This window comes from Eretmochelys imbricata, chromosome 1, assembly GCF_965152235.1.
Source record: "Eretmochelys imbricata isolate rEreImb1 chromosome 1, rEreImb1.hap1, whole genome shotgun sequence".
NCBI lineage: Eukaryota > Metazoa > Chordata > Testudines > Cheloniidae > Eretmochelys > Eretmochelys imbricata.
This window is the reverse complement of record NC_135572.1, coordinates 137,074,099-137,146,187: the sequence shown is the minus strand read 5'-3', so window position 1 is coordinate 137,146,187 and position 72,089 is coordinate 137,074,099. Positions and strand designations below refer to the sequence as shown.

At 40.9% G+C, this 72,089-nt stretch overlaps 1 protein-coding gene across 1 annotated transcript; it reads left to right on the top strand.

Moving 5' to 3' along the window:
- The first annotated feature begins 32,839 nt into the window (after window positions 1–32,839).
- On the top strand, window positions 32,840–67,539 carry GEMIN8 (gem nuclear organelle associated protein 8). Its single transcript, XM_077815985.1, has 4 exons — window positions 32,840–32,901; window positions 39,263–39,299; window positions 42,154–42,601; window positions 65,630–67,539. Exons 2-4 carry the CDS (start codon window positions 39,297–39,299, stop codon window positions 65,884–65,886), a joined length of 708 nt encoding a protein of 235 aa, XP_077672111.1. The 5' UTR covers window positions 32,840–32,901; window positions 39,263–39,296; the 3' UTR covers window positions 65,887–67,539.
- Window positions 67,540–72,089: the final 4,550 nt, after the last annotated feature.

Below are 72,089 nucleotides of genomic sequence, written 5' to 3'. Positions count from 1 at the left end.
CCCATGGATGCAACCCCATATGCCAGTGGTTTTCAAACTGTGGGTCGTGACCCAGTACTGGGTCGCAGAATGTAAGGCACTGGGTCGTGACAGCTCTGGTCAGCACCACCAATCAGGCCATTAAAAGTCCTGTCGGCAGTGCTGCCTGGCTAAGGCAGGCTAGTTCCTACCTGTTGTGATACCGCACTATGCCCCAGAAGCGGCCAGCAGCAGGTCCGGCTCCTAGGCGGGGAGGCCACAGGGCTCTGCGCACTGCTCCCACCCAGAGCACTGGCTCCTCACTCCCATTGTCCACTGAGAACTGGGGGTGGTGGTGCCTGCAGGCAAGAGCTGCACAGAGCCGCTTGTGCACCTCTGCCTAGGAGCCGGACCTGCTGCTGGCCGCTTCCAGGATGCAGCATGGTCTGCAATGCCAGGAGAGGCAGGAAGCCTGCCTCTGCACCCACACTGTGCTGCTGACCGGGAGCCACCAGAGGTAAGCCCATGCCCCAGTCCCACACCCCAATCACCTGCCCCAGCCCTGAGCCCCCACCCAAACCCAGAGCCCCTTCCTGCATCCCAAACTCCTCATCCCCAGCCCCACCCCAGAGCCTGCACCCACATCCCAGAGCCCTGACCTCTTCCTGCACCCCAACCCCCTGCCCCAGCCCAGAGCCCCCTCCCACACCCTGAACCCCTCATTCCCAGCCCCACCCCACAGCCCTCACCCCAACCCTCTGCCCGAGCCCTGAGCCCCCTCCCACACTCCAAACCCCTCATCCCCAGCTCCATTGGGTTGCAGGCATCAACAATTTTCTTCAACTGTGTCACCAGAAAAAAAGTTTGAAAACCATTGCCGTATGCCAGTTCCCGTACATTGGCCCTATTTGGACCCATGGGCTGCATATAGGGTGCACTTTCTCAAAACACCTGCAGAGCAGAGACAGAGATAAATATACGCTCTGTCTTCATCAGCTCTATACCACCTGAAACTGAACCAAAAGCACTAGAGAAGCAAGAGGAAGAAACTGAGGTAGAAGTTACACCGCCAACCCACTATTCCTCATCTTCCCCCAATGAGGCCATCATGCTATCACCTCCAATATCGGCAGACACTTTTTAACTGTTCCAAAAACTGTTCCGCAGGATTGCAAACTCTCTCCAGAATCTTCCTCTAGGGAAAGTCAGAGAGCAACAGCACAAGTTGCTTGGCATCTTGCAGGCCTCTACATCAGCAAATATAGCACTCCTGATCAACGAGGCCTTGTTGAACCCTGCCAAGGTGATCTGGCAGACCCCAGCATCAATACCACCCATCTGCAAGTGAGCAGACAAAACTATGTCCCCACTGAGGACATGGAATTTCTCTTTTCCCACCCCACTCCAAACTCCCTTCTTGTCAATGTGGTACAAGAAAAAAGGGAAACAACACTCTACAACAACTCCCTATGACAGATTAGACCTCTTCAGTTGTAAAACATATTCTTCAGCTACACTCCAGTTCCATATCGCTAACTATGAGGCACTTATAGCCAAATATAATCAAAAACTATTCCAAATTCTAGGAATTCTGTCAACACCTCCCAGATGACAAAAAGGAGCAGTTCCAGGCACTGGTGACAGAAGGACAACTTCTGGCCTGTACTGTACTGCAAGCCTCTCTGGACTCAGCAGACATAGCTGCCCACTCTATTGCATCATCGGTGGTGATGAGACGGGCGTCATGGCTTCACTTCTCTGGGTTCCCTAAAGAGGTACAGACCACTGTCGAGGAACTACCCTATGAAGGATCTAAACTCTTCGCCGAGCACATGGATCAGTTCCTACATTCTTTAAAGGACTCTATAGCGACACTCCGTTCACTAGGCATTTATACATCACTGTGAAGAGAAGATGGGGTATGCTGGTATCTACCCTAAGTTCTCGACCTGCACATTTCACCCCTCAGCAGCAGTATGATGCGCAATGCAGGTGACAGAGGCCTCCTCCTAAGCACAGGCAGACACCAGCACAAGGGGCTATGCCTCACACATCCACCTCCAAACAACAATTTTGAAGCTTTGGTTGAGGACCTGAGATGCCTCCCTCGGGTCCAGTTACTGCAACCATTTCCAATAGCCCATCAGTTTGGAGACTGCTTGGCCCCTTTTTACCCATCATGGCAAGAATGGACAAGTGGGTCTTGGAAATCATCAACAAAGGGTACTCCATTACATTCCTCTATCTCCCATGCACTCACCCAACCCCTCCTATAAATGAAAAAGATTCCAGACTTGGTGCAACACGAAACATGTCCTGGCAATGAATGCTCCTTTCCACTCATCATAGGCTACATTGTAGAACTCAAAAGATCAGGACTATCCACAAGCTCCGTTTGCGTACACCTGGCCACTATCACTGCATTCTACCCGAAGATAGAAGGTCATTCCTTATTTACCCACCCACCAAAACAAAAAAGATTCCTTAAGAGCCTTCAAAACCTTGACCTTCAAATATAAGACCCCACACCACCGTGAGATCCCAGCTGAGATTTGCACTGTCTCACTGACCCCACCCCCCGTTTGAGCCCATGGCTACGTGCTTAAATATACACCTATCCATGAAAACAGCATTTCTCGTCGCCCTCACGTGCACCCAATGAGTAGGAGAACTAGGTGCGCTCATGGTGTACCCTCCATACACAATCTTTCACAAAGACACTGTCACATTATGACCACACCCGAAATTCTTACCCAAAGTGCCATCCGCTTTCCATCTAAACCAACCTATCCACTTTCCCTCCTTCTTCCCAAAGCCACATGGTATCTCAGCATGAAGCCATGCTACACCCCTTGGATGTCAGATGAGCATTAGTCTCTTATCTTTACAGAACTAAATCTTTCAGGCAATTGCCACACTTATTCCTTTCTACGGCTGAAAGATCAAGGGCATCAGCCATATCCAAACAATGTCTTTCCAAATGGATCTCTCAGTGCATCCACCTTTGCTACCAACGACACAAACTATGACCCACACCTGGAACTTGAAAGCATTCCACTTGATCACTGTCCGCCTTGATTGCCATTCTAAACACCGTGCCAATTACTGACATTTGCAAAGTGGCCACCTGGGCATCCACACACACTTTTAGTCAACACTATGCAATTACCCACAATGCAGCATCAGATGCCATACTAAGACACACTGTCCTATCATCCTCAGTAGATGCCACTCCAAAGCCCCAGCCTTCCATTTGAGTACCCATAGGGCCACCATTCAAAGAAGAAGAGAAGGTTACTCACCTTGTGCCATAACTGAAGTTCTTTGAGATGTGTGTCCCTATGGGTGCTCCACTACCTGCCCTCTTCCCCTCTGCTTTGGAGTTCAAATGTGGACTCTGTGGTAGAGAAGGAACTGAGGGCAGTTGGACCAGACAGCGCTATATAGCGCCGCTCATGTCGTGAGACAGAGAGGAGCACATGTGCAGCCCAACCAGCGCTGCTACCGAAGATATTTGATCCCAGATGCAGGGGCGTTACTGCACCTGCAGTGGAGCACCCATAGGGACATACATCTCGAAGAACCTCAGTTACTGCACAGGGTGAGTAACCTTCCTCTTTTCCAGTCCAGACATGAAGGCCTCTATTGGGCCACCACTCACACTACAGAAATGCAGAAAAATATGCATGTGACTCTCCCAAAATGCCCTCTCCTGCCTCCAGGCCTGCCCTTGGGGACAGAGAAACAGCACATGACCACTTGTAGAAGCCTTCTGCAGTGCCTGTGCCAAGAAGAAAAAGTTGGGCCCAAGTGGCAGAGGAGAGAGGTGTGTAGTCTTTTCCCCTACCTGATAGAGGCAGGGAGGAAATCTGTCAATTGTTAGCTACAGTCCCAGAGAAAGAGTTACTTTATTTTATGCTATTTATATCTTATTTTCAACCACTAAATCATGCCCTGAAGCAAGGACCTCAGAAGGACTTGGGTGTGATGTTTGCTTTCCTTTCCAGAGCAAAATAACCCACTATTACACACACCTGCATGTCAGGTCACAGCACAGGAGACAATTAAAAAAAAACCCACAGAGCTCAAAGTGGCATAAACAGCTGCTCCTGAAGTATCTGATTGCAAACCAGGAGCAGATACATTCATCTTTTCTATAAATTGTAAGCCTTACTCACTGAAAACAAGCTTTTTTGTAGCTGTTCTGTTTAAAGGTAACTCATTGCTAGAAAGTCTTCGTCCCAGTAATAGCATGAACAGGTTTCATAATCTTATTCAAAAGAGTACATTGATATACTAAAAGATGGTTGTATTTCATTTAGGGCCAGAAAGATGGAGGAGAGTCATCTAAACTGAACCTCCATTCCCATTTTTAAAATGTGAATAAATATGGCCTTGAAAAACTAGATCTATCCCTTATCTGTTACAAGGCGTCCAGTCCTGACTGTCCATTTTCTGGCTATAAATTCTCACTACTTTTGAACTGACTTTTCTTACTACTGAATCTGATGTGTACAATTTACAATTAAATGCCATTCATAAACATTCAGACCTAATGTAACTCACACCAGTGATAATTTGGTCTGCTGAACATACTGTAAGAATACTGGGCTAAATTCTGGTCTTGGTGTACATTTATTGTAGCTTGAAAGTAACTCCCCTTAGAGTTACTTTGAATTTACACTGCATACATGAAAGCAGAATGTGGCTTACTATCTAATACCATTCAAAAAGTTTTAACAATATTTACCCACTTTTTATGTGATCACAGCAATTTTTCAGGTGGTGATCAGTGGGACAGAGTGTAGAAGTGTATGGAACTACCAGCCTTCACTTCATTAGTATGAGCAGGCATAATCTGAATTTCTACTAGTATTCAGTCCTTTGATCCAAGACCCAATTTTTCCATTGATACCATTTTCAGAACTCAACTTTTCTTTTCTTTTTTTGCAGTGAAATGGCAGTTTTTTCCTCCATTGAAGCTACTTTTCAATGTTAACAACAACAACAACAACAAAACATCTGAGGAAAAACTACTAAGTTTTTCTTGCCAGAGGTAATTATTTACCACAGTGCCCTCAAGCAGATCAGCATTACCGGAGAGTATAATAGGCCTAAATATATTGATGATATGAAACATCCTAATTGTCAAGTTAGGAAGCCCCACAGATCTGGCCACAGTCATCCATGCATTTATGACCTTGAGGCATGATTACTGCAAGTCGTGTCTAGGAATGCAGCTACACAGCTTGCGGGAAAAATGGTACAAAATACAACAACTGATTTGCTTAGCAACACAGGTTACCATGAGTGTATTAGTCCATGGCTCTTTACGCTAGGTCCCCATTGACTAGATACACAGCCTATTTCAAGGGCTGTACTGTTGTTCAAAGCCTTCCAGAGGCTTAGACTTTTGCTACCTGAAAGATCTCCTTTTCTTCCCTCATGACCATGATTCCTATAACAGTTAGACTCCACTGGAACAATGCAACTCTTGACTAGTATGGGGGAGCTTGTCCACGCAAGAGACAGAACTTTTGCAAGAGCTGAAAATGATGATAGATCTTTATCATTCTCATTTTATTTGTTCATCATAGCTTTCCATTAATAAATTTACTCTCACGCTCCCTCGCTCTCTTTCTCACACACACACAAACTAATCAAGCTATTTTTCCTTTATGCTGAAAAGAAAGGGATTATTAATGCTATTTCCACTTGTAAGTGTTTTGGAGGCATCCAGATAATATGGTGATAGGACCAATAACAAAACCTAGTTAGATAGAAGTAAAGCATTTAATATAGATCATGGAATTGAACAGTAATATTGATTATGGATGCTCTATGATCAACAGTTGCATCTATTTGTAATAATTCACTTAAATATATTTTTGGATTATCATTGAGGCTGATACCTGTGTAAAAATGTGACAGGTATAAACACTATGGCCAACATTTTCAAATCTGAATGCTTACAGCACCCATACCTTCCACTGAAGTTAATGGAAACTCAGCATCTCTGAAACTCAGGCTGCTTTGCATTAAGGAACCAAATCCCTATTTAGGCTGCAACTTGGAGCACTCTGATTTGACAATGTTGGTGTTACAGCCCAATTCTGAAGTCAATAGGAGTTAAACTACTGTAAGAGCAGGGAGAATTGAGAGTGAAATCTATTATCCTGTAGAATAGTTTCCCAAGGCAAGTGATGAATGTCATACTAAAATACTAGAAAATAAACTGTAGGGAGGAAACTGCATTAATAAAACCTTTGATTGACAATTTATATCCACAAGAGTCAGGAAATTCACAACTATGGATCCCAGCACAATTGTGGGATTTACCCATGTATATTAAGCAACAAATGTAAGATTACGATTTATTACCTTATCACTTATACAGTAACATTGGTGTGCATGGCACTGTGCAATACATTAGCTGTGACAAGGCAAAAGAACTGGTCCCTGCTCAGACAGAGTTTACAGTATAAAGATGTGACAGATTTATGTTACCAATCTGTGTGAGGTGTCAGGTGATCAGACTGAGGCCACAGGATCGTTAAGGGAGGAGATGACGTAACACACCAAGTGTCTAAATTTTAAAGCTTTATTGATAAAATAACAGCAGAGAGTGCTGGGGGGGGGTTCCCCCACGTCACTCAGAGGAAGGAAGAAAGCCTTAGTGCCCCAAGCCTTAACCCACTTTCATACTCACACCCGCACTACCTGAGGCTGGCCAAGCCTGGGTTTAACATAAGAAGAAGAGGGGGAGGGGTGGACAGGAGTTCTTGTCCCATGCACAGGTCGTCCAGGAGCCACTGTGATCTCTGAATTACTCCAGTTCTCAGGAGGGTTTTAAGTCCTGGGTTTCTTTGGGGATGTTCCATTCCACGACCTCTGTTCCTGGTGCTCTTTGTGACAGTCCAAACTGGCTTTCTGTGGTCTTCTTCGCTTTCCCAAAACACAACGGCTCCAGGGACACAAAGCTCTGCTCCCACTCCCCCCCCATCATCTTCACCTGTGTTTTTCATCTCTGCAGCCCTGTTTTTTTCATGGCTGGCTGTGGCTGGGTGAAAGATAAACTTCTCGTCTAGCGCCATGACCTTGGACTGCGGCCAGCGTCTTATCGTTGGACTGAGCTTGCTAGCTGCAGTGTTGAGTTAACCCATTCTCTGCTCTCTTTCTCCTTCCCCCTTTGGCCTCTTTCAGCCTGCAAAAGAATCTTTCACTCTTCACTCACAAATGCTCCCCAAAATGCTTTGCGATCCGTGCCACAGTGTTAGCAACATGCAGTGCTGATCTGCCTTCCCCAGGGAAACCCCTGAGGTTGTGACATTGATACAGCCCATATAGTGTAATATAAAATACTGACAGCCATAGTATAGCTGTAGGCATTAAACATGCTTATTTGCACCCCCCCTAAATAGACAGACATACGTGATACAGAGGTAGCATTAATGTAAGCCTGTATTCTGGCTGCTTTCAGCTGCATGCAGAAGCTTCCCTATATATATATATCATTCCTCGGACTAATTTGTGGTAGGGGGGTCAGGGTACGGTGCAGGTGAATTTTACCCTTTAAGGTCTAAACTACCACCTCTAGGTATGGGTGACCTGTGTTTAGGATCTCTGCAGGCAGTCACTATTGGGACACACAATTCCTGTCTTGTGGTTTCCTTTCCAGGCCCCAGCTTTTCAGTTTTATGGTACATATGTACAGCACAAGCCAAAATTAAGCCAAAAATCGCTTAACTGGGCTAAGTTTGATTGTTGCTGGATTTTCTCTCATTTTTGTATCTTTAAATTCTCAACCATACTGCTTCATTAATTTAGGTTTGGGGGGAAGGGTATTTCCCATTGAATAAATTTGTGCTTAACTAGGACATCGTTAGATGATGGCTTTACACTTCTGTATTGCCCTGTTTCTTGTTTCATGGTCTTCTGCAAAATTAAATCCAGTTCTACCTGATACATACTAATGAGTCCAGGGTACATTCATCCACATGTTGTGAGGCTTTTATGGCATATGTTACAGGTTGGAATGTATTTCGTATGTTTGCCCCAAAAAAGAAAGAAAACAGAAGCTGAAAATGAAATCCTTAAGCAATGAAACAGCACCAAGAAAATTCCCCAATTACTACAAGACTTCGCTCACTCAGACCTGCTGTGCTCCCAACAGACTACTAAAACCAAGTTTGCACTATTTACACTTGAACAAAAATGCTGTAAGTCTACAGAGCTAGCAGGAAAGTCAGTGGCATAAAGACAACCCCAAATGACAGGAACATTTAATGAAATCATTACATGAAACATAGCCACTGATGGAATTTTCAGTTTTATTGAGGTCAATATTGAGTTCATACCTCTCTGTAAAAACTGTATCTGAAGATGATAGTCTCCCCCGATCTGTCACTATTATTATAAAGTTCTAAAATGGTGCCCATCCTGTGCCTAAGTGCCTAAACCGTCAATTAAAAAGCAAACAAACAACTTCCCATCAATATATTCACTTCAATCCACCCCTGCCTCAACAGCCTTAGAGGAGAGAGAAAAAAAGATGGGCTTTGCAACATTCCCAGAAGACTAACAGATCTGGGCTCTGCTGCACCAAGAGTGGATGGAGATCTTCAGCTCCTCCAGTTATATATTAGCCAAAGAGAGCTGGGGTACTGGGAATTCTGGCAATCTGGGGAGGGAGGGAGGAAGAGTTATTTTCTTTCTCCCAGCACAGAGAGTAAGTGGGTGAGGAAGAACAAAAGGGAGGTCTAGTGGATTGCTGGCCTGGGGGACAGGAGAGTAATCACTGGGTTGGGGAAGAGCTCAGTGAGTTGGGAGACAAGGCAAGAGTGGGGTTTCACTGGTCCTTGCCCGAGTTGAAGGTCAGAGAAGGACCTTGTCTGTAACAGCAGCCCCCTCCTCTCCAATAAAACAAGTTGTGGTCTATAACACTCTGCTCCCTGATGAAGGGATCCTCTGATCCATGTCACCCCTACTGACTAGACAATCTTGATTTTATTTTTTTACAGTGCCTAACCTGCTTTGCTCTGCAAGCACCATCAGAGCTCCTTCAAAGGACAAAAATCAGATAGGCAAAACTCTGAACTGCCCATGTCAATAAGTTATTTTTATAGTAGTTTTTATTTTGTTCATTTGACTCGGATTTCAGACTAGCTCCTGAGGATTGGAAGTACTTCAGATGCCGTATGCTGCCCTCAAGGCAAAATGTTATTAGGACAAATTTAAACTCCTCTTAGGAGATTAAATCAAATCTGACACAGAGAAACAAAATTATTTACCTTTTCCCTTATGGGAGAAGTGGAACACTATTAAAATAAATGCATTTCCAGTAAATAAAACTGCTCAGTTTTCTCTCAATTTCATTTTTAAAGCAACATTTTAAGATTAATAATACTCTTAAAAATATGGAGGAATGGAAGAGGGAGAATAAACCCTCAACTTTCAATTAGTTGTACCTCCTGGCCTTCAAAGGATCCTTTTCGTTTTTGAGATTGTTTATACATTATTCACAGTCTATTTCCAGGAACACCCAAGATCTTTGGTTAAGTATTTATTGAATTGGTGTGATTTATCTTGTCACACTAAGGGCAAGTCTACATTACAAAATTAAGTCAACCTAAGTTAAATCGATGTACAACCACCCCAGTAATTAAGTCGCTTTTGCATGTCCACGCTATGCTTCTTGTGTTGGCAGTGCGCATCCTCACCAGGAGTGCTTGCACCAATTTAACTGTCAGCATGGGGCATTGTGGGACAGCGTCTGAAAGGAACAACAGTTCATGTAAGCAACACTGATACTGTGTCAACTTAACTATATCAATTTAAGTCCTACGCCACTCATATAGGTGGAGTTATTAAGTCAGTGTAGTGCAGCGGTTCCCAAAGTTGGTTCGCGGCTTGTTCAGGATAAGTCCCTGGCGGACCGCAAAATGCTTTGTTTACCTGAGCGTCCTCAAGTATGGCCGCTTGCAGCTCCCAGTGGCCGTGGTTTGCCGTTCCCAGCCAATGGGAGCTGTGGGAAGCAGTGCGGGCTTGTTAGTGTAAGTGTTATGCTAATGTCACACTCCATGCTAAACAGACCTCAGCTCAACTACTCCTGGGGTTTGCACAGCGGTGTTAAAAAGTGAGAGACAGAAATGCTTTAGGAAAAGTTTCCCCAAGTCTCTTTTATACGACACCCTCCCTCACCACAAATCACAGAAAAACTGACATAGTACAAAGTTGAGTAATCTACAATATCAAGGGAAGAAAAAGGAGGCCTGATTCTAATATCCCGAGTTAGACTACTATAAATGAAAAGAAAGTCAGACCCTCAATATTTTATGCCCTTTGCACAGGTGTGAGCAATCACATCAGGGATAACATAGTAGAGACTCAGGACCTAAGTATTTATTGAAATGGACCTTACTTGTTCAGACAACTTTCCTGGCTTCACTTGAATTTTCTGCCCCCAGGTAATGGCTTATCTATTGCAGTTTCTTCAGTAGCTCGGTCCTCAGCAGCAGACCCCCTCAAGCACTCTACATTGTGTGGGACATGCAGGTTGTACCTGCTGTTCTGACTCAGTTGGAGAGACAGCCTTATGCTGGGTCTCTTGCTTCTCTCCTTCCCCTCCAAGGAGCAGAAAGAGGCATCCAAGGGAGGGACCCAAGTTGTCCAGGACCCAGTGGCTGTTTTTGAGATATGGGAGGCCAGAGGGGAGGAAGTAGCTGGATGGATGGAAGAGAGGAGCATTCAGCTGCTGCACTCTTCACAGCTCGCTACAGTACAGTGATTGCCATTAAAATGACAACATTTGCCAGCTGATACCAAACATCTATCACAGCTATTGCCTGTTAGAATTATAGGGGGAAACTGGCCATCTGAGAAACGCCCATGAGGATAGTGGTAGCAAATGCTGCATATCACAACTATAAATAGACCCAGGCACAATCTAGCAAAATTCCTCCTCCTAATTAAAGGTCTGAACTGTCATATTTGGACTGGATCCAAGCTTCTCCCAAGTCCAAGGTTGTTTGGTTCTGGCCTATCTCTGCTTTTAATCCCCATTTCTAGAGGTATTGTAGCTGATATAGGTAACTCTGAGCCGTCTTCTTGCTAGAACTGATAAAGAGACAGGAAACAAGTTTTCACAGTCATGGATTTCAGTCTCTAGGGTTGGCTAATTATGTTTCTCCATGGATAAAAATTACATGGTTTCTTTCAGTTTGAATCACTTACTTTAGAAACATGAAAAACAAAAAAACCTCCATAAGAGAGCCAGCCCAGTTTCTGCCTGCTCTGTGACATGCCACATCAAGTCAGCTGCATCAAATAGCAGCTGCTCTGCAGACAAACCCTTTAGAAACTGAAAGGTACAATACATAGAAAACCAGTTGTATGTTACATAAATGCACATACCATATCATCTGGTCTGGAAATTGTACCCAAATCTTCTGTGAAGATTTAATTTCACACCTAAATTGATGTGGAATCACCGCTCCTCTCTCTGTCTTCAGAGATACTGAATTAGTCATAAATAGCACCTATGAATTAGTATTGAGCATCCTCTTTGAAAATGCACACTACACCAACTTTAAAGTGCACCTTTTTTAAGCATCTGAATGGCAGGTTAGATGTAATGATCCTATGAAAAGGAGGATTTTCTACAGCTGCTGTTGTTTGATTTCACCATTCATTTTAATTATAGCTCATCTGATTTGTTACATTATGAAATATACTGAAACTATGGTGCCCTTGGTCAAAGAAACATTCAGTGAAGATAATTGTTGCCATATTTTATTACTAAAGTTATTGCAAGGTTATATAATAACTTGTATGAATTACCGGTAGTGCTGAATATTTTGCCTTGCCAGCATTAATATAAGCCAGCTATTTTGCCCTTGACCTACAACAGTTTACATAAAACATGACAGATTTACAGGAAGAACAGGACATTTTCCCCATAGTTTGAAGAATGTTGAGCATCCATAGAAAGAAAAGCAGTTTAAAGGTAAACCAGTACTTTGTTAGGCTCAGTTGTGTTCAAAATGAATAATGAGAGAAGAAGAGTATTAGAAGATTGGTAGGAAATTATTTATTAGGATATAACTACATTAATTAAAGCATTTACTTGTGGTTCAGGTATATATCTCTTTCCTATCTCAAGTGTATAACTATAATATACTGTGACACCCTGCATATGGCTTTTATATTTATACACATTGTGCTTTTTAATGTATTGATTTTTTCTTGTATATTCATCTTTCATGTCTTTGCTATGTAAATATTAGAAATGTATAAAAAAAACTTTAAACAAATAGCCAGATAAATATACAGCTGGCCAGATAAATGGGTTGGACTGTTCTCCAGTTCTGACAACAAAGAATCTTATATCACAATGTATTTAAAATAAAAAGTCTCTTCTTACTCTTTTCAAAAATGAGCTCAGTACAACAGGATAAGCACAATACTTTTGTATATCAAGACACTGTACATTTTCCTTTATTACAAATACTTACTGGTACTGATTTTACCCACTGTGATTTTCTTTCCAGGGATGCTTTGCATGTTTATTTTTCAAATTACGAGGGCAAAAGGTCCTATTCTTCCATAACTCTGTCATGTTTTGTGTAAACCGTAATAGGTCAAGGCCCTAATAGCTGACATTTCACTGCTAGCAAAGCAAATCTGCAGAATCAGGGACTTTATGTGCAAATAACATGTCTTTAAGGTGATAATTTGACATATACCTGCTTGACAAATTGTACACTTACTTTATAACTAGCTAACAATATATTAAAACTTCAGTAGATAATCTGGTCCTATATATATATATATATGCATGAAGTGCTGAGATGGTCTAAAAGTTATTTTTTCATTAATTGTATTAATTTTAAAATATATATCAGCACTTTCTAAATAAATAAATGAATAAATATTAAACATCTTGAAATTAATTCATTTCACTTAGTTTTCTGCATTTGAAAGAATGCCAAGGCTTTTATTATTTTAGGCATGTCTTTAATATCCTCTGTAGAAAGTGAGAAGGCTGAGATAAAATGAATCAAACTAATACTTGTGGATTATCAGAACGTAGGCTGTAGAGTCACTTAGTTTATATGATTCTGTGTCAAATTAAGAAAAGGAGTACTTGTGGCACCTTAGAGACTAACCAATTTATCTGAGCATAATGTGCCAAATTAGTGGCAATCATCAGCTGATACTATCTAATAAAGTCTTGTAAGTTGTGTTTAATTGAATGTCTGGGCAGATAAGCTTGGCGAAATGCTTGTTGATCGTTAACTAGTTATTGATTATTAAACATTTAATTGTGTTGCAATGCAGTTCTTTTGGAAGCTGTAGGTGTTGTTAAAAAACATTTGATCCCTCCTTCAGCTTCTCTGCCTAGAATAATTTCTTAGGTTCAGTTTGGATGCCTACTATTTATACCCACACATAAAGGATGCCTACACTTTATACCCAAATAAGAGAATATAAACATTATCATGTAAAAAAAAAAAAAACCCTGCTGTGGTGTCAAAAACCCTAAAAGTGCAGAAACAGTCTAAGGAAAACACCTAGCTAATAAGGAGTTTGATTAACTCCAATAGCATAGTGCGGCACTATTAAGATCCCAATTAAGACTGCAATCCTGTAATGAGATACATGCAAGTGGACCCCTATTACTTTCAATGCATTGCAGGGGTCGGTATACATACATTCCATTGCAGGCTCATTCCTAAATAATTAGAATACAGTTTTCAGACACGTAGTATGAAACCCTTTTGTAAAAAAGGGTAGCACAGAGTGCCCAGGGCAAGGTGAAAATGTAGGCAGTGTAAGTGGTAGAGGAGCCATCCACATTACCAAAATTTTATCTATTGCAATTAAAAAGAGCAACAGCATCATACGGCAGAACAGTCTTCTTTAAGCAACATATAGCACCATCCAGTGAATTCCCCAATAAACTCACATGGAGACAAGAAGCATTATTTTAAAGGGGATATTTTTATAAGGGAAAGTGTGATGAAGTATTAGAAATTAAATTACATTTATATGACTATCTTCCATGATGCATCATCAAAATTCCAATTTGGGAGAGAGGGCTAGGAGAAGAAAAAATATTACTAGGCAAATATAGAGGAACAGTGCCCATATTACTTTGAATTACTTTATTTTTTTTTTAAATCTAGAGGCGTGATGATGGCCTATGTTGTATGTGTACAGACTCTTCTGTTTAACACATTTGTACATGTTATAAAATAATGAGCTAAAGACTGTCACAACCACTGCAGTTAATGAAGATGTTGGGATCTTCTACAAAGACAATATGAATTCAATGAGACTGCAACAGCTATGATAGTTTAAGTGCTGAAAAATGTAGTGTCCTCTTAACGCTGTTCAGAAAGTTGAACATATGAATTTCTACTGCTATTTATGTGCCACGCACAGCAAATAATCCCACTGCAAGATGAAAATTTCATATTCTCCAACAAAACCTTACACACTAGACTGGTGTGAACAGTGAAGCAAAGATAGTTTGGGTGGAGAGTAGATACAGTCTACTATGATGGAAAGCTAGATGTGGGGTTCTTTGATTTTCACTTTCCATATTTTTGTCAGTCTCCTCCCTGACCTGAGACCAGTATGCTTTTGTCTTGTATTTTGTCTTTTGTTTTTTCTATTGCCTTGCATGTTTACTTTCATTAATTTCAGAATAATACTGTTTGAAGAATCTCTTGGGACATTTTTGTACGCCAGACAATTTTTCAGCTGGAAATGTATACTGTGTGTTGAAATTTGAGAACATGTCTATGGACTAGGAAGTGCAGTATCTGAGACAGATTGTGCTTTTAAGTCTCAGTGTAGGGTTATTGGGTGCAGAGGGGCTGCATTGTAGAGGGAGATACAGAAGGAATTCTTCCTGATGAGGCTAGTAGGCTTGGAGGGAGTACACACAGTGGTGAAACCATCACCTACCCTTTGCCCTTTCACAGCCTGCCAGCTCTGGAAAGGATGGGCATTGACCCTGACTTCTGAGGACACTACTGTTGCCTATCCCACTAGTTTCAGAGTGGTAGCCGTGTTAGTCTGTATCAGCAAAAAGAACGAGGAGTACCTGTGCCCAAATAAAGCTTATGCCCAAATAAATTTGTTAGTCTCTAAAGTGCCACAAGTACTCCTCGTGTTTTTAATCCCACTAGTGTGTAAGTACATCAAAATAGCAATCTTTTTCTACTGAACAAAATTATATATACCACTAGTTAGACAAATGTTAGATACGTCAATATATTAAACATAAATACAAATTGAACAAAGCAATGAATAAATATAACACCTACAAACATAAAGCAATATGTTGAATAAACATAACTGATGACATCATAAAAATATGCCCACTATGTTAAAATCAAGAACTATTCTTGTAATAAATCACCGCATTTGATAATATGGAACAAATCATTCTCACTCGTATGCCCAATATTTACCCAAAACCCCAGTCTCTCCCTCTGCTTATACCAGCCCTTATACCAGCCAGCTTCTACCTCTGCCCCACAATGTTCTACCTCTGCCTCCTCCTCCCCGCCCTGATCTCAGACTGACAAACACACACCTGTTCTCTCCGTGCCTCCTGCCTAGTCCTCATATTTAATTCAGTCTTACACTCATTGAAGTTATTGGCAAAGCTCCCATTGACTTTAATGGCACAGATTGAGGGGTACGTAAAAAATGGGTAGCCGTCTTAGCTGAAGGCATCCTGACTTTATTCCTATCTTACTAGGGGCAGCATCACAAAGACTTGAGAGAAATTATGACCATCTTAGCCAAGGAAGCCTGGTTTCATTATTATTGAAAGTAATGTGAGATTTTGAAAAAGGCCAAAAAACTAAACAAGATTGTTGCAATAGTTCATGGAAAGCTTTTTAAAAAACCTGATACCATGAGACTCATAGAATCATAAACATGTACGACTGGAAGGGATCTCGATAGGTTATCACTTAGTCCAGTCCCCTGCATCAAAGCAGGACTAAGTGTTTGTCCCTGACAAGTGTTTGTCTAACCTGTTCTTAAAAACCTCCAGTGATAAAGATTCATGGTAATATAGCAGGAGTTGACAACTCTATAGAGGGTAGACCCACTAAAAAGAATTTTGATAATGTTCATTTTTCAATGTCTGTAACTCAAGTTAACAGATTTAACTGTGAAACCTCAAAAAAATATTACTATACATAACAAAGATTTATTTTTGTCAACCATATTACAAGATGTTGTGCAAGAATGGAGAATATGTTCACAGAAAAGTTGTATAACTATCCACTTACAGTGCACTGCATCCATCACCATCATATCTGAATACCTTCCAAGTACTTAAAATAGGAATAAAATTCTCTCTCTCTTCCTTCCCAATTTTAGAGAGGTTCATTATTCTTTCATGTTCATTTCTAGGTTTGTTGGTATACATCATGTGTGTACAATGCCTAGCACAAGTGGATCTGACCTCTGCTGGAAGGTGCCTCTGGGCACTAGCACAATAAACTCCTCACTTAACATTGTAGTTATATTCCTGAAATATGTGACTTTAAGTGAAACGATGTTAAGCGAATCCAATTTCCCCATAAGAATTAATGTAAATAGGGTGGGGGTTAGGTTCCAGGGAACTTTTTTTTTTGCCAGACAAAAGGCATTATAAACATTTTAAACAATTTTCAACAAGCAAAAGTTTTAAACAATTTTAGAACAAGCAATTTAATACTACAATCATTGCTGAGTATAGAGCTTGGTTGAGGTGGTGGAGTCAGAGAATGGAAGAGGGTGGTTTGCCCGGCTGCTCTTCTTGCTGAACTTTCTGAACTCGAAAAAACACATCTAGAGATTGTTGTTTTGCTTTCCCTTTTTTCTTCCCTCTTGGTAAATTTCTTTATAGCAAGTCATTAGATGACCAACTCCCCTAATCACTTTGGAGCTGCGTTCCCTGTCAGGATCGTCATCACTCAGGATTTGCAAGCCAGCTTCAATCATTTGGAAAGCTTCAGAAAGACGTTTGGCAGTCAAATTTCAATGGATTGGTGGTTCTTCTACTTCTTGGCCCTCTTCTTCCATGCTCTCGTCACCTCTAGTTGCATCAGATCTTCATTGGTTAGCTCTTCTCCGTGTGATTGTAGAAGTTGTGTAACGTTGGCTTCTTCCACCTCATCAAAACCTGCTTTCTTGGCCAAGCCGAGGATATTTTCTTCATAGCGGGGACAACATCTTTAAATCCTATTAAGTCACTGGAGACAGTGAGGCTGGCAAGGAGGCTGAAGGTGCTGTAGGCTAGGAGAAGCACGTTGTGCAGCAGCAGCTTACCCTACTCTGCAAGCACCAGGGGCAGGGGCCTCAACCCTCAGCCTGCCCACTCTACCCCTTCCCCCAAGCCCCCACCCTTGACCCGCCTCTTCTTCCCCCTGCCCCCCGACTTCATCCCCCTTTACTTTGCAAGCTGCTTCCTCACTCCTCCCTCCCCGTCCTTCTGAACACTGCAAGCCAGCTGATAGCCATGGGCAGGATGCAGGGGAGCCTGTGCTCCAAGTCCTCGCTCCTACTCCCTCCCTCCTGCCTACTAAACGTGGCAAGCCAGCTGATTGCCGCGGGCAGGAGGCAGTGCGGGGGAAGAAGGGAAAGGTGCTGATCCGCAGTGTCTGCCGGCGGGGGACACGGTGGGGGGGAAAGCTGTGGAGAAAGCAGGCAGCCAAGCAACGTAAGAGTTTTGCTCAAACTTTAAACGAGCATGTTCCCTAATTGATCAGCAACGTAATAACGAAATGTTAACCGGGACGACTTTAAGCAAGGAGTTCCTGTACAAATAACAACGAAGGATGTACATATCTTTGTTTGCTTGTTTATGCTGGCGTGTGCGCGGGTGAAGACGTTGAGGGAAAGCTATACTGGATCAATGTGAGTTGCAAATAGTTCTGAAAGCAGCTACTTTTTTGAGCATACTAAAAACACTTATCCTGTTTGACAGAGAGGTATCTTTACTCATGAGGACTTCTTGCCTCACTACTCTGCTCTGGCCCCCAAACTAGGCCTGCACACCACCTGGTGCAATAAGCCATCAGGAAATGTGCTGACAGTGAGATTATGGTTTTCGCATTATACTATTCCACTCATTAATAAAAAGTTTCATTGATATCTTCTTTGGGAGTTTTTCTGCAAATGCTGAAAACAAACATTAGGGTTTTATTTTTTAATTTAAACAGGCAAAGGATTTATCTGTGGATTACAGCATACCAAATAGGAAAGATCATTTAAATTAGCAAAAGATGGACCCTACAACAATGTCTAATTAATGCTTTGGGAACTAATGTCACTACCATTTAACATCAAGTACGTGTGAAGGAATAAAAAGCTCTCTTACACTCCCTCATACTCCTGTGTCTTTTGCTTTCCTTATAGCATACTTAATGCTGGCCAGATTCCTCACTTGTGTAAATGTACTGAAGTCAATGATCAATCTTCTACTGACAACTTCTATAGAATTGCACCATGGATGAACTTGGCCCAGACAATCTGCTTTGACTAACTTCCATTCTTCTCCAGGGATAAAGGAAGCAGTACTTTAAAAGCTTGTTTATTAATTCAGTTTGACTGGCTGTAAATGGTTATTTGAAGGTGTGACCGAGGGATGTAACCAGACCATGCTTGATACATTTTTAATAAGCTCTCCTTATTTATCCTCTTAAGTTTGTAAGCTTTACTTTTATCTGAGTTTAGCTGTATCAGTGTGAAATTAGAATCTTGCATCTTGATTAAAAGGAGATCAGGAACTGCTTTGATCATGGTGCTAAGCCAGTATTTGTTAAACCAAACCCTGTTTGGTAAAATGGCCAGCTGAGGAGAAATAGCACTATTTTTGGTAGGATGTTGTCTAATCTACAAGCAGTGAGCAGTGTTCTACACCATGAGTAGAAGCCTGGTCGATGAGAGTTTTGCTATTGACTTCAGTGAGGCCCGGATTTCACCACGTGTCTTTACAGTACATTCTCTTACTAAATTCAGTAATATTTACATTTAATATCAAACAATTATTGTTTTACTGTCTCGTCAGCCTTCTGTCACAGCGCCGGGGAGATATGAATGTTCCAATATCAATTTTAAGTGAAATTAATTATTTCCTGTGAATAATTTCTGTTTAACTAGTCTCATGCAGACGTGGGGGCTGCAGTCACACAACTTCCATGAGAGCTGTGCAGCTAAAGCCCCAAACAGATTGGTATTCATCAGTCCTATTCCCTACTTTTGGGCCAAATCCTGAAATCCTTACTCAGGCCAAACTCCCATTAACTTCAGTGAGAGTAAGGACTACAGCCCAGATTTTCAAAGGCATTTAGGCATTGCTGTGCTCAGTGTTACAATACCTAACTGATTTAGGAGCCTTAATCTTACTTTCAAACGGGATTTAGATGCCAAAATCCCATCAACTGAATGGGATTTGAGCTCCTAAATCAGTTAGGCCTTGCAACACTGAGTGCAGCAATGACTAAATACCTTTAAAAATCTGAGCCTGAGGGCCTCATGCAAAGCCTATTGTAACTTTGTAAGAAAACCACTGCTTTAATAATGGGCTTTGAATGAGATCTATCTAACGATTGCAGGACTTGGCCTTAAGTGCAGAAAACCAATTGCTTGTTTTCATTTAAATCATGAAAACAAGACCTTCATGAAAATATTATTACACATGTCCTAGAGTTCAGTCTGATGGTGAAGTTTTGGGGTGATTAAACCAGTTCAGTTTACATAAAACCAGGAATCAAACTGTACCTGAAATTCACACTCGAACACAACTTGTTTAGAGGCTTGATTAAATATTTTTAAATTTCTGGATTTTTAGAGGTTTGTGCTGGGATTTTAAGCAGAAACAGCTAGCTAAAATAAGAGAAGCAATAATCCCAATCTGGTCAGAAGCAGTAATTAATGAAACCTCGTAAGAGAATATGTACTCATGCCCTTTCTATGACAAGGAGATTTAGAGAGACAAGGTGGATATATTGGACCCCATATCGAAGAGCTTCTTCATAGAGAAGAGCCCTGTGTAGCTCAAAAGCTAGTCTCTTTCACCAAAAGAAGTTGGTCCAATAAAAGATATTACCTCACTGTCCTCCTCTTTCGATTATCCTGGGACCAACATGGCTACAACAACACTGCAAACAACAAAGGAGATTTAGATTAATTCAAATTCACTTCCACATTTTGTTTCCAGACCCTTTGAGGTTTGCTCAACACTAATATAGATCCATTCTACTTACATTAATACTGGCTATTGTTACTTATCTTAATTTAGCAAGGGCTAAATGTTGAGGCACTTGCTATCTTTAAATTAAGCCTTGTGCCAGATCCTGAAGTCCATGCTCAGTTTTTATCCAGTCCTTACTCAGGAGTGAAAAATGAAGTGAAGGCCTCAGGTTTGCACTGCAATATGTAGCATCATGTCTCCCAGATCCATGAATGGAGAGGGTAGTTCGCATGTGGACTTTACCCCTCCTGCCTGGAAGCAGGAGTCAGCCACCTCCAGAGCACCAACTTCCTGGGCCCTGCAAAGGGCGTTCTATGGCTCTGAAGTTGGCATAGGAGTAAAGAGCAGACCAAGGGCAAGCTGGTGTGACACATTGTCCCTCCTCCAGCCCCCAAAGGAGCTTTCCTGAGAAGAAATACTACACTGTATTTTTCTTCTGTGATCCCACCTCTTCAGTGACCCCAGTTGTGACTTGCTACTGTGCTGCTGTGCACAAACCAGCCACAAAGTGGCCAATAGCAAGTCTTCTGATGAAAACTGTGGACATAACACAATAGATGCCTTGTATAGTTACAAATGGGTTCAATCAGTAATCCAGCAAACAAAATATAACAGTCCTTTGACACTCAACCAATAGGCAAAGCAATTAAAATGTACAGACATAAATAACGTGTTTATTTCAGGGGGAGTGATGAATATATTTGTGTTTATGCATTTAAGTTACTTTGCCTATTTTTTCTGGCATATCTACAGACTGCTTTATATTTGGCCTCTGTGTATACGGCCATGGTTTATTATGACGTCTCTGGCAAATCCAACAGGATGACTTGCCACATGGTGCCTGTGGACACACACAATGCTTGGAGTGAAGAATAAAATGTTGATACTGGCCTATAAACTGGAGTCTTGCGTTCAGGGTCATATAGTTTTATCAGGAGGATAATTAGAGCATTTACTCTATCTAGTTTAAAGTGAAAATGAAAAAATCATCTGTAGCTGGATTGAACTTTGATTTAGCTGGCTATTTTATCCTGCTTCAAAATTTGTGGTGGAAGCCTGACAAGTTTTTATTTTTTCCTTTCTCACAGATGCTACTGTGTATCTGGATTAAGAAACATGGCACAATAGCACAAGAAACATCTTCTGAGATTCAGGCATATAATGATTTCAACCTTTCCTCTTGTAAGCTTTATATAGGGGGAAATGCCATAATCTTCCTTTTCTAAAGGGACCACTGAATGTGTTTAAAAGGGGATAGAATTGCATATATAACCAAATCCTACATTCTTTGCTTTCCCGGTGTCTAGGAAAGATAATACCCTGGATGAAATTTAGACTAAATTCAATCCAAACAAGACAGAGATCTTGCTAATGGGTAAGTGAAAGAATCTTTGTGGATAGACAGAGCCTCTGACTGATCCCTTTATGGAGCAGGCATGCCTTCTTGTCTGTCCCTGTGATTTGCCAGCTCGGTCTTTTTTAATCCATTGATGCCGCTGGATTCTCAGTGCCTTTTACCATATTGGCTAGCCTGCAGGTTATGTCTCTTGAAGTCTGATGTTGACTTTACTACAGTTATCTGTGCCTTTGAGCTCAAAATTTGACCAATGGAGTGTGCCTTACATAAGGCTCTTCTTGAAGACCACAGAAGTGTCAGCTAGTATAAAGCACATCTGCCTTTTTAATTGGGACAGAGCAACATTAACACATGATACACGTACTCTGTACTCACTCTCAGTTTTCTTCTGGTTGCAAGGAGTCAGTGATTATCTTAAAAGAAACATCTTATATAGTCTGGGACACGATTATCTCTGAGAATGCTTTTCTCTATAAAACCAGTTGTAGCAGTTGGATTAGTCGGCATGGTCTTGTCTGTCTCAGGATATGTAAAATTATCATTCTGCATCTACAGCACTAGATAAGCATGTTTGGGAATTTTAATAATTAAATAAAGACAAAAGCTACACAACCTTGTAAATGCAAGAAATCATGGAGACATCACTGAGGCAACCAATGAAGGAAGGCTTCCCAGTGCAAGGTCTACTGCTCAGGTATGTACATCCAGTGTTATTATTTATTTCATGATATCAGCTTATGAGAATCATGGGATCCTGTTGTGTTAAGTGCTGTACAAGCACATAGTAGGGGACAGTCCCTGTCCTGAAGAGCTTATAATCTAATTAAAGGTAAGACACAACTAGTGGCTGTGAGAAACAATAGGAAAGGAAAGGGGGAGAGAGAAGATGGAGGAAACTAATAAAAATCACAAAGTTACAGAGGCTAACAATGTGCACAACTTGATGCTTCCCATTCAAACAGTATCTTTATACTTGCAGTTGGCGTGCTAAAAATAGAGATTTAGCCACAGCAACATGGACTAGCCATCCTGAATACAGCCCCACCCCAGACCTTGAATGGTATACGTTGTTGTGGCTTTTAAATCTTTGCCTATTTCCAGGTTTTCTTTTTAAAGATATACAGCAAACCACACCTGCACGACTAAGGGCCTGATTAAGCCTTAAGAGTGGGGCTTGCAAAACTGCCTACTGGGTTTGGATGCCCAATTCCTGTTAATTTCGGAGTACACTCATGTCCAAAACCCTTACGCAGCTCAGCTTAGCCCACATGTAAAAGTTAAATGGCTAAAGACAGAAAATTCTCTTAGGGAAGTCAGTCCCATCCCTAATATGCCCTGCTATGCCAAAGTACTAACGCTTATGCTATATTTACTGTATACACTCTATTATTGCAGGTCAGACTGTTTGAAAAGCCCTATAACTCTAGGATGCAATTTAGATGCTATATTTTAGCATTAACTCAGATTTATTTTTGTGGATTTTAGGTCATTAATGTAGATATTTAACATCTGTGTACACGATTTACATACTTTTGAATTTCTGTATTTAGTATTATTTCAAGAACAGAAGGGAAAGTTAAAAGAAATCTCCCATTGAGCTGGCCCCAAAAAATCATGGGGCCTGAAAAAATGGGCCAAATTCAGTGAAGTAACTCACATGGAATTTTGGTCCAACATGCTCAGATAGGGCCAGATCTTGAAATGCTTTACTCATTTTAAATAGTACCCTACTTCACTTATAATCCCGTTGAAGTCATTAGCGCTACTCATGGAGTAAGATGTAAAGTAAAGTAAAGATATCAGAATCTGGTCCATATCTTTTGCCTTTACAGTCTACAGTCCTCCTGCAATTGCCTCACCTATCCACTATTTAGAACACTTGTGACATTTTAAATGAGATTTCTAAATAAAAAATAACTGTTGAAGCTTCTTTTGTCATTGAAATAACTTGGTTGTTTTGTATTCAAAGAAAAGAAAAGAAAATAAAAGTGACTGGATCACATTATCAGCCATAATTCCTAATTATAAAAACTAGACACAGTTCCTAAGAATGCCAAAAATGACAACATTCAAAGAGCTACATTAAGACAAACTAAAAAGCTGACAAACCCAAGGGGGTAAAGAAATTCAAAGACAAGAATGAAACGGCATCATTACCATATTTGATTATGCATACATACTGCATAAAGTACAGAAAACTCTGATCTATTTCATCATAGACTGTTGTGACAAATATCCCAGTGCTAAACCTTCAGGAATGGGAATTTGAGAATTGAGTTTCTAGCTCTGAAAATTCAGACAACACAGGGGCTCTGTTTCCCAAGAAATCATACAGAACACAACATTTTATTGAGTATTAGCTGCAGCATGTCATTTTTAGTTGGCAGATGATTTACCTATTCAAAACAATTTCAGATTCACAACTATTACTGTTCCAAAGAATCGATGCATTTGCACTTACAATACTGCCACCTACTGACGCAGATGCAGTATTGTGTATTATAACCAAAAAACATTGAGACTTTTTTTGGTAACACTTTGCACTTTTTAATCACCTTTAAGCTCTCTGTACTTAATTCCCATGCCCCAATCAGTAAATGAGGAAGAGACCTTCAGCACAGGAATGCTGTGAAGTTTACTGAATTAATGGTTTGTAAATCACATCCATGTACTTGAGTGGGAGACACTGTAGATATGTAAGGTAATATGTTATTACTGCTAAAGTTTGCCAAAATGGGGCAGCAGTCTTTTCATTAGGTTACATTATAACTAGAACTAAATAGGATTCACAATGCCACTTTGACTTTTCAATGCGGGCTAGATGCCTAATTCACTTAAGCACTTGAAGATTTGACCCTTGGAGCCCAAGTCCTGTTTTCAGAAGTGACTTACCTTAGGATTCTCAAGAGGTATTTAGACATCTAACTTTCTTTGATTTAGATCTGGGCCCTAAGCATCATTGAAAGTCATTGGTAACCAAGTTTGTTAAAAGGAGCAGGGTAGTTTTAGTGGGTGATCTCGCTACTTGTAATGATCAGGCTGAGTTTATATCTCACCTCTTTTAAAGCATAATGCAAAACACATTTTCCTTCAACAATGATAAGTAAAAGTGACACTGCCCATTTCATCCTTCTATATATTTTCTTCCAAGAATGCTCTGAAGAAAAATATAAGTAAGGAGGAGCTGTGATGGTGGTCACACTCAGCAATGATATTCTTTTAGTTCTTCTGTGCTACAGTGATAGGCACACTAAGAATAGATAGAATTGTTTTGCTATTTTTTCAGCAGAATACCTTGCTGCTGTCTGAGAGGAAGGATATCAAAATGAATCCAAATGCTATGTTCCAGTGTTGCGGTTTGATATAGAACTTGGACAAAAATCCTGGAAAGGCTGATGAAGGATGCAAACAGTAAAGAATTAAAGGATGGCAGCTTAATTAATGTCAATCAATATGGTTTTATGGAAAATAGGTCTTGTCAAATAAACTTGATATTTTGAGGAAATTAAAAATTTGGTTAATGATGATATACTTAGACTTCTATAAGGCTTAGTACCACATGACATTTTGATTAAAAAATTAGCACTGTACAAAATCATTACAGCACATACTAAATGGCTAACTTATGGAATCCAAAGTAATTCTAAATGGAGAATCATTATCTCCATGTTTCCAGTTGGGTCTCACAGGGATCTGTTTTTGGCCCAGCGCTACTCAATATCTTTATCAATGACCGGAAAGAAAACATAAAATCAATCTGGTAAAGTTTGCAGATAACACAAAAATTGGTGGAGTGGTAAATAATGATAAGGACATGTCAATTCCACATATCGATCAGGGTTGCATGGTAAGCCTGGGACTCTTGAACACAAGCTAAGCTACAACACGCTGACTCACCCTCTGCCAGGGCTGCAGCCAGACAGAGGTCTACTACCCATGGGCCACTTCCACACTCCCCTGCCAATGGTACCTGCTGGTCCGGTGAGGTAAGGTGATCGGCGGGGGCTTCAGTTGCCAGCAGAAGCTCTGCCAGGGTTGGGCCAGCCGGCAGTCCGGGCCAGCCATCTGTCTCCTGCAGGGTCGGGTCATCCAAGGGTTCGGGCCAGTCATCTGCTTCCTGTGCGGCTGGGTCGTCCAAGGGTTCAGGCAGCCCGGGTCAGTCATCTGCACTCTGCGGGTCTACTGCCACCTCCCAGCGTGAGTGCTCAGGGGACGCGTCTGTCCCCTCCAGTGGCTGCGTCCTACTGAACTTCCAGGTCCCACCTTTATACTTCCAGCCCCACCCCTTGGCTTCTGGGGCAGAGCTAGGGGGTAGGGCTCCGCCCACAAAGGGGTGGAGCCACCCTCTGTGTCTGGGGAGGGCCAGTCCACCTCACTACACCTGGGTTATGCAGGAGGCCAGATTAGTTAGTCATCATGGTCCTTTTTGGTTTTAAAAATCTGTGAACACTGATATTTGAAAAACTCATTTTTAGGAGTGGTATAAAGAGACACACCCCTATTCACTGCCCATTGCCCTGTGTGCCCCTTATATAGACTAACATAAACATTTCACAGTTCCATTTCTGGAAAAGTCAGGAAAAAAATGGTATTGGAGTGTTCCAAGACACCGTCTCCTAACATCAATCTAATATACCAAGCTAGAGACGGTGATTTTCACAGAACTGCATTGGCAGGGTCAACTAAAGCCTGTTGAAGAGAAGAGCCAGATTGTTTGTACTTGCACTGCCTCCTAGTTCTTGGGCTCAGAGAGACGAAGGAAGAAAAGGGGGAAGAACGAAAATCCAGAATGTCATTTTCTGTAAAAAAAAAAAAAACATTAAAAACTCTACATGTCAGATTTGGTGATCGCTTTTACTTTGTCTGTGATTGATGGTGATGTCTTTAACAAAACCACCACATGTGCCATACTTTTGTGCAGTTTGTCCTAAGATTTGCTTTTTCACCAGTACAAAGACACAGTAGTGGCATTTCAGCTGTAGTCTATAACTCCGAGTGCCTTTGTTTTAATATAGAAGTCTGTCTGCATCTCTCAGCCACAGGCTTCCCCCATGGGGGTGCTAGCACTGACCAAAGCAGGGGAGCATGTTGTCCAGATGTAACCCATAGGATCCAGGATAGATATGGGATTCAGGCAATTCCCAGTGAAGAGGGAGCCAAACAGAGACTTGCAGGGAGCAGGAAGTGCTGGGAGGCTATCTAAATGTGGGATCTGGTCTTGGGAAGATCCAGTGCAGGAAGGAGGTAAGGAACCTGCAACCTATCTCCTCTAGGAGGAAATTGTCTGTCTATGTACTTCTTAGCCAAAGCCAGGGGGAGAGGGGAGAAAGAACAGGGGCATTAGCATTAACATGTGACCCAAGGAGTTGAAAAGGCCTAAACCCAAAATGGTAGAAGGGATTATTTATGAAGCATTGCTAGATTATGTGAGACCCAAGCAACCTGCTTATGTAATGGAACCAGGATGACTTAATAGAGCACCCCTGGGGAAGAAGATGTTAATTGGCATGCCAGGAGAGGAAACTGATGCATGAAGCACCAGCATGCAGTAACCTTCTTCCCACCACACCTTCCCTCAGTAACCCCACCAAAAACACATCACAACCATACTCCCGACAGATTAGGGGTAAAAGAGATACAAGGCTCTATTTATGTTCACTTTTAATGACAACAGGCCCTCCGTTAGAGGCTAGCTGGATGGAAAGCTATTACATCTACTGCACATTTAGATTTTGAAGAAAGATGTAATTTTAGAGGGGGGTGATTTACAGCTTTCCAATGCATAAATACTATTTAATAAATTTATCTCAATACTTTTACTGCAGCACCATCATTGCCAATGCCCTCCCATAATAATCTTAACATTTATGTCAAAGCAGTGAGGTTGTGCTGTAAAAACTTGCTGCAGTGTGATTCATCCCTTCATTGTAGAACTGAGGAAATATTTATGTTGACTGTAGTCTGGTGTGGCAGCTTTTGGAGTTTAAGCAAAGGAAATAGAGTCACTATTTTATAATAAAACTGTAAATTAAAAAAAAAAGAAAGACAAAATGTAGATGGACATTTCACAATAGAATATCATTTCAGCAGATTAAAGTTGTTGAGGCTCACATCTTACCTAAAAGCTTCAAACCTCCTGTGATGCACTTTAGCATACAGTATATATTTATACATCTAACTTAAATTCATATTTAACAAGTCAAATCCTTAGGATGTTCAGGGCAAAATTTTCAAACTTAGATATTTAAAGTTAAGCGCCTAAATCCTTACCTAAGTAAGGCTGACCTAATTGCTCCTGAGTACTTACTGCTCTAAATGACTGTTAGAATGTCCTCGGACTCCAGTGAGTATTGTTACACTCAATACATATTTTTAATATTTGGTTGGCTTTTACTACACAATAAGCATTTCTCTGTATTTAAACAGATACAGCTAGTTGCGACAATTCTTGAATTATATTTATTGAGGTGTAATACATAATCCATTGTACATAATGATATGCATTATAGTTGCTAGACTTAATATTTTAACAAAACAAAGGTGTTTATTTAACATACAATTCCTCTATTAGGAAGCGACCATAGCCAAGGTAATTCCATGCTGCCAGCAGGGAGAGCTGTTAGCACTGGCTGCCATGAGAGCAGCACTACAGCTTTTCACTTGGATGGGCTCCACTGTACCATAGAGCTGCCTGAATAGAAAAGCTTTCCAAAAAGTTCTCTGGTACATACTGCTGGAGTGCAGAGAGTACTAGGAACATCGGTTCTGTGCTTGCTTCAGATAGTAATTTCCTTTAAAGCTTCCTCCCCTTTTGTTACAGCTTTATGTTTTCACATTTTATTATTAAAAAGGAGAGAGAGAGAGGGGAGTCATTAATCAGGAAGGGAAAAGAAGAATCTGCACTGAGCCGCAACAGAGAGTGCCCCATCCCCCTGAATGACAGCTGGGGGGAGGGGGGACGGGGAGGAAAGAGGCTTAAGAACTGATATCACAGACCTAGCATCATAAGAGTCATTCTGCTGAGTCTAAACCAAGAGATTTATTTTTGCTTTTTAATTCCACCAGAGTGTGTGTTTATAGAAAAAGAAACATATGAGTGTTGTGAGGCTCACCATCTCAGTGACCCCCCTCGCAGCAAGACCTAGAATTGCAGCATTTTACTTCAGTTTCCCTACAACAATCTTTGATCCACTCCCCCTCTAGAGGTGACCTGGCCCTCTAACCAAGCCAAGATTCCCTGGAGAAAGAGAGGCAGGCTGGCTTACCCGTAGAGGATTCTAGCAGTCTTGCCCAGGAAACTCCTCTTCCTCCTTTTAAGTCCCACACCCTGCACCAGTGGAATGAAGTAGATTAACTGAACAGGGCTGACCGGCCTAAGGCCTTTCAGCCCTTAAAGGAGCAGGCCACTCTGTTACAGAGAGCCTTTATACTTAAATGAGAGAGGCCCAAACAAAGTGAGGGCTGGCAGAGAGCAAGAAGGAGTTTGGACAGAGTCGGACATTGAGCACTGAGTAGAAAAGGCTGCTCCATTATTTGTTAATGGAGTAAATTAGAGTCTCTGAAATAAACAAAACATACACACAACTTTAGCTTCTAACTAAGAAAAAAAATACAGGTCAACCTAGTATCCAGTCACAGAGTAAAAACCCAGTATAACTATGTAGGCAGAAGAGTACCAGCAGATCAGTCAAGATGGACTGCTTACCTTGTGGCCAAATGGCAATGCTATAGGTGTGCAAAAATATGTGTAAACAGAACACTTTTAAGTTTTAATATTCTCCAAAAAACAGCTTCTCTCTTTGAGAAGATGACCTCCGTTACTGCATTTGTCTACTGACAGATGCTTGAATTCAGTGGAATACTCAAATGTGTAAACCATTTGCGTGTTTGCAGAATCAGGGCCCAGAACTCCAGAATTTTATCCAAACTTTTCTGTAATGGCAGACCCAAGAAGTCCCAACTTTGGGACATCAAAAACCAGAGCAGAGCTAGACCAATGCTGAGCACTCTGAAAATCCCACCTAGAATTTTTTTTAAAAAGTTGTTTCTTGTTTACATTTGCAAATTCAAGAATAGTATTTTTTATTTTATTTGAAAAATAATAATAATAGCACCTAGGATCCCTTGTCATGGAACAAGACTAGGTTGTGTTAGCCGCTGTACAAGTACTGGACAAATTTTTTTTTTCCCCTTCATCATTGCATTTCTAGTGTATGGACTTGCATTTTTTAGTAAGTGGCTGCTATTCCTGTAATGTTTGCAGTTAAAATACAAATATCACTATTTTAAATCAAAATCAAAATTCTCTTGTTTAAAGTATCCATTGCTTCACTTTGTGGATAACGAAATCAGCTCCTTTGGTCAACATTTCAGATCCAAAGCTTCCTGGTGGTAATGAAACAACAATTATGGAAGCATATGTCCCTCCCACACCCCTGTTCCACTATTACCTGAACAGATATTCATTTTATTTTGGAGATCAATCAAACTTCTTACCACTTTCTGTGATCACAGTTGATATTGAAAAGAAACCCTTCTTATTCTCCCCACCATCTACTCTACATTTCATGTAAAAATCTTCTTACCCAAGGAAATTGCTGATGCTGTTAAAAGCAGGAGAAATCAATCATATACCATTCCCTATGATGTTCAGTAAGCATTAATATGATCTCTTGGACAATAATTCAGCAAGGTGCATAGTGCAGGCTTAACTTTAAGCACATCTCTATTTTGGAAAGTATTTAAGCAGGTGCTTAAATTTAATCAAATTAAGAGCTTTATTCTGGTGACAACAGATTAGGAAATGTTTGTAAAGCTTCTTCTATAGCTGGGAGTGAAACTGCCAAATCTGGATGCTATAACCTATATGCAGGTAACTTCAAAAGTCATTTACGCTGCTAAGCAGACTATAAATTATATACTACCTATGGTTTGTGCTAGGTGTAAGTAGCTGACAATTACAACTCCTATACTAAAACTGAAACAATTTCCCTCGGTCAAGGTTCCTTCCCCACTCTGAACTCTAGGGTACAGATGTGGGGACCTTCATGAAAGACCCCCTAAGCTTATTCCTACCAGCTTAAGTTAAAAACTTTCCCAAGGTACAAACTTTGCCCTGTCCTTGAACAGTATGCTGCCACCACCAAGCGTTTTAAACAAAGAACAGGGAAAGAGACCACTTGGGGATGTCTTCCCCCCAAGCCCTACACCGCCTTTCCTGGGGAAGGCTTGATAATAATCCTCACCAATTGGTACAGGTGAGCACAGACCCAAACCCTTGGATCTTAAGAACAATGAAAAATCAATCAGGTTCTTAAAAGAAGAATTTTAATTAAAGAAAAAGTAAAAGAATCACCTCTGTAAAATCAGGATGGAAAATACATTACAGGGTAATCAGATTCAAAACATAGAGAATCCCTCTAGGCAAAACCTTAAGTTACAAAGAGACACAAAACCAGGAATATACATTCCCTCCAACACAGCTTATTTTACAAGCCTTTAAACACAAGAAAATCAAATCCATTTTCTAGCTAAATTACTTACTAATTTAACAAGAGTTGGAAGGCTTACATTCCTGATCTGTTCCTGGCAAAACCATCAACCAGACAGCCCAAACCCTTTGTCCCCCTCCTCCAGATTTGAAAGAATCTTGTCCCCTCATTGGCCATTTTGGGTCAGGTGCCAGCAGGGTTACCTTAGCTTCTTAACTCTTTACAGGTGAAAGGATTTTGCCTCTGGCCAGGAGGGATTTTATAGCACTGTTTACAGAAAGGTGGTTATCCTTTCCTTTATATTTATGACTCCCTCAGTCAGGGATATTACCAGGGTTCTGATATAAAACAGTACTAAATATAATACTGCTACTAATAAATCTATTAAAACATTAACAGTGCAGTAAAGCAACTATCGCCGTTATTTTTGTTTTTTAAATAACTGTAAATATGTCTTGACATCAGCACATTCCTAAATACACAATGTTAAATTAAATGAGATTATTCAATGTTCCTTTCATGAGCTAACCACAAACATATATATAAATGCAAGCAGGGAACAGAGATAAGTCCTACAGAGGATGCATTAGCTAGCAACAAGGTACACTGAATTAGGCCTGGATCCAAAAACGGTATTTAGACTTCTAACTTCCTTTGAAATCAGTGGAAGTTAGGAGCCTTACTTTTGAGGATCTGGGCCTTAATGTCTAATTCAGGCTAAGGGAATGTTTTCTGATCAAAGCATGAAATAGTTGTACATAAGCAAAAGATATCCATGAAAATATTCTGCTTCTTTTAAAGAATAATAATCAAATAGCTTGTTAATAAACTATATAAAGGATTAGTCAATAAGCAAATATTTCCCATGCACATTGGTTGTAGAATGGAGGCATTATCAGCAGCTCTGTAGTTAACCCTGTGTGTAGATTTTCACTTCAAGCAGTTTCAGATGTTATGGGAAGAAAACAAATGTTTGTTACAAACATACTGACACCACAACTCTGAATACAGATGTAGGTTGTGGCTTTCAAAGGAGCCTATGGGAGTTTCGTACCCAAATCCCTCTGAATGCCAATGAGATTTGGTTGCCTAATACTTTTAGGCTCCTTCAAAAATCCCAACCTTCATCTTTTGCAAAGTTGCTAGAAGAGCATTCAGCAGCACCAGCCAGGGGAAACCAAGAGGCCCCAATCTGAATATATTTCAAGCACCCAGCACAAACTGGGCATGGGTGAGTTATAACCTTTGGTGCTGGCCTGGGGCCTTCCAGCTCCTTTCCCTGCCTGTGAGAGCAGGGGTCCCAGCGTTGTGAGGCGCCCAGGCCCCGCGCCTCTCTGGGGCTTGTTCCGCCCCACACCAGACAGGGGCAGCTGGAAGGCACCAGCACCGCCCACTTGAAATCTGCCTCGTGCAAAGGTGGTGGTGGGGGGGGTGGTCTGGCTGGCGGGCTCCGCTCCCGCTGAGGGAGGTGGGGGGGGGGGGGGAGTGACCCCAATCTCCTGGCTGCTACAAACAGGGGCTGGTGCCGCCGCTTGGGGAGGCGGCCCGGTGTCTTTCACCCCCACGCACAAAAGCCGTCGGCGCCCGCTGCCCCCTGACGCTTCTTCCTGGGCGAGCCCCCCACCCCCACAAGGCGCCCGGGCAGGCGCGGGGAAGCGGGGACGGAGGACGCTGGTTGCGGCGCCCGCTCCGCCCCGCCAGGGAGCGCCCCAGCCCAGGGGATGGGGAGCCGGCAAACCCCGCCCCCGGGCCCCGCTTCCCGCCGCGGCAGGAAGGAAGGAGGAAGGACGAGCGGGTCTCGGCGCTGGTGCTGCCCGCCCGGACCCACAGTACGTGCCGCGGGCCCCGCTCCACGTGGGGGTGGGGGCTGGGGGGAGCCCCCGTGGGGAAAGGGGCGGGGCTGGCCCCAGGGCAAGGATCCAGACACCTGAGGCGGGTGGGGGAGCCCCCGGTTCCCAGCCGTGGCAGCCCATGTACCTGAGCCGCCTGGAAGAGGGGATCCCCGGAGCCGCCCCGGGGTGGTGGGGCAGTGGGAAGAAAACAGAGAAATCTCTCTCTGCCCCCCCCCCACCCCGCCTGGGAACTCAGCTGGTGAATGGGGAGGGGGGCGGATACCTTGGGGTGTGAGGGAGACACCCCCCGCGCCCCAAAACCATCCCGTGAACTGGGGTGAAGCGATGGCATGGGCAGACCACCCACCCCGTGTGCAGTGAGGGGGGAAAGGGACCCCCCCCCAGCAAGCCCCTCTCCCTAAGGCAGGGGTACTTGGGTGAGGAAGAAAGAGAACCCACCACTTCCCACCCCCAAGTGATAACCGCGGCCCCCGTGCTGGGCTCCCCGTCGCAAGGTGGCTGCCCCAGCAATGTTCTGCAATACACCAGGGCCTTGCTGTGTTGGGTGCTGTGCAAACGTAGAGCACGAAAGATGGTTTGATGCAGTATGGATGCACCAAACAGCCCTACTTAGTAAGCTTAAAACTGCTAGTAGTTAGTGGCCCGTGACCAGGATTCATCATCGGATTTGGTCCGCTGGTTGGATCACTAGCTTCCCTGGCCGGAGCCGGGTACTGAGGGGCAGCACGACAAGAACGCTGGTCTGTGCCCTCCAGTGCTAGGCACTGTACGCAAACGCACAATAGGAGATAGTGCCTGCTCCAAAGAGCTTAAACTACCCATTTCCTCCTCATGTGCACACTACTTCCTACCATTGACCTGCCAATGCCCCAAGATAGGACAAAGACCCAAAATAAGGCATATTAGTGATAATTTATTGTTCACTATTACATTTTTTTTAATATAGTACAAATTGACCTTTCATTTTTTCCAAATCCAAAACCTGCATTTTCCCTATAAGCCACTCAAATGCACCAGGTATCGTGGATTTCAAAGCAACACCCTGTATTCTCAGATCCATATAGGACAGGGGTCCCCAAACTGTGGGACACTCCTCCAGGGGGCACAGAGACACATTTGTGGGGGAAGGGGGCCTGGACCAACCCCAATGGGGGGATGGGGAGAGAGTGCTACCCAGCCCCTTTCTGCCCCCCACTCCAGTCCAGCCCCGCTCCCAGTCATGGCCCCACCTGCAGTTCCGGCCCCAACTGCGGCCCCGCTCCTGGCCACAGCTCCACTCCCAGCCATGGCCCTTAGCTCCCAACATGGCTCCACTCTCAGCTAAGGCCCCAGCTGTAAAGGTAGTGATATTAAAATGAACATAGGTGGTGATGCACAATGGTAATGCCCCTGGCTCCCACAATGCACAATGCCCCTGCCCACATGCGCAATGCACAATGCCCCTGGCTCCCAACACGGCTCCACTCTCAGCTAAGGCCCCAGCTGCAGCACAAGCCCTGCTTCTGCCCCCCTCCCCCTCCCCAACCATGCTTCCTGGGGAGGAGAGAGTTTGGGGACCACTGATATAGGAGTAGAGCCTTAGGCTCTTGGGACCTGGTGAACTGTGACTTTATACATGCTACTGCATGGTCTGCGTGGAGTTTTTGTACTGATTTAACTATTTCAGTGTGCGTTTGTGAGGCAAGGGGTTGATTTTCTACCAAAACAGTTAAATGAGTACAGTCTCTAGCCTGGCCACAATTATACCGTTATAATTTATTCCCCTTTCCTTACAGCAGTAAGCTGTACCTGCATAAGCACCTTATACCAGAATAATTGCATGCATATTAGATCGCTGTAACTATGCTGGCTGGATAACAGCCAGGTCCTAACCAGAGAACATTTTTTATATTTACCGACATCAAAAGTCAACCAGAGAACATCTTTAATATTTAGCGATATTCACAAATATAAATGTAGTCTACAGGAGTTTTTGTTAAAGGGGTATACAGGTGTAATTAATTGGTTCTGTGTTGCACATCTGCATTTCTACAAGAATTATAACTGGGCCATGTTGATATTAAAATTAACATAGGTAGCGATGCACACTGGTAATTAATCAGTAGCTGAGTGACAGAAAAGGCTGAATGGACTTTCTTTAAACATCCTCCTGCCCCCAGATTTTCTAGCACTAGAAATGTAAAATGATCATTTGAAAAATATAAGCTGTTGGTGCTACAACATGGCATTTTGTTCTCACCAAGTTCTTGGAATATGTACAAAACACTTACAGCAATTTCAGTATTGGTTCAAGTCATTGGTCGATCTGTTCCTTTATCCGACTGTCAGCATTACCAAATACTTAAAGATTTGGTGAAAAAAGTGGGGAAGAAATCATTCCTGACCCACACAAATGATTGATGTATTCCCTGAAATAAAAGTTGTAATGACTTACTTACTAGTTGTCTTATTTTGCAGAGCTACAAAAGTTAGTGTTGGTAAGATTCTCCAGTCCTCTCTAGTTTTATTTACTTCAGTGACTTTCTGTGACAGTAAATTCCACAGATTGACTGTGGGATCTGTGAAGAAGTATTTTAATTTGTTCTAATTCCTCCCCCTCTTAATTATATCATTTTCTATTTCTATGCAACAGCGTGAAAAGAAGTGACTGACTAGCTCTTGCTATGCTCTTCATAATTTTAAATAACTGAAAGTCCCCTCAATCTTTTTTTTTTTCTTTCCTAAATAGTCCTGTTTCTTCAGGTCTTGCCATACTGAGCAGTAAGACTTTTGTTGACTGTAGGCCTTTTCAAGCTGTGCAATATATTTCAAGTGTGGTTACCAAAACTGTGTACAATACTCCACCAGGGGGCTGTGCTCTCATGGTGTACAATGTATCATCACATTTTCAAAATAGCAGGTTTCAGAGTAGCAGCCCTGTTAGTCTGTATTTGCAAAAGGAAAAGGAGTACTTGTGGCACCTTAGAGACTAACAAATTTATTTGAGCTCACGAAAGCTTATGCTCAGATAAATTTGTTAGTCTCTAAGGTGCCACAAGTCCTCCTTTTCTATTTTCAAAATAGAGCATTCCAGGATCCAATCCTACGGGATGGTAATCCGTCTCAATTTAACTTCAGTGGGACTGAGTGATGTACAACACTTTGTGGGATCAGACCCATAGTCAGTTATGGCTTTCTTCTTTCATCAGTATTTAATATAAATGGGGAATTATTATATGATTTGAAAGGTTAGGAAAGGAGATAAAACAATGTATCAGAAATGGACCGTTTGTCCTGTGTACAGTGCCTAGCACAATGGGGTCCTTATCCATGACTGGGACTCCTAGACGCTGTGGTAATACAAACCGATAATTATGTGGTTGTGGTTAAAAAAGGGTGGGGAGGGAATTTTCTGTGCCAAAGCCCTCGAAGCAAGAGAACATTTTAATACACAAAAAGGGACCAAGTATTCTTTGTCCAAGCATTTTATTGTTGCTGCCTGCAGCCTTAAAATCTTTTACTTTAGTCCGCAATCCTGCCAGATGGTCTCTGCCAGCAGCTCCCCTATCCCTGCATTGAGACACATTCAGTGACACTCCATATGGGCACCAGGGTTTTCCTGCAGAGATCATTTGGCAAGACTGGGGCCTTAATTTTACTACCATGAGTAGTCCCATTGATTGGACTATTCACCGTAGTGAAGTTAAGCACATGTACAAGTGTTTGCAAGATTGGGACCTTAGCTTTAATGCCAGCATGCAAAATTCTGCCCATCCAATTGCCTGGGGATAGTCATTTTTGTATGAGCAAGTAAATTTTTTCATCATCATTATGGTAAGTGCTGGCAAGTAGATTTTTTGCCTGGGCTAATACATTTTCTTGGTAATTTTACAATGATGATTCATACCTTTTAGTAATTTCTTCATTCAAAAGTTAAGTGGTGTTCCCAGCGACATTAGACTATTTTCGGTTTGTGCAGCAACCTCCGTATTTTAACTTTTAGGAATTGAAAAAAGTAGAGCCAGAATTATTTTATTTATTTTCTGCTTCTTGAGTGATTTTGATAACCTATTGAATTTACTTTTGAAGAGCCATTTTGCTTTTTTGATTTCTTATTAATGATTTCTTTGTTGTTTGTATTATGGTGGTGCCCAGGATCAGGACTTTCCTGAGTTAGGAGTTATATTTCTATAAGGGTTCATAAATAATTTATGACAATTATTTTTTTTCTGTTTGCTAAAGTGTATATTTATTTCATGTTCCGTAAGCTGATACATTTTAATGGATTTGTGAGGGCTTTTTCACCCCTCAAAAAGCTCTCTCTATGTGCTTCGGAATATGGTTTGTATTTTTTTGTCACTTACGGTATTAAAAACAAAGCCTCTTTATGTTAGGCTGTGAACCTGATTTTCGTTGATCCTTAAGGCAGTTCAGAGAATGGTTTGGTATGCAAAAGTCATAGGCAGACACAGAATTCTCGTGTGTGTAACTTCCCTAAACTACAGGCAGAAAATGAGAGAGGCAGCTACAATACAGTTTACATTTTAAATATGAGAAAGAGACCTTTCTGTTTACTCTAGTGACTTTGACAGTACCCAGATGTGCACATGAAAGAAATGAAAACTGTATACACACATGCATGCACACTCACGCACCCTATGAGAGAGAAACACAACTTTTAAAAAGATGATAGCATAGGAAAATGTTTTTTGAGATGAACAGAAAGGGGAAGCCCCGCCCATGTCTTTTATATATCTGTAAGCTCGTTATGCTGCAAGTCACTGCAATGTTTCATTAGTGACCTCTGCTCTTTCTTTCCCTCCTGCCTCTCTTGGCACATTGGAAGGAAGACAATGAATTCAGTCTCTTTGACAGTTTTGAACCTGATTCTGCTAACCTTTACTCATATGAGTAGGCCCATTGACTGAACTGGGACTACTCATGTACGTAAGGACTGTTTGCAGAAGGGTTGGTGAGTGAGCGGTTTGCATATTTGGGCTCTGTCTCCACTATACAAAGGGAGAGCGTTCAGCCTTTGTGCTGATTTGTGGTAGCTTCATGATTTGCATTTCTTTGGTGGTGTCAGGGTGGACTGCATTCAGATCTCTTTTCACTCAGCATTGCTGTCTTAAAGAGACAAATAGTTGCTGCTTCGTCAATAAAGTCATAAATAGGAGGCCAAATGCTGCTCCAACTGTCACCCTGGGCAGCCCCAGTGGGAAGAATTCTACTCCGTTATGCTGTTGTAATCTGGGTTAGCCCCAAAGAAGACAGTGGAATTACTCCTGTTTTACTTTCAGTCACACTGGTGTATCATTTGACCCACTAGTTGGATGGAGTAGCTTGGGAGTGTCAGTTAGTGGATTCTTTGGCCCACACTAATTTTTTTAAAGTGTGGGGAGGGGATGTTAATCTTTGTATCATTCCCCTCTGCTGCCCCTCGTGTCCCTTCAAATGAGAGTTTCTGGGTGATGACACTATGCGGAATGGGTGGTTTGGGTTTGCTCTTTTAAAATCTTGGTATAATGAAATAGCTGTCCAATAGTCAGGGCATTTTCAAAATTCCCTTAAGTGGTTTGTGTTGGTAAATAACTTTGAAGATTAAAAGTGCAATGTATGTGGTAGGTGATAGTAATTTTAAACGGCAGCTTGTAATTGCAGATCTTCTTACGATCTGGTCCTTTCCAGTTTCCACTTTTGTACTTAACCTCCCCTCCTCTCTCCATTCAAGTACTTGATCACCACCTGAATTTATCTGTGCTTCGTTTAGGTGAAGCAGTGTTGCAATCAGGGAAGCATAAAATGGGAGAAGACTAAGAGGAGATGGTTATACAAATAATTACAACATAGGATTAAAAATAAACAAAAATCTTACTACCTGAGTGAAATCAAAATGGTTTTAAAAATGCTTAACATAAAAGTTTTATAGGATTCCTTCTGCAAACACTACTGAGGGATAAAGTAAAGTCTTTCTCATTTAAGGTCATTCCTTAATGTCATTAATTTCGAAGATACCTAGAAGTAGAGGAAGCCACTATCGTGTGGAGGATAAAAAAAAATGGGTAATGAGACCAAGTTTATTTATCTCTTCCTGCTTTCTAGGCTGCAGGGAGATGGGGGCAGAGAAAGTGCTCTGCCCTTTGATCTTTTTGAGCCTTATATATTAATAATCTCATTTAAAAGTACCATACTAAAACCAATTGGAATCAATGAATAAGAGGTTTCAAGTATTCTCTGATTACTCAAAATCCCTCATCTGTTGACTTGACTCTTATCTGTAGCTACTAGGGTTCACTAAAGATGCTTTGTGTATTTAACTATCTTTTTATAAATTAAAAAATACTATTTTCTTTTCTAGTTTACGTTGATCATTGGAGCAAACTCCACAGGTGATGGTAAGCATTCTTTACTTCTACTGTGTATCTGAGAGTATGGGCAATGCACACTTTGTATGTTAACTGCATATACAAGCAAATTGTATTGAACTGTCAGCACATAGTTAAAAGAATTGTATTTTAAATTGCATTCAAAGTAAAATTTATTTATTAAAATAATTGTTTGATTGGTCTCCTCAGAGAAGAATCTAGATACATATAACAGGAAAATAACAGGGAAATCTGCTGATCACTCTTCTTAGATTTATAGCTTTTATACGGTTGAGAAAAACTCCTCTGTATTTCCATTTACACAACAGCTGAAAAAACACAGACATACAGCTATATTCCATAGTTAGCCTTTAAAGTGTTCCTTTTCCTTCTTCATCCCAATCTAAAACATCCCCTTAATTTTTTTTTCAACAGATGGATTTTAAAAATTCAAAGAAAGAGTGAGGTTTTCTACAGTCCCTTTTTTTCCCCTTCCAAACACAGAAGTATTTGGATAAGCACCAAAATCACAATTCTATCTACATGAAGTGGCTCTTTGTATTCCTCTCCCCCTAAATTAACATCTGGGGCTAGTCAGATAGACAAATCAGCCAGCTGTATTCCAAAGTTTTCAGTGAGGTCATCACCAAGGCCCATTTTAGAAACATTTTAGTTAAAAGAACTGAAGATATTTTTTGTATTTTAAAAAGATATGTTGTCATCTTGGAGAATACATAGAATATATGAAACTTTCCTTTTTTGTCAAGCTGTATTAGCTGCTCTACTGATGTTTCCAAACTTGATGTTTAATTAATTCAGTGGGAAAAATTAAACAAAGTGCTCCAGAACTAACTATGTGAAATGGGAGTTGCAACTTCTCAGATTTGACCACAGAATTTTCTGGTCTTGAATATACTTTGAAGAACTAGAGTCAGTGTGACATTCTCATTTAATGAAAGCAAAGTAAAAACCTTAAATATCCTGGTTTTTACGAGTTCATTTTCCTTCTTATAAATAAATAAATACATCCTTGCAACAGGGCCAGATTCTCCTCTTACACCAGCATAAATTGGCAATAAATCCCCTGAAGTCAGTGGAGTTTCACCAGCCCAATCGAAGTGCATGAGGAGCATCTGGCTCATAAAGTCTTAGCCAAAAAGACAGATATTTTGTTATGCATTTCCATAAAAATTAATTTGGTGGCTGTTTCTTAAAATCACTTGTATGACACCATAGATTTGTATAAACAGACGAGACACAATCCCTGACTCACTGTTTAAGTGAAATAAGGGAAAAAAAAAAGTTTATTAGCTTGAGACTTTGTTCTAGTAACTACTTAAACATAACCTTAAAATTATGTTGTCAGTGTTTTTAAGCCCCTTTTGGAGGGGCGGGGTGCAGGAAGGGAGGTTGGTTTTGGGGAAGGGGTGGTAAGACTTTAGCTATGAAGTGTCGCTAAACCAAATTCATAAAATTTGATTTTTTTAAAAAAAATCATTCTTGGTGACTTAGGATGTTAATAATACAGGTAAAAAAGTATGATTTTTTTATCTTGACAGTATCCCTGAAAAAGAAAAGATGACCTTCCACATTTAAGTCTAAAATAGTCCAAATGTTTGGCATAAAAAATAGATCAAGTAAAACTCTCCCTCCCCAGAGGCGCACAAAATATCTACACCAAGGACATGCATTATGGGAGGAACATCAGACTTTACACTAAATTTATTGGCTTTTTTCAGTTTAAGACAGACACGTGTTGTTGCATCATCGGTATCCAAATTAATTAAGTGAGACCAACTTGTTTTTAAATCCAACATCACTTTCCATGCGTCCAGAGCCCTTACTCAGAAGCTCTACCCCAAGGACAGACAGTGGGCAAACACCACCCCAAGAGTGATTTAGCTTTCCATTATCCCTGACCTTTCTCCAACACTACCCATGTGTAGCCGAATTAGTAGGGGAGGGGAACCTATTGCAATCTTTTTCTATACAGAATTTACTTTACTATATAGGGCTGCTGCACTCTTATAGAGTTATGTGGCTGGAATAGAGCCATGGGTAAACTGTTGTCAGGCAAACAAACATTTTTAAAAACAGTTGTTGCTGTTTTACAACTTGTTCAGATTTATAACTGGAAAGAGATATTTTAGTTTACTTAAGTCAACGAACTTTATTACCCTTTTTCAGATTATAGCTGCTGATGAATAGAGAAGTGAGATTTATTAGCAGCACAGCACTTTGCTATGCACGCTGTGGGGGTTAATTGGGACCTTGACTAAGGTGTGATTGAGACGTGACTAAGTTGCCATCTGATCTCTACCACTGAAATTATTATGGCAAGGAGATGGGGTAAATGCATTACTATATGAAATAGGTGCCTTTATTTAGTACAGAGGAATTTCAGAAGCATTACCCTCTGCCTGTTAACATGAAGCTTGTGTATTCATAGTATGAGGCTTATCCCACACGCACTTTGAAGTAATCAAACCTCATTCAGCTCAGCTTTCACCTGTGTAGTATATGAATTCACGTGAATTTATTTGCATTAGTAAGTGCTGAGTATTTATATCCACACAGGCTCGGTTTGCATTAGTACATTTCAACATGTTGCCCCAAAGGAGTGGCTTCCACTGTAATAATAGCGCTTTGGGGTAAAGCTTTGATGCAGTCATTCTCGTTACTTTCTTCCTTGGTGACTAGTAGAGTGAGCAACATGATCTATTTTTGTATGTATAGTATGTTCACGCTTCAAGCACTTGTCATTTTTCCTCCAAAATACATGGATTTTGCTATCATAGGAAGTAAAGTATTTGGAATGAAAAAGCTTTTCAATTCTAGGAGTTGCCTCAACACTGTCTCTCCCCTCTGCTCCCACTTTTTTAAGGAGGACTCACTGCATGAAGACTCTCACCCATGGTATAATCAACAAGTATATGCAAGATACTGGAAGCATTACAACCAAGCCATGCACTGGATGTACAAGCACAAAAATGCCTACAGGAAAGCCATGGAGTCCTTTCATCATCTGTCATGGTATCCATCCAAAACCTTTCCTACAGGCCGTTACTCGGATTGGGATGGAGGCAACCCATCGGATGCTGACGACTATTCTACCTACACTCCAAACAGCAGAGCACGTTACCCTTTCTGGCCCCAGCAATACCCAGATACCCACTGCAGTACCAGAGTGACCAAGAATATGGGCAGGGATTCTGAAATGGAGAAGGATTCTGAGTCTGAAGAGGAGATAGAATGCGATCTGAGCAACATGGAGATCACAGAAGAGCTCCGCCAGTATTTTGCACAGACAGAGGCGCACAGGCAGGAGTTACGTAAGTTCAGGCCTTGTTTGTATTATATACTTTCCATCTGAGTCTGTAATGAATATGTCCTTAATTCAACATTAGGGTGTTGCAATATAATACACGAGTAATGGGCACTAGAAGTAAATGAACCAGTGAAAATACTTGTGGTTTTTCTACCTAGAGAGAATGAGTATGAATGCTTTGGAGAATAGAAGTAGCATATATTTGTTCAGGAGAAAATGTTTTGTTTAGAGCAATTCTGGGGGAAATTGAGGAATCTGTAGCATTAAGATAGGTAGTGAAAATCTCTCTCTTTTTCCTCAGTAAAACAGGTAGTACTAATATTTTAATTATAAACTTTTTTCTATAAAAATGATCCTTTGAGTCATTTCCAACTTTCCATTACTCTGTCCCTACTATTGTTCTGGTTTATCCTACAAATACCCAAGTGCTGAAAAATTTTTGCATTGACATCCAATACTTCCTTTAAAAACCAAAAGATTTTAACATTTCAAAATTCTTAATCAATTGATGCTCACATTTTAAATTAAAGCTTAAGTCAGCTGAGTTAAAAAAAATGAATATGTCAATATTCTCAAAAATCTGGGCTTCTTAAGGTTAAATTTAGTAAAATCCTAGATTCCTGAGAGGTCCAGCCCAAAGGAAATTCCTAGCTATGTTGTTTAATGCTGGAGGAAGCTGCAATGTACTCTTTTAAGATGGAGTAGCCATTTGCTTTATTTTTCTTTGGCTCACCAAACAGTAAAAATTCCAAGACCTGTCTTCCCCTTCGGTACCCTTCAGCGTTGTACAGGAAATATTTTTTTCTTTCACATTCAAAGCCTCAAGCCCAGCTCTGGGAAAATAGTAGGGGGATATTAGCCAAAAAAATCAGTAGGGGAGTTTTTGCAAGTCTCAGTCCTTGGAGATCTCCAAGTCATCTTTATCTCTGTGAAATCCTTTTAAAAAAACAAAGTGTCTTGTTGCCTTGATTTATAGTTTATTGCATAGACAAATAAAGTTTACACGCAAGTTTATAATCTGTTTTGAGGAAACAATGTGAAAAACATCATTTTCCCCATGTTCTTTGCATGGGAAATATCCAGCATAAATGCTTAATAGAATGAGCTTTCATTGTAATTATGCTATCCTTTCTCTGGGCATTAAGGAGGGAGAGAGGAGGGAAATAATTTGAAAAAAGTGTAATCAACAAGTAGGAATTTTTTATAAATTACATTCTGCTATTTAAATCCTTAGAGTCAAGAATATCTGGAATGCTGAAACACACAGGCTTAAGTGTACACATACAATCAATAGCAAAATCAGAAAGGCTAAGGCACACAATGAGTTATACCTGGCAAGAAATACAAATGGCAATAAGAAGAGGTTCTTTAAAGACATTAGGAGCAAGAGAAAGACAAAGGAAAGTGTAGGTCCTCTACTTAGCCAGAGAAGGAGAGCTAATAGGTAATGACATCAAGAAGACTGAGGTGTTTAATGCCTATTTTACTTCAGTCTTCATTAAAAAGGTTATTAGTGATAAAATACTCAACACAATTCACATTAATAACAACGGAGAAAGAACCCAAGCTACATTAGACAAAGAGGAGATTAAAGAATATGTATGTAAATTAGATGTTTTCAAGTTGGCAGGGCCTGATAAAATTCATCCAAGGGTACTTAAGGAACTAGCTGAAGCACTCTAGGACCTTACCCATCCTCAGTGGTTCTGAGAGGACTGAAGAAGGGGAAACATAGTACCTATTTTTAAAAAGTGAAATAAAGAGGACCTGGGGAGTTATATACCAGTCAGTCTAATGTCAATACTTGGAAAGATTCAGGAACAAATTATTAAACAATCAATAGCCAGGATGCAATTGTGAAGAACAAAGCATGCCAAGCCACCCTAATTTCCTTCTTTGACAGGGTTACTGGTCTAGTGGATGCGGGGGGAAAGCAGTAGATGTGTAAGTAAGTAAAGGGCTTAATCTTGATCTTAGTAAGGCTTTTGACACAATCATGACATTCTCATAAGCAAATTAGGGAAATGTAAATCTAAATGAAATGACTGAGGTGGGTGCACAACTGGTTGAAAGACTGTACTCAAAAAGGAGATATCAGTAGTACACTGTCAAACTGGGAGGGTGTATCTAGTAGGGTCCTGTAAGGGTCAGACCTGGGTTCAATACTACTACATATTTTCATTAATGACTTGGATAATGGAGTGAGTATTACAAAATTTGTGGATGATGCCAAACTGGGAGGGGCTGCAAGCACTTTGAAGGACAGAATTAGAATTCGAAAGGACTTTGACAAATTAGAGAAATGGTCTGAAATCAACAAAATGAAATTCAGTAAAGACAAATGCAAGGTATACTATGTTTAGGAAAGCAAAATCAAATGGACAACTACAAAATGAGGAATAACTGACTAATAGTACTGCTGAAAAGAATTTGGGGATTATATTGGATCACAAATTGCATGTGAGTCAACAGGGTGATGCAGTTGCGAAAAAGGGTAATATTATTCTGGGGTGTATTAACAGGAGTGTCGTGTATTTAAGACACAGGAGGTAATTGTGCCGCTCTGCTTGGCACTGGTGAGGCCTCAGCAGAGTACTGTGTCCAATTCTGGGCACCATACTTTAGGAAACCTGGACAAATCAGATAGAGTCCAAAAGAGAGCCCAAAAAATGAGAAATATGACCTATGAGAAAAAGTTTTAAGTAACTGGGTATGATTAGTTTTGAGAAAAGAGGACTGAGGGGGGGAGCCTGATAATCGTCTTCAAATATATTAAGGGCTGTTATAAAGAGGACAGTGATCAATTGTTCTCCAGGGTAACAAACCTTGTGGATAAGGGGGGAAGCAGTAGATGTGGTATAACTTGACTTTAGGAAGGCTTTTGATACTGTCTCACATGACCTTTTCATAAACAAACTAGGGAAATACAAAGATGGAGCTACTATAAGGTGGGTGCATAACTAGTTGGTAAACCGTTCCCAGAGAGTAGTTATCAGTGATTCACAGTCAAGCTGGAAGGGCATATCAAGTGGGGTCCCACTGGGATCAGTTCTGGGTCCAGTTCTGTTGAATATCTTCGTCAATGATTTAGATAATGGCATAGAGAGTACACTTGCAACCCCTCCATCTTGGTATCATCAAACTGGGATGATACGAAGCTGGGAGGGCTTGCAAGTGCTTTGGATGATAGGATTAAAATTAAAATGATCTGGACAAACTGGAGAAATGGTCTGAAGTAAATAGGATGAAATTCAATAAGGACAAATGCAAACTACTCCACTTAGGGAAGAACAATCAGTTGCACACATACAAAATTGGAAGGAGTACTGCAGAAAGGGATCTGGGGGTCATAGTGAGGATCACGAGTTAAATATGAGTCAACAGTGTTACACTGTTGCAAAAAAAAGCAAATATCATTCCCAGATGTATTAGCAGGAGTGTTGTAAGCAAGACCGGAGAAGTAATTCTTCTGCTCTACTCTGTGCTGATTAGGCCTCAACTGGAGTGTTGTGTCCAGTTCTGGGTGCAACAGTTCAGAAAAGATGTGGACAAATCGGAGAAAATCCAGAGAAGAGCAACAAAAATGATTAAAGGTCTAGAAAACATGACCTATGAGGGAGGGTTGAAAAAAATTGTGTTTGTTTAGTCTGAAGAAGAGAAGACTATGGGAGGATATGATAACAGTTTTCAAGTACATAAAAGGTTGTTACAAGGTGAAGGGAGACGAATTGTTCTCCTTAATGTCTGGGGATAGAACAAGAAGCAATGGGCTTAAATAGCAGCAAGGGCAGTTTAGGTTGGACATTAGGAAAAACTTCTTAACTGGTTCTGTGGTCTTAACTTGACCTTCCCTGGTCACTTCCAGCCCTGTGTTTCTGTGATTCAGGGTAATACACTGCTCAAGGAAAATAACATTAGCAACATAATGAAGCTCAGAATAGCGCTTGATGTGCAACCTGTACTCGTGTGAGTTCTGCTGTGGCAGAAGCAGGCCTCTGTCGAAGATCTTAATCTGAAGAGAGAAAACACTTCGAGAACTACAACTAAGACAATTTAGAAATGCAGAACATTTTCCTTTTGTTAATTTTTTTCATGCATGGTGGGTATTTGAGGATTGTTATGATTAAGGCAAAGGCCTGGTACTCAGGAGATCTGGGTTCAGTTATTGGCTCTGCCACAGACTTTGCTGTGTGACCTTGGGCAAGTTATTTAATATCTCTGTGCCTCAGTTATAAGCAGGAGAAAGGCCTCTTGGTGAAGGCCCATAGCTCTAAGTTGGGACACCAGGGCTTCTATTCCTGGCTGTAGCACGGACTTATTGGGACACCTTGGTGAGACACTGAGGTCCTGATTGTGCTCTCATACTAGTTTTGGCAGGTGTAATTCTATTCAGTTCAGTGAAGTTATTCTTGATTTAGTATGGTGCAAGTGAAAGCAAAATTAGGCTCTTCTGTGTGACCTCAGATTCCTCATCTGTAAAGTGCAGATAATGATGATTACCTGCTTCATAGAAATATTGAAGCTAAATTAATAAAGTACTACATATTTATAAATTGCTCCCACAGCCTCAGATGAAAGATGCTATTTAAGTGCAAACTTTTATTATTAATTCAGAAAATACATTATCTGTACATTCAGGAATAACTGCTTTTGATCAATAAATGAATAAAATAGGTTTTTATAAATTCTGTTGGAGTTGCTCAAAAAAAGAAAGTAGCTACGCAGAGGGAGGGGAAAATATTATGTTCTCTACTGTGTGCTGTAAATGAGTAGTGGTGAGCTCTGTTGAGACCATGTGGATGGTGAAAGATACAGTGCTGCTATGTTTAATTATATAGAGCTATTGATTTTCCTGAGTACTCTTTTTAAGCCAGATGAAATTTATAGAGGGTTCATGAAGCTGAACTCTGTCATGACTCTATCTTGTTCTGTCTTTCGTCCTTGAAGCTCTATTGATCCTCAAGGAAAGGTAGACGAGGCACATAAAAGTGATCACATTATCTGCCTTGTATATATCCTCTCTCAGGTATTTTTCTCTTTGTAATCCATCACAGCCCAACATGGTTCTGGCCTGGTAGCCTCATGACCATGGAGGGGGCTCAAGTTCAATATCTTATCTGCCATAAGAGTACATAGTGCTACACACCATAGTTTGTGCTGAACAATTAAAAAATCCACACCCCAAGAAATTAACAATCCAATAATGCAAGTGAAAATAAACTGATATAATATAAATCAGAATAAACAGACATGGTGTTTTATGGGTGTTGAGGCAAGCATGCTTTACAGAGAAGGGAGGGTTTAGACTTGTTTTCTTTTGAATGATTATAGTGCAAGAACTTGACGTATGTTAATTGGGATTTTATTCCAGACATATAGTATTGGGTGGGACGCAGAAAGTCATGGAATCAGGAGTGGGCATAGAAGACAAATGGGGCAATGAGGAGAGGACACTGGTTGGAGATTAAGGAACATGAGATAATGCTGGCGAGAAGGGTGAATAGACAAATTTATCTCCCATCTTACCCTGCTGCTGCTATTTCATTGATTGTTACTATATTTACATACAAAAACACATTAAAAGAATGTTATTTATTTCATTTTCAAGCACTCAAAAGTTACTAAATACTTTACAACTGTAACTCCACTCCCTTGTGTGTATGCATATGGCGGTATTTATTCTGTGATCACATACTGTTTTTCCCCAGGATCCTGCCTCATTCAGTGCAAAGGATGGTCTAAACTTAAACCCCTTTTATTTTAAAAGCATCCTCCTTTAATGGCAGACCATTACATTACTACAGACCATTGAGGTTAACAGGAAGGTTCACAATGACTTCACTTAAGAGAATCTTGCAGACTGTAGTGTGTGGGAGGAGAAGGATGGAGATGTGCAATGCCTTGAAGGTGAGGACAGGGAGCTTGAACATTATATGAAAAGAGGGATAAAAATTCAGGGTGGGGAGAGATGAAATGTCAGAATGATGGGAGAGGATGGTGACTGCAGTATTTTGGAAAGACAGGGAAAGTGAATAATAAGGAGGTGGGGGAAGAAAAAGCTGCAGTTAAAGTAGGCAGGTTATGTTTGGTCAGTGAAGGCTCCTAAAGCTACGTGTATCCCAGTACACTCATATGTGTCAACATTAGTTTGCCACAATACTATTCTTTATAGCCATATATCCATGAAAGTGAAAAAAAGAAAATAACAGAGCTTGTTTTTAAGATGTTATGCTTTTTTTTTCTCCTCCCAGGAACCACTACCGACTTCAAGAACCTATAGGCTACTAAAGTCTTTTTGTGTTCTGGCAGTGTGCATTGCAGTAACTCTTTACTTTTACACTAAAGCCTTTGAAACTGGCAAACTCTGAATCTCACTGCCTGATGGAACACTTCAGTAGGGACAGAGTTTTTTCTTTACAAAGACCTCTCTTTTAAAACACCTCCTTTTCTTTGCTAGAGTTCTGCTCGAGTGCTCTCCAGCTCTTCGTATTCTCTTTGTGATCACGTAATCAATACGTATATTACAGCTGAGGTGTATGTTCCTAAACTACCCCTAACTAATTCTGTGAGCAAAATTTAACCGACATAATCTCACGAATCAGTTACATTATCACACTAATCACATACTGTAGTTATAGTATGAACACAACTGTGCTGTTAACCTACTTCACACTGTCCTTCCCTACACCCATCACTTGCCCACTCATCTCTATCTAGCAATGAATTATAAGAAAACTTCCTTTCATTACATTCAGAATTTGTGTAGTTATTTAATTATTATTCCCTTTTTTAATTATTATGATGATGATGATTTGATTATTATTTTATTTTATTGGGCTATGCCGGCTATTCTGTTTGGTTCCCTGCGGAACTGGTGATTCCATTAAGCCAGTGGTCACCAGCCGATTGTTGAACTGCTCCTTACTACTGTCGAGGCTTCATGAGCCATGGGAGCAAGGGGTAGGCTGGGATAGGTGCGACCGCGAGCTGCTGCCGGCTGGGAGAGCAGCCTGAGGCAGAAGCCTCCAGCTCGCATGATATTCCAGGCAGGACTGAATCTCCATGAGATGAAACTTAAAGAATAGAATAACCTGGAGTCTCTGGATTCCATTTGGTGCTCTAAAAGGAGAACAGCCATGTCTGTTCAGGTGTCCCTGATCGACCTCACCGAGGTCTGCCAGGAGCACCCAGGAGACGTATGACGGCTATCCGTCCTACTGCACCATCTGCCACAAAGGCAAGGAGCTGCTGCTGTGTAGCAATGCAGTACCGTGTCTGCCAGCAGCACGCAGGAGACGTATGGTGATGGTGAGCTGAGCGGGCTCCATGCTTGCCGTGGTAAGGCGTTTACACGGATAACCCAGGAAAAAAGGCACGAAATGATTGTCTGCCGTTGCTTTCCCGGAGGGAGGGAGGAAGGGGGGGCCTGACGAGATGTACCCAAAACCACCCGCGACAATGTTTTTGCCCCATCAGGCATTGGGAGCTTAACCCAGAATTCCAGTGGGCAGCAGAGACTGCAGGAACTATGGGATAGCTACCCACAGTGCACCACTATTTTTAAGTCGATGCTAGCCACAGTAGTGAGGACGCACTCCACTGACTTAATGCGCTAAGTGTGGACACACACAATTGACTATATAAAATCGGTTTCTAAAAATCCACTTCTACAAAATCGACCTAATTTCATAGTGTAGACAAGGCCCAAGAGCCTGTGGATGTGAAAGACACTTCCCGGGAATGGGGAGAGTGACAAACTGTGAGTGCTTCCAGCTGGAGGAGGGAGGGATTGTCTGTGTGGGACTGTGGAGTACTAGGGGATTGTATCTGAATAGCCCAGTGGGGAGCCTAGAATTCTGTTTTCCTCTAGAGCTAGTCCTGGCACTGGACTCTGCTACACTAGCAATTTTCTGAAGTTAGTCCTGCTTATTTGCTTATTCTGCTGGCATCTGCAGCTGCTCTTACTGGCTCCCATGCTCTCCTTTACATTCTTTTCCCCTCCAGGGGAGCCTGGGAGAGCAGCTGCAGCTGCTGGGGAAAGAACTGGTAAGACCCTGCTGACAAGAGCAGCTCTAGAGGAAAGCCATGTCTCCTGCTCCTCTGGTGGCTCTTCAGAAGTAGTCACCTCATTGCCTTGAATACTTATTCAGCTCTCTATGTGCTCCTCTCCCCAGACTGTGTGTTTGCTGCCTGCCCTGTAACCTGCTGTGGTTGGATACCCTTACTACTTACTTACTTACTTTGCAGGAGAACTGTCTGGCATTTCTGGTCTCCAAAATCAGTGCACCTCGGCTGGAATTCTGATGGTCAGTTCTTTGCCCTTGCCCTGATGAGTCTTGCAGGAGTGTACCTCAGCAGAGCCCCACGCACTGTCTCTTACCGGGAAGTGGAAGCAGGGACCTGGAAACAACGAATAGCTAATAATCTATTAAAATAAGAATTATTTACTATAACCCCTTTTGCATGGGAAATGGGGGAGGAACTATTACAGTAGCTATTTCTATGAGAACTTTTAAAAGTGTTGTGGTATAAAACAGTAGGATAAATAAAGCAGGGTGAAGGACCAACATTTTAATGAGATATAAATAAGGTCCATAGTTTCTGCAATTCCCTGGTCACAGAATTGGCCACATAATCTACCACCTGCCCCAGAATATGGCTGCACAATATCTAAAGTTTCATTTTTAAAAGATTAATTTTCTAGTTCTTATGGTAGGGATTGGCAACCTTTGGCCCGCAGCCTGTCAGGTAAGCCCCCTGGCAGGCCAGGCCAGTTTGTTTACCTTCCGCGTCCACAGGTTCAGCCGATCGCAGCTCCTACTGGCCGTGGTTCACCATCCCAGGCCAGTGGGGCCTGCGGGAAGCGGCGTGGGCCAAAGGATGTGCTGGCCGCCACTTCCCGCAGCCCCCGTTGGCCTGGAGCAGTGAACCGCGGCCAGTGGGAGCTGTGATTGGCCGAACCTGCAGACGCGTAAGGTAAACAAAGCGGCCTTGCCCGCCAGGGGGCTTACCCTGGCGGGCTGCGAGCCAAAGATTGCTGATCCCTGCCTTCTGGTTACAAAGAAAACCTTCCAAATGCGTAGCTCTGAGAGGTGTCAACTGCTCCCATTCACTTTAATGGGTGTTAATGCGCAAACTTAGTAATGACCATTTAAATGTCAGCATCTTTCACTATTTCTCTGAACATGTTAGCAAGCATCCCAATCCGGATAACAACGCTCTATGCATTGTTGTTAGAGGCAATCAGGGGAAATGGAGCTGAGAGGTCGAGGGCTGCTGCCCCCACCCCCTTCCAAAATTGTCACCTACTAAGCTGCTCAAAAGAGAGAGTGAAAGAGAAGGGCAGAGAGTAAGGATGGTTAAGGTGCTGCTCACCTCAAACTTGAAAGACTGGATTCAATTCTGTGCTCTGCTATGCACATCCAGGGTGACTTTGGGAAAGTCACTTAGGCTATGGCTACACTACGGCCACCCCCCTGAGTAGCATAACTTATGCCAACATAAGCGCCGGTGTGGACAGTGCCCTCCCGCCGACCTAGGGAGAACCTCTCCCGCCAACATAGTTATCGCCACTCGCGGGGGCTGGAGTAAGTAAACTGCTGGGAGAGCTCTCTCCTGTTGGCTTAGAGCAGCTACACTAGAGAGCTTACAGTGGCATGTCTGCATCAGTGCAGCTGCGAAGCTGCAAGCTCTCTCATGTAGCCATAGCCTTAGTCTTTCTGTGCCTGCAAAATGGAGATAATAGCTCTCCCCTATTTCATAGGGTTGTTCTGAAGATATGTACGTTAGTGATTGTGAGGTATTCAAATACTGCAGAGATGGGGGCTATATAAAGTACTGAAAATAGATTGGAGCATCCCCTCCCCAGTTCCACAATTCTCATTTGCCTCCTGAGTGCCAAAATCCCCTGTGCTGCTGCCAAAGTCTTCCCTGATTTTTGAAAGTGTTGTCAATATAAAATTCTGCAACATGTTGAAAATATGGCAGAAGTGTAAAATGAAAAATAAATTTTGAACTGAGATTTGTATTGAAATTAATATTAGAGTAAATAACACAGGGTGCTAGAGAATCACTCCCCTGATTCTGTGATTGCTCATATTTAATTCAGTAAAAACCTCCTAGTTTTGATTTCACTTGGAGCTACTGCAGAAATGTCACAGCACCAGAAAATTCAGCACTACTTTGCCACTGAAATCAACTACAGAATTTAGGTCCTCAAAGTGTGTTTTAACACTGTTGTCCCCAAGTATCAGTACACCAACCTTCTGATATTCTCTCCCACTGCATAGTCCTTGCAGATTGCCTTCCTTTTCAGCAGCTGGAGACAGGCTGTGGAGGAGACTAGAGCACCAGTGGTAGTCGATTATTTGCTCAAAGCCTCATCAGTTGTGATTGTTTTCACATTACTATGCCAGAGTTGTGGTACAGTATAGCTAAGTAATCATTTTCTTCTCTTATGACAGCATTGGTGAAGTCTACACCTGTGGAACTGTTCAGTGGGGGGTTTTAATTGTAAAGGACTTTTTCTTTTAACTGCAAAGAAGGAAAATTCATAATAATCAGAGCAAGCTGTCTGGCACATTGAGGGAGATACTGTCAGGGCAGTAGGTGTTAAATGCCTTCTCATCCTTTGTGGACTTTTCTTGCTAAGATGGATTTTAAGAGAGCCGAGTCTGCCCACTTCTTATGGGGTGGACTGTTGCGCTTCTTGGTTGGTAAAAGCCCCAGTTCACCAAGGCTCTTCAGAACATGCCTAAATGTGATCATGTGAGTAGCCCCATTGAAGTCAGTTTTTCAGTTGACGTACACATAGTTTGAGTGAGCAGATAATTTTGCTTTCAGTGTAGAATTACAAGGGAGGGAAGTGACCTTTTTTCAGTAGACATTGTAAATCTTAGTTTAATTTACTAAGATGCCCTGGTAGATGAAAGACAGTATCAAGACTAGGAGACTCTGGTCTGGACTTTTGCTTCCTGGCATGCAGGAGGTTTCTCCTTCTTTGAGTTAATTTTTATAGCAGCGTGGAGTGCCAAAGTTGTTGACCAATAACCAGTGAAGTTGGTGGGTGGTCAGCTACCATAATATAATATCAGAGGAAAATATGAAGAACATTCAGAAGAAAGTCTGAGGAAAAATCCCAAATCCCTTGCTACCAAAGTTCTGATCAACTGAGCCACTCTGGAAAGTGTGATGACCCCTCTCTCAAGAGGCCCCTTATGAAATGATGGACAAGCCAGGTTAGGCAGCTTGCCCTGGTTGCCTAGAGGCATGGACTTTTGGGGGTTTTTTGTTTTTTGTTTTTTAACTTGCTGAGGCCAGCTTAATCCTGATCAGTGTAATTTATTTTATTCTGTGTGTCTGCAGCAACAGTTACTTGGATCACTGCTAGTTAACTAAAAGGTCAGTGCATAGTTTCTGTATGTTTCCTTTTAAAAAAAAAAAAAAAAAAAAGGTTAACATGACAGCTACAAAATGTTACCCAAAAACACCTGAAGAGAGTTTTTGCTGAAGCAAAGAGTAACCATTTCCCCATTTTTTATTATTTTATTTGCATTCATATAACAAACAGTAAAACTAGCTTCACTTCAGGGTCCCTGTCTGTAGCTGGAGTTGGGAAATATAGCTCAACAATTTAATATGCTATTGTGAGAATTACATTTTTAGAAAGTAATGCAGGAAAAATACTGTTTGGGATTAGATTCACAATTCACCTTTCAGTACTATTCAGTTTTCTGTGGTGTTCTGTGCAGGTATGAAACATTTATTTCGTAGCACATGTACTTAATCTTTGTTCACAACTATACTCGGAACATAGATGGTACTCTTTGACAATGGCAAAACAGATTTAAAAATAAAACACCTTTGGATTTGGGCATTCTGAATTTCTTTAAGAGGCTGATACAAGTTGTTTTTGTAATGGAGCAGATAATAAAGTACATTCGCACTCCCCTGGTTTAAGTAATCTCTCTGTTTACCAGTAGCACTGGTGTCTTTGTCTGTTATCAGCATTGTTGCCATCAGCGACAGATTGGAATTGTTTTAGGGGGAGGGGAAGGAGTGCACAATCAGCTGGTCTGAATCTAATCTTATTGCTGTAGACTTGATCCTTACTAAAAGCAGCTGCCAGAGCCTGATCCTGCGCTAATTTCAAAGTAATGGCCAGCAGCCCATTGACGTTGTAATTCTGTCACGTGACTTAAGCGTACAGACTCTGGATATCCTTTCCAATAGTGTGTGTGTCTTACTGGGTGAATAGTACAGCATAATATGACCTGGTTCTGGTCACTTTAACATTGTAAAACGAGGCTATGCCTCAGTGACTCTAGATGCTTTAGTCCATTATGTATGCAGTGTGAATCGGTCCATGTGTAGCAGAGAGATATGCTCATGGATTCTGATAGAGCTGTCTTTAATTTCTAGAACAGACTTTCACTCAAAGTAGTTACTGCCAATCAAGCTGGTTTCTATATGTAGTAATGCTTGTTTGAGTTCATGTTATAGTTGGGAGTATGAGATTATTTAAGAACTTGTGGCACCTTAGAGACTAACCAATTTATTTGAGCATAAGCTTTCGTGAGCTACATCCGATGAAGTGAGCTGTAGTACTAAGGTACTAAGGTGCCACAAGTACTCCTTTTCTTTTTGCGAATACAGACTAACACGGCTGTTACTCTGAAACCTATTTAAGAACTGTTAACTGTGGAAGGTAATGGGGGAAACATAAACCAGCTGACTGGCAGTTTAGTTGCGGATCCTGGACAGTAGAAATGTAAAGTGTTGCTAGTGTGAACGTTTGATTGATAACAAACTAAACAATAAATCTTGAGAGTCATTTCTGATCTTGGATCCTTGGGCAGGTATGTGAGATCAGAACCGAGTCCTTATTTGTTAATGATATTTGTAAAAGAGAAATTCATTTCTTTAATCTCCTATTACTCTGCACTTCTACAAGTCATTTACTCCAAGGATTTCAAAATAATTTGTAACCATTAATCCTTCCAAAATTACCTGTGAGGTAGGAGAACATTCTACTAATTTTATAGATCAATAGACTGAGGCACAGAGAGGATAAGTAACTTGCCTACATTATAACTACTGTAAAGCAAATCTGGAAATGGAACCCAAGAGTTCTGATTTCACTTCCTTGTTTCTAACTACTATATATTTAAATTTTTAAATTTACATTTACTCAATATCTTGGTAGTGATTTCATCTTATTTCTACAGTTGTCACTTTCCTTCTCCTAAAGCTCTAGAAAAGCTAAGAAAGTGTCTGTTATAACAAAAGGAAATAAGCTGAATTGAATACATTTGATTTGGGAAATCTGTTTTGTGTCTGCTGTAACAGATTGCCTATTACAACCACATCCGTTCTGAGGAGTGTACTCTTTGGACTCTTTCCTACTTGTTTCCCCAGTGAGATTTCAGACTACAGCAAGACTGACAATGAAACATGTCTGCTCCTATTTCTTATGTTGAAATCCACAGTGAAACTGCTTTTTCTTAAGAGTTGTGTTGTTCATAGATTTAAGCCAAGCTCATGGTAAAATGTTTGATATTTATTCCATTTATTAGTAGGGATGGAGATGAGTTAGAACTATTCTGCATGAAGGTACCTGGGTTTATAATCCTTTGGACACTTTTTGTTAGTTCCATTTTGTGGTTGGCTGCCATGGCAGTGACTGAGCGCTTGTCTACATGGGGAATTATTCCAGAAAAAAGTTACTTTTATTCCAGAATAGTGTCCACACATGGGACTTATACCAGCAGATCTGTAGCAGAATAGTTACTCTGCTATAGCTATGCCAGTCAATTTCCCTGTGTAGACAAGTCCTAATCCTCCCCTTTGAGCAGTGATGTGATCTCCCTCGGAGATCATGTTTCAGTGGGAGGGGAGGGGGTTTTATTAAATTTTCAGTTGTAGTGCTAATATTGTCATTCTGCAAGCAAAAGCCTGTTTGAATTTAATAACAATTTTAAGCATGGATGCAGCCTACCTAAGGTAATTCACAGCTGGAACTGGCTTGCTCACGCTGCATCGTATTTTCTCATTTAGTACGTATGTGCAGGACTTCTCGTTATTTAGTGCTCACCTGTGTCAAAGAAACCATATCCATAAATAAGACTATGTTTCTGTTTAATCCCAATTTGTTTGAATTTGGGTTTACCCGAAAATTGGTTGCATCTCCCGGGCTCCCACTGACTGACATGCCATTCTGCAAAGCTCTGCATTGCTGCAGGAGCAGAGCTTGAGGCTTCAGCCTTGTGTGGAACTCCTAAGCTCCTTGGGATTTCTAAAGAGCTAAAGCTAAATACCTTGGAGATCCCAAGTACAGAACCCTCAGTTTTTAAAGTTTGTTTTGTGTTTTTATACAAAGGTATTTATTAATTGTACCTAAAGGTTTAGCTGGTGTTAGTGATTGATATTTTTTATGATAAAATAACCTGTTTCTGCCAGCTCAGAAAAGATCACATGGAAGTTTGCTGTAGTTTTATGGCTCCCTAGCAAAACCTGTGGAAGAATCAGCCTCTCAAACTGTGGAGTAGCATATGGGTAGAAGATTAGCACACCAGAGGACTGCTTCTCTTTAGAACTAGGAGCTAAAAACCTCAGTGTAAAAGGGGAATGTGACATGCTGCTCATGTCCAGCTTATATTTAGGAGTGGATCGGGAAGCTCAGAAATCAGACTATTATTTATCTTTGTAATAAACAGACAAATACACTGAACAGGAATACTCCTCAGACATCACAAAAGAAAAACACCGGGGAAAGTGAAATGTTTTTATAAAGAATAATCTGCTATCTATAATGGAAACTGGAAGACAGTCAAGGAAGAGCCATTTGCCACTTCTTCTGAAGAGCAGGGCTGTGGTCTGTTGCCAGAATATCGTTTGAATGGGCCATAACCCAGAAACATGGCAGAGTGCAAAATGTTTCCACCCAAAGAGTTATGGAGAAGTCTTTATGAGAATAGTTGTCATTTTGCATAGGCTCAGCAGATACAAGTCTTTCCATACAGATCTTTCTCCAAATAAAAATATATAAATCAGGGATTTGGAACTCCGCTCTGACTCCGCTCCACACGCCAACTCAAATTAATTAACTAACTAAAAAAGTGCATACTGTAATTTTGAAAAAACATTATTTTTATTCAGACTTTTAAAACAATTTAAATGTCATCGGCAGTGATACAAACTAGAATCATTCATAATTCATTCTGTAAAAAAATATTGCAGCAATCAAGTCGTCTTTCATAGCCTGCCGCAAATCATTTAAAATTAACTTTAAAGCTAAAAACAGTCGCTCTACAGTAGCTTGAGTTGTTGGCATGCTCGAAGCAATTCTACAGGCAGCCTGAATGCATTGTGGGTGGTGAATGGCCTCAAAAACAGACTTAACTTTTAGCCTACCAATAGACTCCATCGCCTCACAATCTTTCCGAATGTTTCTCTCGAATAATGCTTCATTACAGTTATGAATCGCAGAAACTCGCCAGCATCTTTCTTGTTTATCCAGTTCCTTTTCAAAGGCGTCATCTTCTGAAGAATTGGTGCTTGAATTATCTCCATTTCCTTGTGGTGGTTGAAGACGTCTCGGGGATGGATGCTCAAACAAGTTCAGAGTGGAGACAGAAGTTTGAGAACAGCCTGTTATTTCTGAAGGATGTAACTTTCTGAAACTGCAAATTCTATTGTTGATGACTCCTTTTGTTGTGTTTCATTTTCTTCAACCTCTTTTGCTGAGTTCAAATGTAGCAATAGATTTTGTTTTTCGAGTCGTCGAGCAATATCAAGGAGCCCTTCCTTTGCCTTTGGTATTTCCCTTGAGGTAAGAAGAATCCGATACCGGGGGTCAACATAAACTCCAGCAAGGAAATTAATATTGTCCAAAAGCTTCTCTTTGCATTTCTGCATGGAGGATAGAATTCTTTCTACAATTTGTCCACTGTTTTCTTGCAAGAATTTTGACAGTTTTCGCCATTCCTTCATTAAAACTTCTGGGGTTACATCAACAGCTTGAAGATTCACAGTTGTTTTGGTTTGGCTTTGCCAAGAGGTCTCACAGGTTCTTTTCATCCCATTCAGCTTTTGTTAACTTGAGTTCTCAGCAGCAGCCACTTGTTCACAGTAAGACTGAAAAACAAGAAGCTGATCAGTCATCGCAAATGTTGAACCCCAGCGAGTCACAGTATCCAATGATTGAGTTACCCCATGTAGATCAAGCAGAACACTTTGAATACTTGGGGTTCGTAGTTTGACAATGACTTGTTGAATTTTTGCCAGAAATTTCTTTGCATGTTCTTTGTTCAGTCCATCCCAGATTACCAACTGAAGAGTGTGAATACCACACCTCATCAGTTGGACTTTTGAGTCATTTTCATGAAGCCATGTTGGAAGTATGAGGCTAGGGTCATTAATCCATTGCGCAGCAGCATCCATGTTGAGTTTGATTTCATCCATTCCTTTAGTTCCTTCATCAGGCAAAATAGCTTCAGTTCTGTCCACATCCCTGTTCTTAGAGGTAGAAATGGTTTCATTATCCTCGCTAAAATTTTTGACGGCACACATCATGTTTGCTGCATTTTCAATGCAGATGCTCAGCACTTGCATTTCACTAATCCCAAATTTTTCTAAAATAGCTTTTACTTGACTTTTCACGTACGAAGAATTGTGACGGTGTCGATTATGTCCAAGGTTTTTACCACAGCTTTGTCTTTTCCTTCTTCGTAGTACTGAGCATTGATTGCATGGAAATTTCTGTTTCCATGGGTTGCCGCATCCATTTTCAGGTAGCACAATTTTTGCTCCAAAGCTTTCTTGAACTCTTCACTACTAGACTCAGCTGTGCTGACAACTAAATGACAAACTGCATCGTGCCCTGTCGAAACACCAAGCTGCCAACCCATTTCACCTGCAATTTTTTGGAATCCTTTGTTCTTCAGCCTGAAGGTAGTGAGCAGCGTTGAACTCAAGCAAACCATTTCCATCAGCCCTTCACAGAAAGTACTGGCATCCATGGTGACTGTAACCTTTGAGGACTTCAAATACGAGTCAAGTTTTGTTTGCTCAATTTTGGGTTTCTTTTCTCCAGGAGTTTTCAAAGAGCCAGATGAACATCGTTTAGCCGTGTCAGCTTTCTGTTTTGCCTCAGCTTTCTGGTCCTTTTTTGTAACCAGAGCCGCATAGTTTTCAGGATGGTTACGTTTTACATGCCGCCAAAGGTTGAAACTTTTCACAGCATTTACTTCACTTGTCTTGAAGCTGTATGGTTTGAGCTCACCATTCACTTCCTTTTCCACCTTGCACGTTGCCGATTTCTTCTTTGTTTTTCCCAAAAGCCCAAATTTGGGCTTTTCAAAAGAGATTCTTTTCCGTAAATTGGCTATCGATCATGGGGGGCAGATTTGATTTTTTTGTTGAAGCCATGGCCAAATCTTCTTGTGCTGCTACCCATCCAAATGTGTCTTGTTATGATCTTCAAAAAGCAATGAACAAAAGCATTACATTTTTTTATAATGTACCTGCTTATGATATCTTAACCACTTAAGGTACTTCAAATTTATTTTGGATTTTCTGGACAAAAATGATCGTATTTTCTTTTTACACAAAATTATTATTAAAGTATATTTTAATATTTTAACATGTTTCTTTCAGTTTTAATGAAGTAAGAAGTATTTTTAATATCCATAATACACATTTTTATTTATAAATTGCAAGTTAGTTTTTCTTATAAAATTTTGCGGTAAAAATATTTGAAATATTTTCCAAGTTTTTAATTAATATCTCAAAAACGCTTTAATATAGATATACCAATGAAATTTGCTATGTGCCGTAGCGTTAGTATGTGCTATCGCTGTTCTACAACATTAATTGTTGGGAAGTAACGAGGCTACACATTACAAGGTTGAAAATAAACTTTAATGGGAAAGCGGATTCAAATTGCAAGCTCTTTTAGTAAAGAGCAAATTTTCGGAAATATGTTTTTGCTTCATCAGCCTGAATAGATTATACAAGCTAGAACCTGTTATTTGCTCTATCTTGTATAATGTTTCCAGCCTGATGAAGGAAAAACATATTTCCAAAAATTTGTTCTCTTTACGAAAAGGATTGTGCTTGCAATTTGAATCCACTTTCCCGTTAAAGTTTATTTCCAACGTTCTATCATACAACATCATTCAAATAAAATTATTTAAACTACAGGCATCATGAACTGCGGGGGACTGGGCCAATTTTATTTAATATTTTTTAAATCTTCGACTCTTTAACAGATACGACCCTGGAATATGATTTAATGCTAAAACATGCATTAAAATGGTACTCTTAATTTATTTTGTATAATTAACCGTTTCTGAGAAAATTGTTTAAAAATGTTAATATGCTTAGATTCTTAGAATGATAGAAACAATTTTACTTATTACTTATTTTTCAACTTTGGAACCATAAATTTTAAACTTAATAATAAATAATAACCAAAAATTATTAACTTATTATGGAACATAATATTACCACTGTTGCCGGATGTCTGATAATTATCTGATTCTTTAATAAAACATATCTCCAAAAAACTTTGGCCAAAATCAAGATTTAATGTACAGATACAAAATTACAAAATGAGAATAACTGTGACTTATTACGTAAAGTGGTAAAGTAGATGTTAATATCAGTTGTTATACAATCTGAAACTTTTTGGCACCTTTAGGACTTTCTTGCTAAATATAATTCATTTTGGATTGAAAATGAAAAAAAAAAACTGGAGCACTCAAGTTTTTCTGTGCTCCGGCTCCGCTCCAGCTCCAGCAAAAACCTACAGCTCTACTGCTCTGCGCTCCAGCTCCAGGCTCCACCCCAAAGCCCTGGTTAAATAAATAAAATATAAATTAAAAGTGTAAACTTCTGTGGTTACTCTTTAAGCTTCTTAGAAGATATTAGAAATAATGAAGGGCAAAATGGATCAAAATTACAGAAGTAGATGATCTTTTAAATTGAGGATAAATAGAGTCATCTGGGCTACTAAGGGCCTTTGGGAAAAATTTCTTAAATCTTGAGGAGGACTCAGGCCCCCATCCTTCAAATGCGCACACATGGAGGGTTGTTGTGTCCACATGGAGCCCCAGTTGCAGGCCTGGCGGGAGGGGCAGGGGGGGCTTAATCCTTATTGAACTAACAGCAGCTTATTCTGATCCTGCCAGTGACAGTCAGTAGAATTGCAGTTATCTTTATTTGTGCAGATTTTGTCTCATCTAATACATTACCAAATTAAAGATGATTATTTATAGCAGGCAGTGTAGGCAAAAAGGGATTGCTTTGGTGCCTGATTACCAGGGTGACTTATCATTATAGGAGTTTTTCATTATTATTTTTGCACTCTGTGCTCCTAATCAAAATCAAGCTTTAGTGGGATATTAATGAAGGCTTGAAAACCTTGGTAGTGTCCCAGTACACATGAAAGTTAGTTAAATAAGTGTATTTGGGACCCTGGAAGTTGGAAAGGAATCTCCTCTTTACTGTATCTGAAAAATGGTCTGACAGGTTTTTGTTTTGTTTTTTTTCCAAATGGGGATCATCTCACATCAGAAATGTATTCAGTAGTGATATATTGATTCTAGAGATGGGTTTTAAGACAAAGGTGACTTTAGGGGTGGGGGAGGGAGAATTCCAGGAAACGGCAATTATAAAAATGTCAGCCGTGTTTATTCTTCGTAGCATAACCAGATGACACCACAGGTGGTTTCCTGGCTTATAACATTTGCAAAATATTGTTCCACAATTGTAATAGAAAGTAAAATCTTGTCAGTAATTGAATGCTTTAAAGGAAAGCTTTGATATGTTTATTTTAGTCTATGGGGAGTGGAAAGAGGGTCCACTCAGAATTGTGTAAATTGTTTTTTCAGAGGTATTCCTTGCTCCAGTTCCTTTGGCCATGAGGCTCAAATCTGAGAGTGCGAGAGGACTGTAGTACTCTCGGTTGAGAATAACTTTCCTAGTGAGCCTTACTAGCTTATGTATAGATTAACTTTGGTGTTTGCTTCAGAGGAGTGCTGGATTCCTTGCTTTGACCTATATACACTATAACAGTATGCAGTTTATAACATTTTCTTAAATTCAGTACATTGGTAGTTATTTATTTTAAAATCTTTTGATCCAAGGATAATTGCACATTTCTTGCAGGTTCTTTTTATTTTTGTGCCTGTGAAAAGAGCCAGATTGAGACCAAAGTCTGCCATTTTTCCACAGAGCAAGGGCAGTATGAGCAATGCAGTCAAACTTCCCCACTGTGCTGGAGAGACCACTGCTATAGGTGCTTCAGTTTATATATCCATTCCTTCCTTGGCCTTTTTCCCAAGATTTCCAACAACTGTAGTGATTAGTGCTCATTATGATGGTAGCTTTTGTGACCACAAATAACTGGATTCAGACCGCAAACGTACTTCACATAGGCCCCAAAACACCTCTGCTAGTAATGCCTTTTAGCACTAGTGTCTTGGGCTGAAGTTGAACAAGTGTCGTAGAAGTGAAAAGCTGTGTGTCCCTTTGCATGTCCTCTGAGTCCGACCTCTTTCTGCAGAGTATTAAACAGGATTGGCTCTGGGCTTTAAATATCTGAGACTATATGATGTAGTGATTTGGGGAGTCTCTTCTCCAGAGCTATGGGATAATAAATGGGTTGGTAAACCTGGATTCAAAAATCAAGGGATATACATTTATAAATACAAAATAAAACATATACTGTAGCAGTGCATTGATTTATTTTGGGATTAGGATCAAAGGATATTCCTTAGAGCAGGGGTCGGCAACCTTTGGCCCACGGCCCATCAGGGTAATCTGCTGGTGGGCTGCAAGACATTTTGTTTATGTTGACCATCCACAGGCACGGTCCCCTGCAGCTCCCAGTGGCCATGGTTCGCTGTTCCCAGCCAATGGCAGCTGTGGGAAGTGGTGGGCTGCAGGGACGTGCTGGCTGCTGCTTTCCGCAGCTCCCATTGGCCGAGAGCAGCAAACCACTGCCACTGGGATGGTCAATGTAAACAAATTGTCTTGCGGCCCGCCAGCAGATTACCCTGATGGGCCGCATGCCAAAGGTTGCTGACCCCTGTCTTATAAGTTTCTAACTGTATGTGGACCCTAATCTATGTGTTTCCTCAGGAGTATTGACAGAAGAATGTTCTTCCTTTGGAGACATGCCTTTTAAAACAAGATAACAGAAGAACGGGTGTGCTCATAGTCCCCCAAACTCTCCCTCTACTTCTGCCACAGAAATATGGACAAATACAGTAACCTTTAAAATGGCAAGACAAAGCTTTCTGTCTCTCCAGCAAAGAAACAGACGCCAGAGTTGAAGTTTCATATTATACTGTTTAAAATATCTATTTTCTGTGAACGAGGTCTGAGGAATGATTTGTTTAGTGAGGCTGACAGGCTGTCAGTTGGCTGTTCTACACACTACTTTCCAGCGTAAAAATAAACTGCAGATGTTCCAAGACAGATGTATCAAGATACTTAACTTTGGTTTTGGGTTTCCGGGAGTTCTGGGTTTCACTAGGGATTAATCTCAGTGTTAGTGCTGAAAAAAAATGCATTCTCCATAACTCCACAGACTGAGTTTTGTGTGTGTTTAATACATTTTGACCTGTAACAACATTTTATTGTTTAAATACGAGAACAAAAACACATTGCTTGTCTTTTCTTCCCATAATAAGTAAACCAAAATAAGTTATTCATAATAGGTCCCCTGTTGTGGAAGATGTTGAGTACTCTTCTCTCGTCATAGGTGTTGGAACTAGTGGTGCTGGGAGTGCTGTCACACCCCCTGGCTTGAAGCAGTTTCCATCAAATATAGGGTTTACAGTTTGGTTCAATGGCTCTCAGGACCCCCACTATAATAATTGTTCCAGCACCCCCGTCTCTTGTTGTTTGCAATGGTTGTTGGAAATATTCGGCACCTAGCAGAGTGTATCGTCTAGGAGTTGTCCCACAATGTTGGACCTGTTGTTTTAACAACATAATTAATCTTCTTGCTGGAGTGATGGTTTTTCAATTAGCTTATAGTTGACTGCATGGAGCTGAGCTGGGGATGAGGAATCATCCAGATATTACTTCCAGATGAGTTTTAATTTATTTCCAAGGACAAATAGAACTGTTTTACCTGTCTGAATTACTGTAACTTCAATTTAATAAAAAGAAAAGGAGTACTTGTGGCACCTTAGAGACTAACAAATTTATTTGAGCATAAGCTTTCGTGAGCTACAGCTCACTTCATCACGAAAGTTTATGCTCAAACAAATTTGTTAGTCTCTAAGGTGCCAGAAGTACTCCTTTTCTTTTTGTGAATACAGACTAACGCGGCTGCTACTCTGAAACCTGTTCAATTTAATATGCTGCTGGGTTTTTAAAACAGAAAATAATGAGAATATTGTCTGTGTGTGCTTTGAAAAACTCAAGTAAGGGATGAACTTGGTGCAAGAGTGTAAACATGGCACTGACAGCTGTATTTCCCGCAATATGCTTGATGGCTGGCACTTGCATGACATATTGGCTTGTTCCTTCTTCGCGTGTAGAATATGTAACTGGATACAATTGGCGATGGTTCAACTAAAGTTACACTGTTTTGTGTATCATCTCATCACAGCTGCAAAGTAATTACTTCCAGCATTGGGTCTTCCACCTTGACAGGATGCTAAATGTGTAAGGAAGAGATGAGGCGAAGCTGATTCAATTTTGGCTTTTATAAATGCAAGATTCTCAACAACTTCAAGATTCAAGTCAGACCACTTTGTTCTCTTTTTAATTTTTAGTTATGTGATTCAGTGGTGTTCTTACATCATGCAGCATGATATGTAATGTGAAACTTGCTTTGTGAATGTAACAATAAGCCTGAGTGACTGTGTTCTTCAGGTCTAACCATGGGCCCAGCATGCATTTGAATCTGTATTCACTTACAAAATAACAAACTGGTGAGATTTCGGCAGAGCTAAAGCATGACTGGGTGGTATCCTAATAAAATACTAAGTCTTCTGAGGTCTTTTTTCCCTAGGAAAGCAGCAGGAGCTTGAAGCCGAGCACCAGGACATGTATGTCGAAGCTGATCATGACCTGCACCTAACAACACGACGTTCGGTACAACCCCCTGCAGAAAGACCCGGGGAGAGACGTATGGCTGAAATGAAGAAACTCTACGGTGTGGGTGCTGCCAAAATCCAAGCCATGGAGACTGCCATGCAACTTGCCTTTGATAGGAACTGTGATAAAAAGCAGCCCAAGTACTGGCCTGTTATCCCTCTGAAACTGTGAGCTGTATCATCTTCTGTACTAGCAGTCCTGCGCTGCAGCTGTGGGTGCCCAGTCGGGCTACACAGCTCAATGAATGAATCCGGGGTCATCACTTATTCTCCTTCCCACCCTGCCAAGCCACTCCCCCCTCTTCTTTTTAATCTGTCTACCAGAGTTTTCAGAACCTATAGCATCTCCACAGAGAAGTGCTAAATTTTTGATTTGTAGTGTAGGGGTAGTGAAATTTTACTACTTTTTAAAATATATATTTTCACTAATTTAATGTTGATCTGCCTTGACCGTGCTTGCAGGAAATGAAATAGCGTTTGTTTGCACTTAGTGAGCTGGGAAGACTGTTCAGCAACACTAAAATCTCTACAAATGGTCCACTTATTTATTATTGTAGTAGCCTTGAGATCAACTTTAACACAGTACAGCTTGAAGTGTTGTGAACTCTGAACTCTCATCCTTGATTTGGGGATCCTGCAGTCAATTAGCCAAGGTACAAAATACTAAATTACTGTAGCACAGCCATTTGAATGCTTTTTGAAAGCTTTATAATAAGGCAGGAATTTTTTTATTCCAGTCTCAAACTTGGCAGGCAGAATTTCAACTCAGAAGCAAACTTATATGAAAACATGAAAAAAGAAATTTTGGCCATTTTTATTATACAACTGTTTGGTTTAATTTTTCTTTTCTTTATGTATCAAATCAATTAGACATTTTTGCTACCATGCCAGTGGAGAGGCTTAGGTTCCCGTTCTGTCACCCTTCACTCATATTGGGTAGCGCCTTCCTCAACTAATAATTCCACTGATTTGTGAACGTACTGAGTAAGCAATACTCACTATGAATAAAGGAGGCAGAATTGAGCCCTTAATGTTGAAAAGTGAGTACTCTGGATATGTAATAGTGAAAATCCTTCTGAAAGGCAGCTATGTGTCACTATTGTATACTTAATTTGCACCAAAATAAGTCTGCACCCAGTCAAAGTAATATGGACTTTAAACATTTTTCTGTAGAAAGAGTTGTATAAAGAATATGATGATTAAATGGCCTCTCTGTGTAATATGCAATATGTTCATGCTACATCGTAAGTGGTTGCAAAGAAACATATTAGTATCTTAACTGTCATGAACACGGGTGACCCATTTTTGGGTTGGAGAAGGCTGAGGCTGAAGTTCCAACAGTTTAATTTGCTCTAGCTACGTCCTGTACTTGCCTATATGGTCTAGCTGTTGTAGCATGTGTGGCATATAATAGACCACATTAATCTCTCTGCCCTTTGCTGTATCCAGGTAGACTAAAACAAATTTCAGATTTAACTTTGAATGTCCTTGTTTTTATCACTTGGTGTTACAGCTTCTTCAAAAGTACTTCTTTTTTTTTTTTCATTCTGAACCCACTTCATTTTAGCATAACGTGAAGCGGTAAGATTGAACTCCTTGCAATTAAAAGCTTCCAGACTCCCAAGACTCATTACTGATCTAATTGAACTAACAAGCTCGTACACAGGGAAAAAAAATAAGTCGGGGTTGTGAAATGTAATCCTGCATTCGGTGTACTGAAATTTTGTCATGGCATGTTAGCGATCGACTATGAAATGTCAGGAATTAGTGTTTTTGTTAGGATCGCTCTTGGTTGACAGAATAAACTTTTATCTTCTCATAAAAACTCTGTGATAAAAATTATTTGTTTTTACACCCTGCCCCAGCTGTCTAACACTTTATTCAATGCCCAGGTATGGTAAACCTTCTCTTGCTCTCTCTGTTTGCCAGGGAAGGCTGCACTTTGCCAGGTGCAGCTTTAACTTAGTTAAGTTGTGAAAAGCACATATGGTGGAGATGAGGGCTTCACAGGAACCCTTGGCCCGCTCACTGCCTATCTGGTAAGGTGCAAAGTGGGTGAAGAGGGCTGCTGTGCTTTTTGAGGGAAGGGCATCTTCCCTTCCAGATCCATGTACAGATCTCTCTCTTCCCATGTGAATGGGGGACTCAGCTAGCTGCCCCTGCAACATCAGCGGCTATTTTGCTAGCTCAGGGATCCAAGTGGGGTTGGGGTGGAAGGTACACCCCCTCATACTTCTCTACTCCTGAAGAGCTTGCCAGGGAATACACTCTTGGGATGTATATGTTTTTGTGGAGCCCCCTCCATGAAGGGGATCTTCTGTAAAGGAGGAGTAGGCCCAGGTGAAATAGATCTGAAATGCCTGGGAGTGAGAGGACAGGCTGCCAGGGGACAGTTAAAATGGAATTACAGTGGATCTGTGGAATTTAAATGCAGGTTTCATGACCTGTTCCAAGGGGGGCCAACCCTACATTCTTCTCTGTTTCCCCTTCCTCTCCAGATGAAATAATGTGGGGAAATCTCTGGGAGGAGATTTCTTCCCCCTTAATTTCTCTCTCAGGTTTTTATGGGAGGGGTTGATCTGACTCCTCATGAGTTTCACAGGAGGGAGCCCCACACCTGATGCAACGCAGGAGTGATGCATCTCGGATTTGGAGGAGAGTTGTTCTCATCTGCAGGTGTGCACGAAAGAAGCTCCCTCCTACAGATCTCCCAGCTTTCATGGGACAGGCTGTTGCATCATGTTTAGCCAACTAACTCCACACACAGGCAATTCAGTGGAGTTTTGAAGCCTTTTATTACAGTAATTCTTGTTGTTCCATCTTTTTTGTTTTGTAAAAGAATCTGGGACGTTCCGAAAGCCAGATTTTGGAAGCTTCACAGTTAAGGACTCAAATGTGAGAAAATCCGTTGAGATTGCGGGGACAACCCCTGACTCCTTGCACTTATGTATTATGCTGCAGTCCTTAATTACATGCCTTCGTAATATTGCTCAAATAATACCATGTTCTATCACTTCAGCCTCTCGAGTTGAGGAGCACAAATGGAACCTTGTATACCTGATTCTCCCTGGCCTTACACCTTGTGCAATCATTTGCACCTGTGCAAAGTGGGAGTAAAATGCCACCAAGTCAGAATTCTTCTTTCACTGGTGATAGCATTTGAACCCTATTTGCATTCACTTTTCACAGGTGTAAATTTGACTCTACAAGGAAGAATCACGCCTAGGGTTACCATCTTTCTAATGGCTGGTAACCAGACCCCTGAGGCCCCACTCCTTGCCCCGCCTGTTCCCCCGAAGCCCCACCCCTTTTCTGCCTGTTCCCAGTGTCCCACCCCCATCACTTGCAGGGTCTGCACCAGCATTGCCAAGGCTGCTTTGCCCGCCACTTACAGGCTGCGCAGAGCCACGAGCCGGACAAGCAGTCTGGCCCCGGAGGCGGCAGCTGCTGTTGCTGGACTGCCTCCTTCCTTCCACTTAGGATTGCAACCTTTTCCATAGATCAAAAAAAATGGACATCAGGGCTTGTCAAATGGCACCTGAACACATAAGCTGAAACCCAGATTGTCAGGGTGAAAACTGAGCAGGTGGCAATCTCATGCCCTGGGTTGTAAGGAAAATGGACCTCATGGAAAATTTTGGTCTTCATCTCAGTGATTCAGCTTTCCCGTCATTAAAATGGGAACAATGCAAAAAAAAATTAAAGATGTTCTAAAGATTGATAGTGTTTGAAAAATGCTTTGAAGATTGGAGGGAAATGGTAAAACACTTCTGGTTTATAAATGCATTAAAAATTGTCATGACTGGACACAATTTTTAACATGCAAAGTGATGACCTCCACCTCTGATACCCCCCCCAAAAAAACTATTTGTGCTTACACAATGGAAACATTGTCAAAGATCTGTTTGTCCTCGTGAAAGTATTTCTCCATAGAGCAGCTGATTGTTTCATTTTCTCATGGTTGCAGCTGCCTGGATACGTGTGGGCTTATTAGTGGCTATTCTAACTGGCATGATCAATTTTTACCTTTATAGTTTGCTCATTTGTACTGATGCGCTCCCTCTTTTGTGTTTTTTCTCTCCATGTGGTGAAGGTCCAGAATCTTCTTGCATGGTGATTGGCTACAGATTCTATATCCCGTATTCAGATGACTCACGCAGAAGGCATTTTTAGTATACACCATTCCTGAGCAAGTTACAACAAAATCGTATCATCACCCCTGTGAAAAACATGCACAGATCCGGCCTATATAGCATCAGTTTCTGGTGTTTGTATCTTGTTTTGTTCCTTTTGCTAAAAGATTCAGTTCAGTCTTAAAAGCTAAAGCTACATTGGTCAAATGTGGGTGCCTATGTGTAGACACCTAAATTAGTGACCTGATTTTCAGAAGTGCTGAGCACTCCCATGTTCCATCAAAGTCATAACTCACTGCTCAGCATCTCTGAAAATTGAACCGGTTTTATTTGGATTCCTAAACATGGACTTAGAGGCATAACTTTAGGCACCTAGATTGAAAATTTTTGCCTGAATAAATTGGCAAGTGGTCACTGCCCATTGTGTGAAATATGATCTCTGAGATCAGAAACTTATTTTTCTTTCTGTTCCTCTGAAAGTCCAAGGCTGTTTGGGAAAATATTACCCAACATAGTGATGTAACAGCCACAATTCTCTAGAGTCCATCTTAGTTAACTACACATTCTATCAATATGAAAGGATCATGTTGCATTGCAGCTGAGTATTCTTACAACAGTCCTGAATCCATTTGTTTAAAGAAAGTAGCTGAACACTAGGTGAAATGTTAAGCACCCCACATGGTTGGTGGACAATACCATTCAGCCCAATCATGGCTAATCTTCCCCTCTACGTCATTTCCTATCTAGTGTCGGATCTGATTTCCTGAACTACATTGAGACTTTTTGCCTAAAAATCTTCTTCAAATCCAAAATAATATTTAAAAAATGCTACCCCAATCCTTCTGGTTTGTTTCTTCCCCAAAGAAATAAGCTCCTCTTGGGAGAAATAGTTTAGCAACCATATCTCCTCTTTTCCAAGCAGAAGTCAGAATGTTGGTTCTGGGTTTTTAATTTTTATTTTAATCTTGTATCTCTTATTTCTGTTACACTAAAGATCAAGAATGAAATCTTGGCACCAGTAAGGTCAGTGGTAGTTTGCCATTGACTTCAGTGAGGACAAGATTTCACCTGAGGTTTCCATTAGACTGCACTTTGGGGAGCAACATGGTCCCTGATTCATAGTCTTATCTTGAGGGCACATTCTTCTTATAAAATTCCTTCTTACTTGATACTCATTGTTTACCTAATTTTTGCTGCTTCATGTGAGAAAAGTAAACCACTCACATTCCTTTCCACCGACATTTTACACAATCCTCAATTTTTTAACACCACTCTCAGGAGCTCTTTTTTTCTTTTCTTTTTTTTTGCAGCTGAGAAGCATATCACTCTGACCATCATGGGTCAGATTTGTTCTTGGTATAACCAGGTGCACTTCTGTTGAAGTCAGAAGATTTCTGGTAACAATTTTAATTACTTTTTAAAAATTTTGTTGAGCTCTGAGGAGTAATGTTGATGGGCACATAAACACGGGTGATAAGAATATTATCAATGTTTGTACTATCGTAATCCTTAGAGGCCCCAACTCCAGCCAGAGCACCATTGTACAAACATACCGTGAAAAGTAGTCCATGCCCAGTATTTTATTAAGCTCTACGTTCTCAAAATTCCCTTTACAGAAATGTCTTATATAGTCAATGTTTATACTGTATAATTGAATAAATTCTGCATGATTTTTACATATTAATACATTGGGTTAGTTGTTTTGCATATACTTGTCAGCAGTATTGTGAATGCAGTAGGACCTCAGAGTTACAAACACCTCAGGAATGGAGGTTGTTCGTAACTGAACAAAACGTTATGGGTTTTCTTTCAAAAGTTTACAACTGACCATTGACTTAATACAGCTTTGAAACTTCACGATGCAGAAGAAAAATGCTGCTTTTAAATATCTTAATTGAAATTAAACAAGCACTGAAACAGTTTCCTTAACTTTGTCAAAAAAAAATTAAACTTTCCCTTTATTTTTTTTAGTAGTTTACATTTGACACAGTTCTGTACTGTATTTTTATAATTATTTATTTATCTATTTATTTATTTTTATTTATTGGTGGTGGTTTCTGCTGCTGCCTGATTCCGTACTTCTGGTTCCAAATCAGGTGTGTGGTACACCGGTTAGTTTGTAACTCTGGTGTTTGTAACTCTGAGGTTCTACTGTACTCAACCTCCTTTTACCTAAAAAGGTTGATAGAATTACTAAGTTCCTAGTGCAATTTTTATTCTATAGCTGACATACCTTGGTATT

Bases quoted from the DNA above. Each gene is read 5' to 3' on its own strand.
- GEMIN8 (XM_077815985.1), top strand. The intron at 42,602-65,629 runs GTAAGTTCAGGC...TTTTTTCCCTAG, and splicing joins GGCGCACAGGCAGGAGTTAC to GAAAGCAGCAGGAGCTTGAA.